At 45.9% G+C, this 72,089-nt stretch overlaps 1 pseudogene; it reads right to left on the bottom strand.

Annotated features, from left to right (window-relative positions):
• Window positions 1-34,615: 34,615 nt before the first annotated feature.
• On the bottom strand, window positions 34,616-49,787 carry LOC115126568 (protein Jade-1-like; annotated as a pseudogene).
• Between the last annotated feature and the right edge of the window lie 22,302 nt (window positions 49,788-72,089).

The raw sequence follows: 72,089 nt of genomic DNA on the forward strand, positions 1-72,089 counted from the left end.
GCCTGGACACTGACCTGTTATTATGTTACTGCTGGCCTGGACACTGACCTGTTATAATGTTACTGCTGGCCTGTTATAATGTTACTGCTGGCCTGGACACTGACCTGTTATAATGTTACTGCTGGCCTGGACACTGACCTGTTATAATGTTACTGCTGGCCTGGACACTGACCTGTTATAATGTTACTGCTGGCCTGTTATAATGTTACTGCTGGCCTGTTATAATGTTACTGCTGGCCTGGACACTGACCTGTTATAATGTTACTGCTGGCCTGGATACTGGCCTGTTATAATGTTACTGCTGGCCTGGACACTGACCTGTTATAATGTTACTGCTGGCCTGGATACTGACCTGTTATAATGTTACTGCTGGCCTGTTATAATGTTACTGCTGGCCTGTTATAATGTTACTGCTGACCTGTTATAATGTTACTGCTGGCCTGGACACTGACCTGTTATAATGTTACTGCTGGCCTGGACACTGACCTGTTATAATGTTACTGCTGGCCTGTTATGTTACTGCTGGCCTGGACACTGGCCTGTTATAATGTTACTGCTGGCCTGGACACTGACCTGTTATAATGTTACTGCTGGCCTGGACACTGACCTGTTATAATGTTACTGCTGGCCTGGATACTGACCTGTTATAATGTTACTGCTGGCCTGTTATAATGTTACTGCTGGCCTGTTATAATGTTACTGCTGGCCTGGACACTGACCTGTTATAATGTTACTGCTGGCCTGTTATAATGTTACTGCTGGCCTGGACACTGACCTGTTATAATGTTACTGCTGGCCTGTTATAATGTTACTGCTGGCCTGGACACTGACCTGTTATGTTACTGCTGGCCTGGACACTGGCCTGTTATAATGTTACTGCTGGCCTGGATACTGACCTGTTATAATGTTACTGCTGGCCTGGACACTGACCTGTTATAATGTTACTGCTGGCCTGGATACTGACCTGTTATAATGTTACTGCTGGCCTGGACACTGACCTGTTATAATGTTACTGCTGGCCTGTTATAATGTTACTGCTGGCCTGGACACTGACCTGTTATAATGTTTCTGCTGGCCTGTTATAATGTTACTGCTGGCCTGTTATAATGTTACTGCTGACCTGTTATAATGTTACTGCTGGCCTGTTATAATGTTACTGCTGGCCTGTTATAATGTTACTGCTGGCCTGGACACTGACCTGTTATAATGTTACTGCTGGCCTGTTATAATGTTACTGCTGGCCTGGACACTGACCTGTTATTATGTTACTGCTGGCCTGGACACTGACCTGTTATAATGTTACTGCTGGCCTGTTATAATGTTACTGCTGGCCTGGATACTGACCTGTTATAATGTTACTGCTGGCCTGGACACTGACCTGTTATAATGTTACTGCTGGCCTGGACACTGACCTGTTATGTTACTGCTGGCCTGGACACTGACCTGTTATAATGTTACTGCTGGCCTGTTATAATGTTACTGCTGGCCTGTTATAATGTTACTGCTGGCCTGGACACTGACCTGTTATAATGTTACTGCTGGCCTGGATACTGGCCTGTTATAATGTTACTGCTGGCCTGGACACTGACCTGTTATAATGTTACTGCTGGCCTGGATACTGACCTGTTATAATGTTACTGCTGGCCTGTTATAATGTTACTGCTGGCCTGGACACTGACCTGTTATAATGTTACTGCTGGCCTGTTATAATGTTACTGCTGGCCTGTTATGTTACTGCTGGCCTGGACACTGACCTGTTATAATGTTACTGCTGGCCTGGACACTGACCTGTTATAATGTTACTGCTGGCCTGTTATAATGTTACTGCTGGCCTGTTATAATGTTACTGCTGGCCTGGACACTGACCTGTTATAATGTTACTGCTGGCCTGGATACTGACCTGTTATAATGTTACTGCTGGCCTGGACACTGACCTGTTATAATGTTACTGCTGGCCTGGATACTGACCTGTTATAATGTTACTGCTGGCCTGGACACTGACCTGTTATAATGTTACTGCTGGCCTGGACACTGACCTGTTATAATGTTACTGCTGGCCTGTTATAATGTTACTGCTGGCCTGTTATAATGTTACTGCTGGCCTGTTATAATGTTACTGCTGGCCTGGACACTGACCTGTTATAATGTTACTGCTGGCCTGTTATAATGTTACTGCTGGCCTGTTATGTTACTGCTGGCCTGGACACTGACCTGTTATAATGTTACTGCTGGCCTGGATACTGACCTGTTATAATGTTACTGCTGGCCTGTTATAATGTTACTGCTGGCCTGGACACTGACCTGTTATAATGTTACTGCTGGCCTGGATACTGACCTGTTATAATGTTACTGCTGGCCTGTTATAATGTTACTGCTGGCCTGGACACTGACCTGTTGGGTTTCCAGGACCGGATCATAGACGCCGGCCCCAAAGGAAACTACTCCCGCTTCATGAACCACAGCTGCCAGCCCAACTGTGACACGCAAAAGTGGACGGTGAACGGAGACACGAGAGTCGGGCTGTTCGCCGTCTGTGACATCCCTGCTGGTGAGAACCAAGACATGTCCACTGTTCTCTTGTTTTATGGTTGTGTTCACTTAGTTATTTGGAGTTTTGTGGTTTAATAAAGGGACAGTGTGTTAATGTACCAGCTCATGGTCTCGTGAGGAGGTAGCCCTACCTGCGACTTCGAAATCAGTGTCACCCTTGGCTCAAAAGGGAATTTCCTCTCGGTCTGACGTTGGTTTCTCCCGTGGGAGACATGGGTTCAGATCCCAACCATGACATTAACGTGGTGTTTTGTGGTTTCCAGGGACAGAGCTCACCTTCAACTACAACCTGGATTGCCTTGGTAATGAAAAGACGGCGTGTCGCTGCGGGGCTTCCAACTGTAGCGGTTTCCTTGGAGATCGGCCCAAGGTGAGTTTCCTCTGAACAATCAGAAATGATCGAAAGATTTAGAAAAAACTCAAACACATGACAGTCGTGAGGTCCACCTGACTATTGTCTCCTGTTCCAGACCTCTGGTGGCCAGGCCCCTATCTGACTGTTTCCTGTCAGACCTCTGGTGGCCAGGCCCCTATCTGACTGTTTCCTGTCAGACCTCTGGTGGCCAGGCCCCCATCTCAAATCCAATTTTATTTGTTACATTTGGGGTGTAGACTGAAATGCATACTTACAAGTACTTAACAACAGTGCAGTTCAAGAAATAGAGTTAAGAAAATATCTTCACGACGGTCTTGGTGTGTTTGGACCATGATGGTTTGTTGGTGATGTGGACACCAAGGAACTTAACTCTTGACCCGCTCCACTGTTCGGCCCTCTTTTTCCAGTAGTTCACGATCAGCTCCTTTGTCTTGATCACGTTGAGGGAGAGGTTGTTGTCCTGGTACTACACAGCCAGGACTCTGACCTCCTCCCTATAGGCTGTCTCATCGTTGTCGGTGATCAGGCCTACCACTGTTGTGTCGTCTACAAACTTAATGATGGTGTTGGAGTCGTGCTTGGCCACGCAGTCGTGGGTGAACGGGGAGTAAAGGAGGGTCTAAGTACACACGCCTGTGGGGCCCCTGTGTTAAGGGTCAGCGTTGTGGAGGTGATGTTGCCTACCCTCAACACCTAGAGGTGGCCTGTCAGGAAGTCCAGGATCCAGTTCCAGAGGGAGGTGTTTAGTCCCAGGGTCCTTAGCTTAGTGATGAGCTTTGAGGGTACTATGGTGTTGAACGCTGAGCTCTAGTCAATGAACAGCATTCTCACATAAGTGTTCCTTTTGTCCAGGTGGGAAAGTATGGAGTACGATTGAGATTGCGTCATCTGTGGATCTGTTGGGCTTATGCAAATTGGAGTTGGTCTAGGGTTTCTGGGATGATGGGGTTGACTGTTTCCTGTCAGACCTCTGGTGGCCAGGCCCCTATCTGACTGTTTCCTGTCAGACCTCTGGTGGCCAGGCCCCTATCTGACTGTTTCCTGTCAGACCTCTGGTGGCCAGGCCCCTATCTGACTGTTTCCTGTCAGACCTCTGGTGGCAAGGCTCCCATCTGACTGTTTCCTGTCAGACCTCTGGTGGCAAGGCTCCCATCTGACTGTTTCCTGTCAGACCTCTGGTGGCAAGGCTCCCATCTGACTGTTTCCTGTCAGACCTCTGGTGGCAAGGCTCCCATCTGACTGTTTCCTGTCAGACCTCTGGTGGCAAGGCTCCTATCTGACTGTTGTTTCCTGTCAGACGTCTGGTTTCCAGGCCGCGGAGCCCAAGGCGAAGAAAGCCAAGAAGAAAGTGAAGAAGCGTCGGGCGCGTAACGAGGGGAAGGAGTCTGAGGATGAGTGTTTCCGCTGTGGAGACGGAGGTCAGCTGGTTCTGTGTGACAGGAAGAGCTGCACCAAGGCCTTCCACCTCTCCTGCCTGGACCGCACCAAGAGACCCTTCGGTAAGACCCTAACCCCTGACCCCTCCACCTCTCCTGCCTGGACCACACCAAGAGACCCTTCGGTAAGACCCTAACCCCTGACCCTTCCACCTCTCCTGCCTGGACCACACCAAGAGACCCTTCGGTAAGACCCTAACCCCCTAACCCCTGACCCTTCCACATCTCCTGCCTGGACCACACCAAGAGACAATTCGGTAAGACCCTAACCCCCTAACCCCTGACCCTTCCACCTCTCCTGCCTGGACCACACCAAGAGACCCTTCGGTAAGACCCTAACCCCCTAACCCCTGACCCTTCCACATCTCCTGCCTGGACCACACCAAGAGACAATTCGGTAAGACCCTAACCCCCTAACCCCTGACCCTTCCACATCTCCTGCCTGGACCACACCAAAAGACCATTTGGTAAGACCCTAACCCCCTAACCCCTGACCCTTCCACCTCTCCTGCCTGGACCACACCAAGAGACAATTCGGTAAGACCCTAACCCCCTAACCTCTGACCCTTCCACATCTCCTGCCTGGACCACACCAAGAGACCCTTTGGTAAGACCCTAACCCCCTAACCCCTGACCCTTCCACCTCTCCTGCCTGGACCACACCAAGAGACCCTTCGGTAAGACCCTAACCCCCTAACCTCTGACCCTTCCACCTCTCCTGCCTGGACCACACCAAGAGACCCTTCGGTAAGACCCTAACCCCCTGACCTCTGACCCTTCCACCTCTCCTGCCTGGACCACACCAAGAGACCCTTCGGTAAGACCCTAACACTAATTAAGAATAAAAAGCTGAAATATCTCATCAATAATACTCAACTCCTTTGTTTATGGCAAGGAGCCTAAATAAGTTCAGGAGTAAAAATGTGCTTAACAAGTCTCATAATAAGTTGCATGGACTCAGTGTGTGGATGGACTCAGTGTGTGGATGGACTCAGTGTGCAATAATAGTGTTGAACATTCTTTTTGAATGGCTACCTCATCTCTGTACACCACACATATTGTAAGGTCCCTCATCTCTGTACCCCACACATACTGTAAGGTCCCTCATCTCTGTACCCCACACATACTGTAAGGTCCCTCATCTCTGTACCCCACACATACTGTAAGGTCCCTCATCTCTGTACCCCACACATACTGTAAGGTCCCTCATCTCTGTACCCCACACATACTGGAAGGTCCCTCATCTCTGTACCCCACACATACTGTAATGTCCCTCATCTCTGTACCCCACACATACTGTAAGGTCCCTCATCTCTGTACCCACACATACTGTAAGGTCCCTCATCTCTGTACCCCACACATACTGGAAGGTCCCTCATCTCTGTACCCCACACATACTGTAAGGTCCCTCATCTCTGTACCCCACACATACTGTAAGGTCCCTCATCTCTGTACCCCACACATACTGTAAGGTCCCTCATCTCTGTACCCCACACATACTGGAAGGTCCCTCATCTCTGTACCCCACACATACTGTAATGTCCCTCATCTCTGTACCCCACACATACTGTAAGGTCCCTCATCTCTGTACCCCACACATACTGTAAGGTCCCTCATCTCTGTACCCCACACATACTGTAAGGTCCCTCATCTCTGTACCCCAACACATACTGTAAGGTCCCTCATCTCTGTACCCCACACATACAATTATCTGCAAGGTCCCTCATCTCTGTACCCCACACATACTGTAAGGTCCCTCATCTCTGTACCCCACACATACAATTATCTGTCAGGTCCCTCATCTCTGTACCCCACACATACAATTATCTGTCAGGTCCCTCATCTCTGTACCCCACACATACTGTAATGTCCCTCATCTCTGTACCCCACACATACTGTAAGGTCCCTCATCTCTGTACCCCACACATACTGTAAGGTCCCTCATCTCTGTACCCCAACACATACTGTAAGGTCCCTCATCTCTGTACCCCACACATACTGTAAGGTCCCTCATCTCTGTACCCCAACACATACTGTAAGGTCCCTCATCTCTGTACCCCACACATACAATTATCTGCAAGGTCCCTCATCTCTGTACCCCACACATACTGTAAGGTCCCTCATCTCTGTACCCCACACATACAATTATCTGTCAGGTCCCTCATCTCTGTACCCCACACATACTGTAAGGTCCCTCATCTCTGTACCCCACACATACTGTAATGTCCCTCATCTCTGTACCCCACACATACTGTAAGGTCCCTCATCTCTGTCCCTCATCTCTGTACCCCACACATACTGTAAGGTCCCTCATCTCTGTACCCCACACATACTGTTAGGTCCCTCATCTCTGTACCCCAACACATACTGTAAGGTCCCTCATCTCTGTACCCCACACATACTGTAAGGTCCCTCATCTCTGTACCCCAACACATACTGTAAGGTCCCTCATCTCTGTACCCCACACATACTGTAAGGTCCCTCATCTCTGTACCCCAACACATACTGTAAGGTCCCTCATCTCTGTACCCCACACATACTGTAAGGTCCCTCATCTCTGTACCCCACACATACTGTAAGGTCCCTCATCTCTGTACCCCACACATACTGTAAGGTCCCTCATCTCTGTACCCCAACACATACTGTAAGGTCCCTCATCTCTGTACCCCACACATACTGTAAGGTCCCTCATCTCTGTACCCCAACACATACTGTAAGGTCCCTCATCTCTGTACCCCACACATACTGTAAGGTCCCTCATCTCTGTTCCCCACACATACAATTATCTGGAAGGTCCCTCATCTCTGTACCCCAACACATACTGTAAGGTCCCTCATCTCTGTACCCCACACATACAATTATCTGTCAGGTCCCTCATCTCTGTACCCCACACATACTGGAAGGTCCCTCATCTCTGTACCCCTCACATACTGGAAGGTCCCTCATCTCTGTACCCTCACATACTGGAAGGTCCCTTATCTCTGTTCCCCACACATACTGTTAGGTCCCTCATCTCTGTTCCCCACACATACTGTAATGTCCCTCATCTCTGTACCCCACACATACTGTAAGGTCCCTCATCTCTGTACCCCACACATACTGTAAGGTCCCTCATCTCTGTACCCCACACATACTGTAAGGTCCCTCATCTCTGTACCCCAACACATACTGTAAGGTCCCTCATCTCTGTACCCCACACATACAATTATCTGCAAGGTCCCTCATCTCTGTACCCCACACATACTGTAAGGTCCCTCATCTCTGTACCCCAACACATACTGTAAGGTCCCTCATCTCTGTACCCCACACATACAATTATCTGCAAGGTCCCTCATCTCTGTACCCCACACATACTGTAAGGTCCCTCATCTCTGTACCCCACACATACTGTAAGGTCCCTCATCTCTGTACCCCACACATACTGTAAGGTCCCTCATCTCTGTACCCCACACATACTGTTAGGTCCCTCATCTCTGTACCCCAACACATACTGTAAGGTCCCTCATCTCTGTACCCCACACATACTGTTAGGTCCCTCATCTCTGTACCCCAACACATACTGTAAGGTCCCTCATCTCTGTACCCCACACATACTGTTAGGTCCCTCATCTCTGTACCCCAACACATACTGTAAGGTCCCTCATCTCTGTACCCCACACATACTGTAAGGTCCCTCATCTCTGTACCCCAACACATACTGTAAGGTCCCTCATCTCTGTACCCCAACACATACTGTAAGGTCCCTCATCTCTGTACCCCAACACATACTGTAAGGTCCCTCATCTCTGTACCCCACACATACTGTAAGGTCCCTCATCTCTGTACCCCAACACATACTGTAAGGTCCTCATCTCTGTACCCCACACATACTGTGTAAGGTCCCTCATCTCTGTACCCCAACACATACTGTAAGGTCCCTCATCTCTGTACCCCACACATACTGTTAGGTCCCTCATCTCTGTACCCCCACACATACTGTAAGGTCCCTCATCTCTGTACCCCACACATACTGTAAGGTCCCTCATCTCTGTACCCCAACACATACTGTAAGGTCCCTCATCTCTGTACCCCACACATACTGTAAGGTCCCTCATCTCTGTACCCCAACACATACTGTAAGGTCCCTCATCTCTGTACCCCACACATACTGTAAGGTCCCTCATCTCTGTACCCCACACATACAATTATCTGTAAGGTCCCTCATCTCTGTACCCCAACACATACTGTAAGGTCCCTCATCTCTGTACCCCACACATACAATTATCTGTCAGGTCCCTCATCTCTGTACCCCACACATACTGAAGGTCCCTCATCTCTGTACCCCTCACATACTGTAAGGTCCCTCATCTCTGTACCCCACACATACTGGAAGGTCCCTCATCTCTGTTCCCCACACATACTGTTAAGGTCCCTCATCTCTGTACCCCACACATACTGTAATGTCCCTCATCTCTGTACCCCACACATACTGTAAGGTCCCTCATCTCTGTACCCCACACATACTGTAAGGTCCCTCATCTCTGTACCCCACACATACTGTAAGGTCCCTCATCTCTGTACCCCAACACATACTGTAAGGTCCCTCATCTCTGTACCCCACATACACATACAATCTGCAAGGTCCCCATCTGTACCCCACACATACTGTAAGGTCCCTCATCTCTGTACCCCACACATACTGTAAGGTCCCTCATCTCTGTACCCCAACACATACTGTAAGGTCCCTCATCTCTGTACCCCACACATACAATTATCTGTAAGGTCCCTCATCTCTGTACCCCACACATACTGTAAGGTCCCTCATCTCTGTACCCCACACATACTGTAAGGTCCCTCATCTCTGTACCCCACACATACTGTAAGGTCCCTCATCTCTGTACCCCAACACATACTGTAAGGTCCCTCATCTCTGTACCCCACACATACTGTTAGGTCCCTCATCTCTGTACCCCACACATACTGTAAGGTCCCTCATCTCTGTACCCCACACATACTGTAAGGTCCCTCATCTCTGTACCCCAACACATACTGTAAGGTCCCTCATCTCTGTACCCCACACATACTGTAAGGTCCCTCATCTCTGTACCCCAACACATACTGTAAGGTCCCTCATCTCTGTATCTCCCCCACATACTGTAAGGTCCCTCATCTCTGTTCCCCACACATACAATTATCTGGAAGGTCCCTCATCTCTGTACCCCAACACATACTGTAAGGTCCTCATCTCTGTACCCCACACATACAATTATCTGTCAGGTCCCTCATCTCTGTACCCCACACATACTGGAAGGTCCCTCATCTCTGTACCCCTCACATACTGGAAGGTCCCTCATCTCTGTACCCCTCACATACTGGAAGGTCCCTTATCTCTGTTCCCCACACATACTGTTAGGTCCCTCATCTCTGTTCCCCACACATACTGTAATGTCCCTCATCTCTGTACCCCACACATACTGTAAGGTCCCTCATCTCTGTACCCCCACACATACTGTAAGGTCCCTCATCTCTGTACCCCACACATACATATCTGTAAGGTCCCTCATCTCTGTACCCCCACAACACATACTGTAAGGTCCCTCATCTCTGTACCCCACACATACAATTATCTGCAAGGTCCCTCATCTCTGTACCCCACACATACTGTAAGGTCCCTCATCTCTGTACCCCCCACACACATACTGTAAGGTCCCTCATCTCTGTACCCCACACATACAATTATCTGCAAGGTCCCTCATCTCTGTACCCCACACATACTGTAAGGTCCCTCATCTCTGTACCCCACACATACTGTAAGGTCCCTCATCTCTGTACCCCACACATACTGTAAGGTCCCTCATCTCTGTACCCCACACATACTGTAAGGTCCCTCATCTCTGTACCCCAACACATACTGTAAGGTCCCTCATCTCTGTACCCCACACATACTGTAAGGTCCCTCATCTCTGTACCCCAACACATACTGTAAGGTCCCTCATCTCTGTACCCCACACATACATCATCTCTGTACCCCAACACATACTGTAAGGTCCCTCATCTCTGTACCCCACACATACTGTAAGGTCCCTCATCTCTGTACCCCAACACATACTGTAAGGTCCCTCATCTCTGTACCCCAACACATACTGTAAGGTCCCTCATCTCTGTACTGTAAGGTCCCTCATCCCAACACATACTGTAAGGTCCCTCATCTCTGTACCCCACACATACTGTAAGGTCCCTCATCTCTGTACCCCAACACATACTGTAAGGTCCCTCATCTCTGTACCCCACACATACTGTAAGGTCCCTCATCTCTGTACCCCAACACATACTGTAAGGTCCCTCATCTCTGTACCCCACACATACTGTTAGGTCCCTCATCTCTGTACCCCACACATACTGTAAGGTCCCTCATCTCTGTACCCCACACATACTGTAAGGTCCCTCATCTCTACCCCAACACATACCCCAACACATACTGTAAGGTCCCTCATCTCTGTACCCCACACATACTGTAAGGTCCCTCATCTCTGTACCCCAACACATACTGTAAGGTCCCTCATCTCTGTACCCCACACATACTGTAAGGTCCCTCATCTCTGTTCCCCACACATACAATTATCTGGAAGGTCCCTCATCTCTGTACCCCAACACATACTGTAAGGTCCCTCATCTCTGTACCCCACACATACAATTATCTGTCAGGTCCCTCATCTCTGTACCCCACACATACTGTAAGGTCCCTCATCTCTGTACCCCCACATCACATACTGGAAGGTCCCTCATCTCTGTACCCCACACATACTGGAAGGTCCCTCATCTCTGTTCCCCACACATACTGTTAGGTCCCTCATCTCTGTACCCCACACATACTGTAAGGTCCCTCATCTCTACCCTACACATACTGTAAGGTCCCTCATCTCTGTACCCACACATACTGTAAGGTCCCTCATCTCTGTACCCACACATACTGTAAGGTCCCTCATCTCTGTACCCCAACACATACTGTAAGGTCCCTCATCTCTGTACCCCACACATACAATTATCTGTAAGGTCCCTCATCTCTGTACCCCACACATACTGTAAGGTCCCTCATCTCTGTACCCCAACACATACTGTAAGGTCCCTCATCTCTGTACCCCACACATACAATTATCTGCAAGGTCCCTCATCTCTGTACCCCACACATACTGTAATGTCCCTCATCTCTGGTCCCCCCACACATACTGTAAGGTCCCTCATCTCTGTACCCCACACATACTGTAAGGTCCCTCATCTCTGTACCCCACACATACTGTAAGGTCCCTCATCTCTGTACCCCAACACATACTGTAAGGTCCCTCATCTCTGTACCCCACACATACTGTTAGGTCCCTCATCTCTGTACCCCAACACATACTGTAAGGTCCCTCATCTCTGTACCCCAACACATACTGTAAGGTCCCTCATCTCTGTACCCTGTACCCTAACACATACTGTAAGGTCCCTCATCTCTGTACCCCAACACATACTGTAAGGTCCCTCATCTCTGTACCCACACATACTGTAAGGTCCCTCATCTCTGTTCCCCACACATACAATTATCTGAAGGTCCCTCATCTCTGTACCCCAACACATACTGTAAGGTCCCTCATCTCTGTACCCCACACATACAATTATCTGTCAGGTCCCTCATCTCTGTACCCCACACATACTGGAAGGTCCCTCATCTCTGTACCCCTCACATACTGGAAGGTCCCTCATCTCTGTACCCCTCACATACTGGAAGGTCCCTCATCTCTGTACCCCTCACATACTGGAAGGTCCCTCATCTCTGTACCCCACACATACTGGAAGGTCCCTCATCTCTGTACCCCACACATACAGGTCCCTCATCTCTGTACCCCACACATACTGTAAGGTCCCTCATCTCTGTACCCCACACATACAATTATCTGTAAGGTCCCTCATCTCTGTACCCCACACATACTGTAAGGTCCCTCATCTCTGTACCCCACACATACTGTAAGGTCCCTCATCTCTGTACCCCACACATACTGTCAGGTCCCTCATCTCTGTACCCCACACATACTGTAAGGTCCCTCATCTCTGTACCCCAACACATACTGCAAGGTCCCTCATCTCTGTACCCCACACATACAATTATCTGTAAGGTCCCTCATCTCTGTACCCCACACATACTGTAAGGTCCCTCATCTCTGTACCCCAACACATACTGCAAGGTCCCTCATCTCTGTACCCCACACATACAATTATCTGTAAGGTCCCTCATCTCTGTACCCCACACATACTGTAAGGTCCCTCATCTCTGTACCCCAACACATACTGTAAGGTCCCTCATCTCTGTACCCCACACATACAATTATCTGTAAGGTCCCTCATCTCTGTACCCCCACACATACTGTAAGGTCCCTCATCTCTGTACCCCAACACATACTGTAAGGTCCCTCATCTCTGTACCCCAACACATACTGTAAGGTCCCTCATCTCTGTACCCCACACATACTGTAAGGTCCCTCATCTCTGTACCCCACACATACTGTAAGGTCCCTCATCTCTGTACCCCAACACATACTGTAAGGTCCCTCATCTCTGTACCCCACACATACTGTAAGGTCCCTCATCTCTGTACCCCACACATACTGTAAGGTCCCTCATCTCTGTACCCCACACATACTGTAAGGTCCCTCATCTCTGTACCCCACACATACTGTAAGGTCCCTCATCTCTGTACCCCAACACATACTGTAAGGTCCCTCATCTCTGTACCCCAACACATACTGTAAGGTCCCTCATCTCTGTACCCCACACATACTGTAAGGTCCCTCATCTCTGTACCCCACACATACTGTAAGGTCCCTCATCTCTGTTCCCCACACATACAATTATCTGGAAGGTCCCTCATCTCTGTACCCCAACACATACTGTAAGGTCCCTCATCTCTGTACCCCACACATACAATTATCTGTCAGGTCCCTCATCTCTGTACCCCACACATACTGGAAGGTCCCTCATCTCTGTACCCCTCACATACTGGAAGGTCCCTCATCTCTGTACCCCTCACATACTGGAAGGTCCCTTATCTCTGTTCCCCACACATACTGTTAGGTCCCTCATCTCTGTTCCCCACACATACTGTAAGGTCCCTCATCTCTGTACCCCACACATACTGTAAGGTCCCTCATCTCTGTACCCCACACATACTGTAAGGTCCCTCATCTCTGTACCCCACACATACTGTAAGGTCCCTCATCTCTGTACCCCAACACATACTGTAAGGTCCCTCATCTCTGTACCCCACACATACAGGTTATCTCTGTACCCCACACAAGGTCCCTCATCTCTGTACCCCACACATACTGTAAGGTCCCTCATCTCTGTACCCCAACACATACTGTAAGGTCCCTCATCTCTCTGTTCCCCACACATACTGTAAGGTCCCTCATCTCTGTACCCCACACATACTGTAAGGTCCCTCATCTCTGTTCCCCACACATACAATTATCTGGAAGGTCCCTCATCTCTGTACCCCAACACATACTGTAAGGTCCCTCATCTCTGTACCCCACACATACAATTATCTGTCAGGTCCCTCATCTCTGTACCCCACACATACTGGAAGGTCCCTCATCTCTGTACCCCTCACATACTGGAAGGTCCCTCATCTCTGTACCCCACACATACTGTAAGGTCCCTCATCTCTGTACCCCACACATACTGTAAGGTCCCTCATCTCTGTACCCCACACATACAATTATCTGTAAGGTCCCTCATCTCTGTACCCCACACATACTGTAAGGTCCCTCATCTCTGTACCCCAACACATACTGTAAGGTCCCTCATCTCTGTACCCCACACATACAATTATCTGTAAGGTCCCTCATCTCTGTACCCCACACATACTGTAAGGTCCCTCATCTCTGTACCCCACACATACTGTAAGGTCCCTCATCTCTGTACCCCACACATACTGTAAGGTCCCTCATCTCTGTACCCCCACATACTGTAAGGTCCCTCATCTCTGTACCCCAACACATACTGTAAGGTCCCTCATCTCTGTACCCCACACATACTGTAAGGTCCCTCATCTCTGTACCCCACACATACTGTAAGGTCCCTCATCTCTGTACCCCACACATACTGTAAGGTCCCTCATCTCTGTACCCCACACATACTGTAAGGTCCCTCATCTCTGTACCCCACACATACTGTAAGGTCCCTCATCTCTGTACCCCACACATACAATTATCTGTAAGGTTCCTCATCTCTGTACCCCACACATACTGTAAGGTCCCTCATCTCTGTACCCCACACATACTGTAATGTCCCTCATCTCTCTGTACCCCACACATACTGTACGGTCCCTTATCTCTGTACCCCAACACATACTGCAAGGTCCCTCATCTCTGTACCCCACACATACTGTAAGGTCCCTCATCTCTGTACCCCACACATACAATTATCTGTAAGATCCCTCATCTCTGTACCCCAACACATACTGTAAGGTCCCTCATCTCTGTACCCCAACACATACTGTAAGGTCCCTCATCTCTGTACCCAACACATACTGTAAGGTCCCTCATCTCTGTACCCCAACACATACTGTAAGGTCCCTCATCTCTGTACCCCACACATACAATTATCTGTAAGGTCCCTCATCTCTGTACCCCCACACATACTGTAAGGTCCCTCATCTCTGTACCCCCACACATACAATTATCTGTACGGTCCCTCATCTCTGTACCCCACACATACTGTAATGTCCCTCATCTCTGTACCCCAACACATACTGTAAGGTCCCTCATCTCTGTACCCCAACACATACTGTAAGGTCCCTCATCTCTGTACCCCACACATACTGTAAGGTTCCCTCATCTCTGTACCCCACACATACTGTTAGGTCCCTCATCTCTGTACCCAACACATACTGTAAGGTCCCTCATCTCTGTACCCCACACATACTGTAAGGTCCCTCATCTCTGTACCCCACACATACAATTATCTGTAAGGTCCCTCAGTCCAGCAGTGAATTTCAAACAGATTCAACCACAAAAACCAGGGAGGTTTTCCAACTCCTCGCCAAGAAGGGCACCTATTGGTAGATGGTTAAAACATTCCATTAAAACGGCAGACATTGAATATCCCTTTTGAGCATGGTTAAGTTATTAATTACACTTTGGTTGGTATATCAATAGAGCCCCATAGTGTAGGTGTTATAATACCCTAGCGGTCAAACAGGGAAATGGTACCAATCGTTTTTCCACCATTCATTCCTCCCATAGGGGATTTAACAATGAATTAAAATAAGGTCTGTTTCCTGTAGGCTTACCCTGGCGTGACGTTTTGATATCCATGTAAATCTCTCTAGGGCAAGGTGACTTTTATCAATATATTCAGCTCTATTCTCTCTCAGATTCTAAAATGCTAATTAGAATGAAAGTAGACATCATGCAAGACTACAAATCCCTGCCAGCACCTGCACGTCATCTCTGACACCTTTGCTAACAGGTATTATTTCAAACTCGCGCAGTTCACAGAATTGTCCATTGAAAGAAATGTAGCCAATTATTCATTGCTACATTTAGCTAACATTAGATCGTTAATCCAGAGATTCTTTGCCTCGATTCGTCAGTCTCTCATCCAAATCATCATGTAGTTCTTTATGATAGCCACATTAGCAGCTAATTAGTGTTTCATTTTGGGGGGGGTGAATAAAGGTGAATGTACTGATAAAGTCCGCCTACACGATAAAGTAAGCCTACACGAAACAAAGGGGATTTTTAGAAACACTTAAAATAAGGGCTATGGGACCAGTTAATGGTTGAAAAACAATTGGAACTATTGCCCTGTTTGACTGCTAGGTTTCATGGGTATTATGACTCATACCGTGGTACTCTATACACCCAGTCACTACACAGGTACAGGCATCCGTCCTAACTCAGTTTCCGGAGAGGGAAACCGCACAGGGATTTCACCATGAGGCCAATAGGGACTTTAAAGCAGAGTTTTAATGGCTATGAAACGAGACGACTGAAGATGGAGCAACAACATTGTAGTTACTCCATAATACTAACCTAAATGAAAGTGAAAATATGGAAACCTGTACCGAATACAAATATTCAAAAATATATTATATCTGACCCCAACACAGAATGATATTATTCATCTGACCCCAACACCTAATGATATTATATATCTGACCCCAACACCTAATGATATTATATATCTGACCCCAACACCTAATGATATTATATATCTGACCCCAACACCTAATGATATTATATATCTGACCCCAACACCTAATGATATTATATATCTGACCCCAACACATAATGATATTATATATCTGACCCCAACACCTAATGATATTATATATCTGACCCCAACACCTAATGATATTATATATCTGACCCCAACACCTAATGATATTATATATCTGACCCCAACACCTAATGATATTATATATCTGACCCCAACACCTGATGATATTATATATCTGACCCCAACACCTAATGATATTATATATCTGACCCCAACACCTAATGATATTATATATCTGACCCCAACACCTAATGATATTATATATCTGACCCCAACACCTGATGATATTATATATCTGACCCCAACACCTAATGATATTATATATCTGACCCCAACACCTGATGATATTATATATCTGACCCCAACACATAATGATATTATATATCTGACCCCAACACCTAATGATATTATATATCTGACCCCAACACCTGATGATATTATATATCTGACCCCAACACATAATGATATTATATATCTGACCCCAACACATAATGATATTATATATCTGACCCCAACACCTAATGATATTATATATCTGACCCCAACACCTAATGATATTATATATCTGACCCCAACACCTAATGATATTATATATCTGACCCCAACACCTAATGATATTATATATCTGACCCCAACACCTGATGATATTATATATCTGACCCCAACACCTAATGATATTATATATCTGACCCCAACACCTAATGATATTATATATCTGACCCCAACACCTAATGATATTATATATCTGACCCCAACACCTGATGATATTATATATCTGACCCCAACACCTAATGATATTATATATCTGACCCCAACACCTGATGATATTATATATCTGACCCCAACACATAATGATATTATATATCTGACCCCAACACCTAATGATATTATATATCTGACCCCAACACCTGATGATATTATATATCTGACCCCAACACATAATGATATTATATATCTGACCCCAACACATAATGATATTATATATCTGACCCCAACACATAATGATATTATATATCTGACCCCAACACATGATGATATTAAATACAGTGGGGCAAAAAAGTATTTAGCCAGCCACCAATTGTGCAAGTTCTCCCACTTAAAAAGATGAGGCCTGTAATTTTCATCATACGTACATTCCAGCTATGACAGACAAAATGAGGGGAACAAATCCAGGAAATCACATTGTAGGATTTTTAATGAATTTATTTGCAAATTATGGTGGAAAATAAGTATTTGGTCAATAACAAAAGATTATCTCAATACTTTGTTATATATACCCTTTGTTGGCAATGACAAACGTTTTCTGTAAGTCTTCACAAGGTTTTCACACACTGTTGCTGGTATTTTGGCCCATTCCTCCATGCAGATCTCCTTTAGAGCAGTGATGTTTTGGGTCTGTTGCTGGGCAACACTGACTTTCAACTCCTTCCAAAGATTTTCTATGGGGTTGAGATCTGGAGACTGGCTAGGCCACTCCAGGACCTTGAAATGCTTCTTACGAAGCCACTCCTTCGTTGCCCGGGCGGTGTGTTTGGGATCATTGTCATGCTGAAAGACCCAGCCACGTTTCATCTTCAATGCCCTTGCTGATGGAAGGAGGTTTTCACTCAAAATCTCACAATACATGGCCCCATTCATTCTTTCCTTTACACGGATCAGTCGTCCTGGTCCCTTTGCAGACAAACAGCCCCAAAGCATGTTTCCACCCCCATGCTTCACAGTAGGTGTATGGTGTTCTTTGGATGCAACTCAGCATTCTTTGTTCTCCAAACATGATGAGTTGAGTTTTTACCAAAAAGTTATATTATTATATATATTATATTTTGGATTCATCTGACCATATGCCATTCTCCCAATCTTCTTCTGGATCATCCAAATGCTCTCTAGCAAACTTCAGACGGGCCTGGACATGTACTGGCTTAAGCAGGGGGACACGTCTGGCACTGCAGGATTTGAGTCCCTGGTGGCGTAGTGTGTTACTGATGGTAGGCTTTGTTACTTTGGTCCCAGCTCTCTGCAGGTCATTCACTAGGTCCCCCCCGTGTGGTTCTGGGATTTTTGCTCACCGTTCTTGTGATCATTTTGACCCCATGGGGTGAGATCTTGCGTGGAGCCCCAGATCGAGGGAGATTATCAGTGGTCTTGTATGTCTTCCATTTCCTAATAATTGCTCCCACAGTTGATTTCTTCAAATCAAGCTGTTTACCTATTGCAGATTCAGTCTTCCCAGCCTGGTGCAGGTCTACAATTTTGTTTCTGGTGTCCTTTGACAGCTCTTTGGTCTTGGCCATAGTGGAGTTTGGAGTGTGACTGTTTGAGGTTGTGGACTGGTGTCTTTTATACTGATAACAAGTTCAAACAGGTGCCATTAATACAGGTAACGAGTGGAGGACAGAGGAGCCTCTTAAAGAATAAGTTACAGGTCTGTGAGAGCCAGAAATCTTGCTTGTTTGTAGGTGACCAAATACTTATTTTCCACCATAATTTGCAAATAAATTCATTAAAAATCCTACAATGTGATTTTTCATTTTGTCTGTCATAGTTGAAGTGTACCTATGATGACAATTACAGGCCTCGTCTTTTTAAGTGGAAGAACTTGCACAATTGGTGGCTGACTAAATACTTTTTTGCCCCACTGTATATAACATAATGTGTTAGTTATATAATAGATATTATATTGGTTATGTTATGTTATGTTTCAGGGCGCTGGGACTGCCCATGGCACCACTGTGACGTGTGTGGGAAGCCATCTGAGGCCTTCTGCCAGCTGTGCCCCAACTCATTCTGCAAGAACCACCAGGAGGGGGCGCTACGGCCCTTGCCCCCCAAGGGACAGCTCTGCTGCCAGGAGCACGACCACCTCTAACCCAACACCCAGAGTGGACTGAGGCCTAGGCTGACCCGGACCCCAACACACCCCCTCGGACCCCCTAAAGGCTTCAGGAGAGGCCTTGACCACAGTCTAGGAGACGCTGACCTGCAGCAGAACTGGGCCCAACTCCATAATGTCTTCAAGATGACAGTTGTCTCTCTCCTCATCAGGGATCTGCTGTACTAATCTACAACTCGAACCAACTAGGTCCTTTTACACTCAGCCAGCTAATCAGGTCCTTCCACCTGTTAGTTGTTTGTCTGTAACTCGTCTGCACTGAGAGAACTAAACACACAAGACAGTCAGAGTACAGTACACCTCCCAGCTACAGCCGGCAGAGTACAGTACACCTCCCAGCTACAGCCGGCAGAGTACAGTACACCTCCCAGCTACAGCCGGCAGAGTACAGTACACCTCCCAGAGTACAGACACCTCCCAGCTACAGCCGGCAGAGTACAGTACACCTCCCAGCTACAGCCGGCAGAGTACAGTACACCTCCCAGCTACAGCCGGCAGAGTACAGTACACCTCCCAGCTACAGCCGGCAGAGTACAGTACACCTCCCAGCTACAGCCGGCAGAGTACAGTACACCTCCCAGCTACAGCCGGCAGAGTACAGTACACCTCCCAGCTACAGCCGGCAGAGTACAGTACACCTCCCAGCTACAGCCGGCAGAGTAGCAGTACACCTCCCAGCTACAGGCAGAGTACAGTACACCTCCCAGCTACAGCCGGCAGAGTACAGTACACCTCCCAGCTACAGCCGGCAGAGCAGTACACCTCCCAGCTACAGCCGGCAGAGTACAGTACACCTCCCAGCTACAGCCGGCAGAGTACAGCACACCTCCCAGCTACAGCCGGCAGAGTACAGTACACCTCCCAGCTACAGCCGGCAGAGTACAGTACACCTCCCAGCTACAGCCGACAGAGTACAGTACACCTCCCAGCTACAGCCGGCAGAGTACAGTACACCTCCCAGCTACAGCCGGCAGAGTACAGTACACCTCCCAGCTACAGCCGGCAGAGTACAGTACACCTCCCAGCTACAGCCGGCAGAGTACAGTACACCTCCCAGCTACAGCCGGCAGAGTACAGTACACCTCCCAGCTACAGCCGGCAGTACACCTCCCAGCTACAGCCGGCAGTACACCTCCCAGCTACAGCCGGCAGTACACCTCCCAGCTACAGCCGGCAGTACACCTCCCAGCTACAGCCGGCAGTACACCTCCCAGCTACAGCCGGCAGTACACCTCCCAGCTACAGCCGGCAGTACACCTCCCAGCTACAGCCGGCAGTACACCTCCCAGCTACAGCCGGCAGAGTACAGTACACCTCCCAGCTACAGCCGGCAGAGTACAGTACACCTCCCAGCTACAGCCGGCAGTACACCTCCCAGCTACAGCCGGCAGTACACCTCCCAGCTACAGCCGGCAGTACACCTCCCAGCTACAGCCGGCAGTACACCTCCCAGCTACAGCCGGCAGTACACCTCCCAGCTACAGCCGGCAGTACACCTCCCAGCTACAGCCGGCAGTACACCTCCCAGCTACAGCCGGCAGTACACCTCCCAGCTACAGCCGGCAGTACACCTCCCAGCTACAGCCGGCAGTACACCTCCCAGCTACAGCCGGCAGTACACCTCCCAGCTACAGCCGGCAGTACAGCAGTACACCTCCCAGCTACAGCCGGCAGTACACCTCCCAGCTACAGCCGGCAGTACACCTCCCAGCTACAGCCAGCAGAGTACAGTACACCTCCCAGCTACAGCCAGCAGAGTACAGTACACCTCCCAGCTACAGCCAGCAGTACACCTCCCAGCTACAGCCGGCAGAGTACAGTACACCTCCCAGCTACAGCCAGCAGTACACCTCCCAGCTACAGCCGGCAGAGTACAGTACACCTCCCAGCTACAGCCGGCAGAGTACAGTACACCTCCCAGCTACAGCCGGCAGTACACCTCCCAGCTACAGCCGGCAGTACACCTCCCAGCTACAGCCGGCAGAGTACAGTACACCTCCCAGCTACAGCCGGCAGAGTACAGTACACCTCCCAGCTACAGCCAGCAGAGTACAGTACACCTCCCAGCTACAGTCAGCAGTACACCTCCCAGCTACAGCCGGCAGAGTACAGTACACCTCCCAGCTACAGCCGGCAGAGTACAGTACACCTCCCAGCTACAGCCGGCAGAGTACAGTACACCTCCCAGCTACAGCCGGCAGAGTACAGTACACCTCCCAGCTACAGCCGGCAGAGTACAGTACACCTCCCAGCTACAGCCGGCAGAGTACAGTACACCTCCCAGCTACAGCCGGCAGAGTACAGTACACCTCCCAGCTACAGCCGGCAGAGTACAGTACACCTCCCAGCTACAGCCGGCAGAGTACAGTACACCTCCCAGCTACAGCCGGCAGAGTACAGTACACCTCCCAGCTACAGCCCGTACACCTCCCAGCTACAGCCGGCAGTACACCTCCCAGCTACAGCCGGCAGTACACCTCCCAGCTACAGCCGGCAGTACACCTCCCAGCAGCAGTACACCTCCCAGCTACAGCCGGCAGTACACCTCCCAGCTACAGCCGGCAGAGTACAGTACACCTCCCAGCTACAGCCGGCAGAGTACAGTACACCTCCCAGCTACAGCCACACCTCCCAGCTACAGCCGGCAGTACACCTCCCAGCTACAGCCAGCAGTACACCTCCCAGCTACAGCCGGCAGAGTACAGTACACCTCCCAGCTACAGCCGGCAGAGTACAGTACACCTCCCAGCTACAGCCGGCAGTACACCTCCCAGCTACAGCCGGCAGTACACCTCCCAGCTACAGCCGGCAGTACACCTCCCAGCTACAGCCGGCAGTACACCTCCCAGCTACAGTCGGCAGTACACCTCCCAGCTACAGTCGGCAGTACACCTCCCAGCTACAGTCGGCAGTACACCTCCCAGCTACAGTCGGCAGTACACCTCCCAGCTACAGTCGGCAGTACACCTCCCAGCTACAGCCGGCAGTACACCTCCCGCTACAGTCGGCAGTACACCTCCCACAGTACACCTCCCAGCTACAGCCGGCAGTACACCTCCCAGCTACAGCCCCACCTCCCAGCTACAGCCGGCAGTACACCTCCCAGCTACAGCCGGCAGAGTACAGTACACCTCCCAGCTACAGCCGGCAGAGTACAGTACACCTCCCAGCTACAGTCAGCAGTACACCTCCCAGCTACAGCCGGCAGAGTACAGTACACCTCCCAGCTACAGCCGGCAGAGTACAGTACACCTCCCAGCTACAGCCGGCAGAGTACAGTACACCTCCCAGCTACAGCCGGCAGAGTACACCTCCCAGCTACAGCCGGCAGAGTACAGTACACCTCCCAGCTACAGCCGGCAGAGTACAGTACACCTCCCAGCTACAGCCGGCAGAGTACAGTACACCCAGCCCAGCAGTACACCTCCCAGCTACAGCCGGCAGCAGTACACCTCCCAGCTACAGCCGGCAGAGTACACCTCCCAGCTACAGCCGGCAGTACCTCCCAGCTACAGCCGGCAGAGTACAGTACACCTCCCAGCTACAGCCGGCAGAGTACAGTACACCTCCCAGCTACAGCCGGCAGCAGTACACCTCCCAGCCAGCTACCTCCCAGCCGCAGTACACCTCCCAGTACAGCCGGCAGAGTACAGTACACCTCCCAGCTACAGCCGGCAGAGTACAGTACACCTCCCAGCTACAGCCGGCAGTACACCTCCCAGCTACAGCCAGCAGTACACCTCCCAGCTACAGCCGGCAGAGTACAGTACACCTCCCAGCTACAGCCGGCAGAGTACAGTACACCTCCCAGCTACAGCCGGCAGAGTACAGTACACCTCCCAGCTACAGCCGGCAGTACACCTCCCAGCTACAGCCGGCAGTACACCTCCCAGCTACAGTCGGCAGTACACCTCCCAGCTACAGTCGGCAGTACACCTCCCAGCTACAGTCGGCAGTACACCTCCCAGCTACAGTCGGCAGTACACCTCCCAGCTACAGTCGGCAGTACACCTCCCAGCTACAGCCGGCAGTACACCTCCCAGCTACAGCCGGCAGTACACCTCCCAGCTACAGCCGGCAGTACACCTCCCAGCCAGCCGGCAGTACACCTCCCAGCTACAGCCGGCAGTACACCTCCCAGCTACAGCCGGCAGTACACCTCCCAGCTACAGCCGGCAGTACACCTCCCAGCTACAGCCGGCAGTACACCTCCCAGCTACAGCCGGCAGTACACCTCCCAGCTACAGCCGGCAGTACACCTCCCAGCTACAGCCGGCAGTACACCTCCCAGCTACAGCCGGCAGTACACCTCCCAGCTACAGCCGGCAGTACACCTCCCAGCTACAGCCGGCAGTACACCTCCCAGCTACAGCCAGCAGAGTACAGTACACCTCCCAGCTACAGCCAGCAGAGTACAGTACACCTCCCAGCTACAGCCAGCAGTACACCTCCCAGCTACAGCCGGCAGAGTACAGTACACCTCCCAGCTACAGCCAGCAGTACACCTCCCAGCTACAGCCGGCAGAGTACAGTACACCTCCCAGCTACAGCCGGCAGAGTACAGTACACCTCCCAGCTACAGCCGGCAGTACACCTCCCAGCTACAGCCGGCAGTACACCTCCCAGCTCAGCCGGCAGAGTACAGTACACCTCCCAGCTACAGCCGGCAGAGTACAGTACACCTCCCAGCTACAGCCCAGAGTACAGTACACCTCCCAGCTACAGTCAGCAGTACACCTCCCAGCTACAGAGTACAGTACACCTCCCAGCTACACCTACACCTCCCAGCTACAGTCAGTACACCTCCCAGCTACAGCCGGCAGAGTACAGTACACCTCCCAGCTACAGCCGGCAGAGTACAGTACACCTCCCAGCTACAGCCGGCAGAGTACAGTACACCTCCCAGCTACAGCCGGCAGAGTACAGTACACCTCCCAGCTCCCAGCTACAGCCGGCAGAGTACAGTACACCTCCCAGCTACACCTCCCAGCTACAGCCGGCAGTACACCTCCCAGCTACAGAGTACACAGTACACCTCCCAGCTACAGCAGTACACCTCCCAGCTACAGCCGGCAGTACACCTCCCAGCTACAGCCGGCAGTACACCTCCCAGCTACAGCCGGCAGAGTACAGTACACCTCCCAGCTACAGCCGGCAGAGTACAGTACACCTCCCAGCTACAGCCGGCAGTACACCTCCCAGCTACAGCCGGCAGTACACCTCCCAGCTACAGCCAGCAGTACACCTCCCAGCTACAGCCGGCAGAGTACAGTACACCTCCCAGCTACAGCCGGCAGAGTACAGTACACCTCCCAGCTACAGCCGGCAGAGTACAGTACACCTCCCAGCTACAGCCGGCAGTACACCTCCCAGCTACAGCCGGCAGTACACCTCCCAGCTACAGCCGGCAGTACACCTCCCAGCTACAGTCGGCAGTACACCTCCCAGCTACAGTCGGCAGTACACCTCCCAGCTACAGTCGGCAGTACACCTCCCAGCTACAGTCGGCAGTACACCCCAGCCCAGCCAGCACAGTCGGCAGTACACCTCCCAGCTACAGCCGGCAGTACACCTCCCAGCTACAGCCGGCAGTACACCTCCAGCTACAGCCGGCAGTACACCTCCCAGCTACAGCCGGCAGTACACCTCCCAGCTACAGCCGGCAGAGTACAGTACACCTCCCAGCTACAGCCGGCAGTACAGTACACCTCCCAGCTACAGTCAGCAGTACACCTCCCAGCTACAGCCGGCAGAGTACAGTACACCTCCCAGCTACAGTCAGTACACCTCCCAGCTACAGCCGGCAGAGTACAGTACACCTACAGTACACCTCCCAGCTACAGCCGGCAGAGTACAGTACACCTCCCAGCTACAGTAGCAGTACACCTCCCAGCTACAGCCGGCAGAGTACAGTACACCTCCCAGCTACAGCCGGCAGAGTACAGTACACCTCCCAGCTACAGCCCAGAGTACAGTACACCTCCCAGCTACAGCCGGCAGAGTACAGTACACCTCCCAGCTACAGCCGGCAGAGTACAGTACACCTCCCAGCTACAGCCGGCAGAGTACAGTACACCTCCCAGCTACAGCCGGCAGAGCACCTCCCAGCTACAGCCGGCAGACAGTACACCTCCCAGCTACAGCCGGCAGAGCTCCCAGCTACAGCCGGCAGAGTACAGTACACCTCCCAGCTACAGCCGGCAGAGTACAGTACACCTCCCAGCCCAGCTACAGTCAGCAGTACACCTCCCAGCTACAGCCGGCAGAGTACAGTACACCTCCCAGCTACAGTCAGTACAGTACACCTCCCAGCTACAGTCAGTACACCTCCCAGCTACAGCCGGCAGTACACCTCCCAGCTACAGCCCAGTACACCTCCCAGCGGCAGAGTACAGTACACCTCCCAGCTACAGCCGGCAGAGTACAGTACACCTCCCAACAGTACACCTCCCAGTACACAGTACACCTCCCCCAGCTACAGTCAGAGTACAGTACACCTCCCAGCTACAGCAGAGTACACCTCCCAGCTACAGCCGGCAGTACAGTACCTCCCAGCTACAGCAGTACACCTCCCAGCTACAGCCGGCAGTACACCTACAGTACAGTCGGCACACCTCCCAGCTACAGTCAGCAGTACACCTCCCAGCTACAGTCGGCAGTACACCTCCCAGCTCCCAGCTACAGCCGGCAGTACACCTCCCAGCTACAGCCGGCAGAGTACACCTCCCAGCTACAGCCGGCAGTACACCTCCCAGCTACAGAGTACACACCTCCCAGCTACAGCGGCAGGCAGCCAGCAGTACCTCCCACGGCAGAGTACAGTACACCTCCCAGCTACAGTCAGCAGTACACCTCCCAGCTACAGTCAGCAGAGTACAGTACACCTCCCAGCTACAGTCAGCAGAGTACAGTACACCTCCCAGCTACAGTCGGCAGTACACCTCCCAGCTACAGTCGGCAGAGTACAGTACACCTCCCAGCTACAGTCAGCAGTACACCTCCCAGCTACAGTCAGCAGAGTACAGTACACCTCCCAGCTACAGTCGGCAGAGTACAGTACACCTCCCAGCTACAGTCAGCAGAGTACAGTACACCTCCCAGCTACAGTCAGCAGTACACCTCCCAGCTACAGTCAGCAGAGTACAGTACACCTCCCAGCTACAGTCAGCAGAGTACAGTACACCTCCCAGCTACAGTCAGCAGAGTACAGTACACCTCCCAGCTACAGTCAGCAGAGTACAGTACACCTCCCAGCTACAGTCAGCAGTACACCTCCCAGCTACAGTCGGCAGAGTACAGTACACCTCCCAGCTACAGCAGTACACCTCCCAGCTACAGTCGGCAGAGTACAGTACACCTCCCAGCTACAGTAGTACAGTACACCTCCCAGCTACAGTCAGCAGAGTACAGTACACCTCCCAGCTACAGTCAGCAGAGTACAGTACACCTCCCAGCTACAGTTACACCTCCCAGTACAGTACACCTCCCAGCTACAGTCAGCACCTCCCAGAGTACAGTACACCTATGGAGTACACCTCCCAGCTACAGCCGGCAGAGTACAGTACACCTCCCAGCTACAGCCTCCCAGAGTAGCCGGGTGCACACCTCCCAGCTACAGCCGGCAGAGTACAGTACACCTCCCAGCTACAGCCGGCAGAGTACAGTACACCTCCCAGCTACAGCATTTGTCTCATCTCTTGAAGCGCCACTGCTCTCCTCTCATATATGACTTTAAACAGTAGAGGTTTCTATTATTTATGTGTGTATATGAAAGAGCAACGTTCTAGTAATACTGGAATATTGTTAGTTCCAGGTGGTTTTATATCAGTAATATCTATGGATAGGCCCTGAATTAGGTGTGTTTCCTGTAATAGCCATAGGATACCTTTCATTTTAAAGTACATGATATTGTTTTAATTGTTTTCTTCATTTGAGTGATGCTAGTATACCTGGTCAGATAGTGTTATTAAAGCACTGAGCTGAAACCTTTTGTGGACTTTTATTCTGAAACCTTATTGATGTTATTTCAGGTCTTTTAGCTGAGCTTAGGAGTTCTTGGCTTGAGCATGTATTGTTTTCTTTTTGTGAGCTGAGGTGTCCGTGTGGTTTAAAGCACAGTGAGTTACACATTTATTTATTTATTTATTTTACTAGGCAAGTCAGTTAAGAACAAATTCTTATTTTCAATGATGGCCTAGGAACAGTGGGTTAACTGCCTGTTCAGGGGCAGAACGACAGATGACAGATGTCACCTTGTCAGCTCGGGATTTGAACTTGCAACCTTTAGGTTACTAGTCCAATGCTCTAACCACTAGGCTACCCTGCCGCCCCAACATGACCAAAAAAGTAGCGAAGACATCAAAACTGAAATAACACGTATGGTATCATGTAGTAACCAAAAAAAAGTGAAACAAATGCATTCCAGGTGACTACCTCATGAAGCTGTTTGAGAGAATGCCAAGAGACAGCAATGCTGTCATCAAGGCAAAGGGTGGCTCTACCCCGGTAGAGTTCACCGTAACTAAACCTCTACCCTGGCAGTGGTTGATGGATGTCGTTAAACCCGTTGTTATTGAGCACTGTCATTTACTGTTGAGCTGCATTGTGCTATTAGGAGTATTGGAACTGCTGTTGTCATAGTACCCAGAGACTAATTGATGCATTTATTGATAATATCATACAACTAATAATTTGATGCAGTGCTGATGATTCTCTTTTTGTGCAGACTTCAAAACGTATGAATCATGCAATAATAGTGTTAAAAACCATCACACGCATTTTAGCCTCCGTTCTGTGGCTTCAGGTTCTAAGGACTTGTAGGGCTGGTTTCCCTGACACAGATGAAGGATTAGGGCTGGTTTCCCTGACACAGATGGAGGAGAATCTCTAGGGCTGGTTTCCCTGACACAGATGGAGGATTAGGGCCGGTTTCCCTGACACAGATGGAGGAGAATCTCTAGGGCCGGTTTCCCTGACACAGATGGAGGAGAATCTCTAGGGCCGGTTTCCCTGACACAGATGGAGAATCTCTAGGGCTGGTTTCCCTGACACAGATGGAGGAGAATCTCTAGGGCCGGTTTCCCTGACACAGATGGAGAATCTCTAGGGCTGGTTTCCCTGACACAGTTGGAGAATCTCTAGGGCTGGTTTCCCTGACACAGATGAAGGATTAGGGCTGGTTTCCTGACACAGATGAAGGATTAGGGCTGGTTTCCCTGACACAGATGGAGAATCTCTAGGGCTGGTTTCCCTGACACAGATGAAGAATCTCTTGAGAATGTTATTAGATATTAGCACTGAAGGTCCCCAAGAACACATTGGCCTCCATCATTCTTAAATGGAAGAAGTTTAGAACCACCAAGACTCTTCCTAGAGCTGGCCGCCTGGCCAAACTGAGCAATGGGGAAGAAGGGCCTTGGTCAGGGAGGTGACCCAGAACCCTATGGTCACTCTGACAGAGCTACAGATTTCCTCTGTGGAGATGGGAGAACCTTCCATTAGATAAACCATCTCTACAGTACCCCACCAATCAAGCCTTCATGGTAGAGTGGCCAGACGGAAGCCACTCCTCAGCATAAGGCGCTTGGAGTTTGCCAAAAGGCACCTAATGACTCTCAAACCATGAGAAACCAGATTCACTGGTCTGATGAAACCAAGATTTAATTATTTGGCCTGAATGCCAAGTGGCTAAAGAAAATGTCTCAACAGAATTAAATAAAACAATTGCAAACTGGTTTAAACCTTGACAAAAGTTTTGAACAGGCTATATTGCAGCAATTCCCAACAAAGGCAAGTGCCTACAATACCCAATAAATGACAGAAATAGGCTGTTATGGGGATCACGTGACCCTTGAACGAGATGGCCGCATGAATTAAGAGCTCCGCACAAGTAGTTTCCAACTCATCTTACCTCCGCTTCAAGTTTAAACTCCTTTAGCGTTAGTCAAAAAGTCATGGCTACAAAAGGCGGCATTACAGGTGACATTGTTATCCGGACTCGAGCATTAGCGGCGGAAGAAGCCTCCAAGAAGCAACTAGCTTCAGAAAAAGCTAGCGCCATTAGCCAGGAGCATTAATGCTATTACTAAAGGAGGTAAGACAACATATAGCCGACATCCAAAGACCCACCCGCCCTGCTAAATGTCATTATAGCCGTCTAATCTATATATATTGTCAGTTAGACTGTATGGGCGGTTGGAGTCAGTATCGGTTAGACAGCGGGCTGGGTTAGAGTCAATTAGACTATGCAGGGTTAGAGTCAGGGTCAGTTAGACTGTATTGGCGGTTGGAGTCAGTATCGGTTAGACAGTGGGCTGGGTTAGAGTCAGGGTCAGTTAGACTGTATGGGCGGTTGGAGTCAGTATCGGTTAGACAGCGGGCTGGGTTAGAGTCAGAGTCAGTTAGACTGTATGGGCGGTTAGAGTCAGTATCGGTTAGACAGCGGGCTGGGTTAGAGTCAATTAGACTGCTGGGTTAGAGTCAATTAGACTATGCTGGGTTAGAGTCGGGGTCAGTAAGACAGCTCAGCATTTAACACCATAGTACCCTCCAAGCTCGAGACCCTGGGTCTCGACTCCGCCCTGTGCAACTGGGTACTGGACTTCCTGACGGGCTGCCCCCAGGTGGTGAGGGTAGGTAACAACATCTCCACCCCGCTGATTCTCAACACTGGGGCCCCACAAGGGTGTGTTCTGAGCCCTCTCCTGTACTCCCTGTTCACCCACGACTGCGTGGCCACGCACGCCTCCAACTCAATCATCAAGTTTGCGGACAACACAACAGTGGTAGGCTTGATTACCAACAACGATGAGACGGCCTACAGGGAGGAGGTGAGGGCCCTCGGAGTGTGGTGTCAGGAAAATAACCTCACACTCAACATCAACAAAACTAAGGAGATGATTGTGGACTTCAGGAAACAGCAGAAGGAGCACCCCCCTATCCACGGGACAGTAGTGGAGAGGGTAGTAAGTTTTAAGTTCCTCTGCGTACACATCACGGACAAACTGAATTGGTCCATCCACACAGACAGCGTCGTGAAGAAGGCCCAGCAGCACCTCTTCAACCTCAGGAGGCTGAAGAAATTCTGCTTGTCACCAAAAGCACTCAAACTTCTAGATGCACAATCGAGAGCATCCTGTCGGGCTGTATCACCGCCTGGTACGGCAACTGCTCCGCCCACAACCGTAAGGCTCTCCAGAGGGTAGTGAGGTCTGCACAACGCATCACCGGGGGGACAAACTACCTGCCCTTCAGGACACCTACACCACCCGATGTCACAGGAAGGCCATAAAGATCATCAAGGACAGCAACCACCCGAGCCACTGCCTGTTCACCCCGCTATCATCCAGAAGGCGAGGTCAGTACAGGTGCATCAAAGCTGGGACCGAGAGACTGAAAAACAGCTTCTATCTCAAGGCCATCACCACTAACACTGAGTGGCTGCTGCCAACACACTGACTCAACTCCAGCCACTTTAATAATGGGAATTGAAGGGAAATTATGTAAAATATATCACTAGCCACTTTAAACAATGCTACTTGATATGTTTACATATTTTTAATTTTTAATTTCACCTTTATTTAACCAGGTAGGCTAGTTGAGAACAAGTTCTCATTTGCAACTGCGACCTGGCCAAGATAAAGCATAGCAGTGTGAACAGACAACAACACAGAGTTACACATGGAGTAAACAATTAACAAGTCAATAATACAGTAGAAAAAATGAGTCTATATACAATGTGTGCAAAAGGCATGAGGAGGTAGGTGAATAATTACAATTTTGCAGATTAACACTGGAGTGATAAATGATCAGATGGTCATGTGCAGGTAGAGATATTGGTGTGCAAAAGAGCAGAAAAGTAAATAAATAAAAACAGTATGGGGATGAGGTAGGTAAAAATGGGTGGGCTATTTACCAATAGACTATGGACAGCTGCAGCGATCGGTTAGCTGCTCAGATAGCAGATGTTTGAAGTTGGTGAGGGAGATAAAAGTCTCCAACTTCAGCGATTTTTGCAATTCGTTCCAGTCACAGGCAGCAGAGAACTGGAACGAAAGGCGGCCAAATGAGGTGTTGGCTTTGGGGATGATCAGTGAGATACACCTGCTGGAGTGCGTGCTACGGATGGGTGTTGCCATCGTGACCAGTGAACTGAGATAAGGCAGAGCAACATTACTCATCTCATATGTATGTACTGTACTCTATACCATCTACTGCATCTTTATGTAATAAATGTATCACTAGTCACTTCAAACAAAGCCACTTTATATAATGTTTACATACCCTACATTACTCATCTCATATGTATATACTGTACTCTATACCATCTACTGCATTTTGCCTATGCCGCTCTGTACCATCACTCATTCATATATCTTTATGTACATATTCTATATCCCTTTACACTTGTGTCTATAAGGTAGTAGTTTTGGAATTGTTAGGTTAGATTACTCGTTGGTTATTACTGCATTGTCAGAACTAGAAGCACAAGCATTTCGCTCTACTCGCACTAACATCTGCTAACCATGTGTATGTGACAAATAAAATTGATTTGATTTGAGTACCGTGGGTTAGAGTCAGGGTCAGTTACACTGTATGGTGGGTTAGAGTCAGGCAGTATGGTGGGTTAGAGGCAGGGTCAGTTACACTGTATGGTGGGTTAGAGTCAGGGTCAGTTACACAGTATGGTGGGTTAGAGTCAGACAGTATGGTGGGTTAGAGTCAGGCAGTATGGTGGGTTAGAGTCAGGCAGTATGGTGGGTTAGAGTCAGGGTCAGTTACACTGTATGGTGGGTTAGAGTCAGGCAGTATGGTGGGTTAGAGTCAGGGTCAGTTACACTGTATGGTGGGTTAGAGTCAGGGTCAGTTACACTGTATGGTGGGTTAGAGTCAGGCAGTATGGTGGGTTAGAGTCAGGGTCAGTTACACTGTATGGTGGGTTAGAGTCAGGCAGTATGGTGGGTTAGAGTCAGGGTCAGTTAGTGTGTTGGGTTAGAGTCAGGGTCAGTTAGTGTGCTGGGTTAGAGTCAGGGTCAGTTACACTGTATGGTGGGTTAGTCAGGGTCAGTTAGTGTGTTGGGTTAGAGTCAGGGTCAGTTAGTGTGTTGGGTCAGGGTCAGTTAGTGTGTTGGGTTAGTCAGGGTCAGTTAGTGTGTTGGGTTAGAGTCAGGGTCAGTTACACTGTATGGTGGGTTAGTCAGGGTCAGTTAGTGTGTTGGGTTAGGGTCAGTTAGTGTGTTGAGTCAGGGTCAGTTAGTGTGTTGAGTCAGGGTCAGTTAGTGTGTTGAGTCAGGGTCAGTTAGTGTTTTGGGTTAGAGTCAGGGTCAGTTAGTGTGCTGGGTTAGAGTCAGGGTCAGTTAGTGTGTTGGGTTAGAGTCAGGGTCAGTTAGTGTGTTGGGTTAGAGTCAGGGTCAGTTAGTGTGTTGGGTCAGGGTCAGTTAGTGTGTTGAGTCAGGGTCAGTTAGTGTTTTGGGTTAGAGTCAGGGTCAGTTAGTGTGTTGGGTCAGGGTCAGTTAGTGTGTTGAGTCAGGGTCAGTTAGTGTTTTGGGTTAGAGTCAGGGTCAGTTAGTGTGTTGGGTTAGAGTCAGGGTCAGTTAGTGTGTTGGGTTAGAGTCAGGGTCAGTTAGTGTGTTGGGTCAGTTAGTGTGCTGGGTTAGTCAGGGTCAGTTAGTGTGTTGGGTTAGAGTCAGGGTCAGTTAGTGTGTTGGGTTAGAGTCAGGGTCAGTCAGTGTGTTGGGTTAGAGTCAGGGTCAGTTAGTGTGTTGGGTCAGGGTCAGTTAGTGTTTTGGGTTAGAGTCAGGGTCAGTCAGTGTGTTGGGTTAGAGTCAGGGTCAGTTAGTGTGTTGGGTTAGAGTCAGGGTCAGTTAGTGTGCCGGGTTAGAGTCCGGGTCAGTTAGTGTGCTGGGTTAGAGTCAGGGTCAGTTAGTGTGCTGGGTTAGAGTCCGAGTCAGTTAGTATTGCTGGGTTAGAGTCCGGGTCAGTTAGTGTGCTGGGTTAGAGTCCGGGTCAGTTAGTGTGTTGGGTTAGAGTCCGGGTCAGTTAGTGTGCTGGGTTAGAGTCAGGGTCAGTTAGTGTGCTGGGTTAGAGTCAGGGTCAGTTAGTGTGCTGGGTTAGAGTCCGGGTCAGTTAGTGTGTTGGGTTAGAGTCAGGGTCAGTTAGTGTGCTGGGTTAGAGTCAGGGTCAGTTAGTGTGCTGGGTTAGAGTCCGGGTCAGTTAGTGTGTTGGGTTAGAGTCAGGGTCAGTCAGTGTGTTGGGTTAGAGTCAGGGTCAGTTAATGTGTTGGGTTAGTCAGGGTCAGTTAGTGTGCTGGGTTAGTCAGGGTCAGTTAGTGTGCTGGGTTAGAGTCGAATCAAATCAAATGTATTTATATAGCCCTTCGTACATCAGCTGAGATCTCAAAGTGCTGTACAGAAACCCAGCCTAAAACCCCAAACAGCAAGCAATGCAGGTGTAGAAGCACGGTGGCTAGGAAAAACTCCCTAGAAAGGCCAAAACCTAGGAAGAAACCTAGAGAGGAACCAGGCTATGTGGGGTGGCCAGTCCTCTTCTGGCTGTGCCAGGTGGAGATTATAACAGAACATGACCAAGATGTTCAAATGTTCATAAATGACCAGCATGGTCGAATAATAATAAGGCAGAACAGTTGAAACTGGAGCAGCAGCATGGCCAGGTGGACTGGGGACAGCAAGGAGTCATCATGTCAGGTAGTCCTGGAGTCAGGGTCAGTTAGTGTGTTGGGTTAGAGTCAGGGTCAGTTACACTGTATGGTGGGTTAGAGTCAGACAGTATGGTTGGTTAGAGTCAGACAGTATGGTTGGTTAGAGTCAGACAGTATGGTGGGTTAGAGTCAGGGTCAGTTACACTGTATGGTGGGTTAGAGTCAGGGTCAGTTACACTGTATGGTGGGTTAGTCAGGGTCAGTTACACTGTATGGTGGGTTAGAGTCAGACAGTATGGTGGGTTAGAGTCAGGGTCAGTTAGTGTTTTGGGTTAGAGTCAGGGTCAGTTAGTGTGTTGGGTTAGAGTCAGGGTCAGTTAGTGTGTTGGGTTAGAGTCAGGGTCAGTTAGTGTGCTGGGTTAGAGTCAGGGTCAGTTAGTGTGCTGGGTTAGAGTCAGGGTCAGTTAGTGTGCTGGGTTAGAGTCAGGGTCAGTTAGTGTGCTGGGTTAGAGTCAGGTTAAATTTGACTGTACTGGGGGTTAGAGTCAGGGGCAGTTAGACAGTATTGTGGGTTAGTCAGGTTAAATTTGACTGTGGATCAGAGTCTGAGGAGTACAGTAGTTCTGTCTGTCTGGGTCCGAGGAGTACAGTAGTTCTGTCTGTCTGGGTCATAGCACACCGGTCTCATATTCTTGTGATGTTTCTCCCAGTCATTAGACAAGCACACAGCCAACGCTGCACTTCGGATTTATTTCAATGGTTTGAGATACACCTGCTGGTATTGGGTTAGGAGTTAGTCAATGGCTGGCTGTGATTGGCTTGGCATTTCAGCTTCCAGTACTGATACATGAAGTGGACTGTCTCCTGGTTCAGCTGCAGGGCCTGGGACACCTCCTTCACATCAACTAACTGGTGTGACGACTCCTCCAGCTGCTGTAGTCTGATGTGACGGAGGCTCAGGGCCTCCACTGGGTTGGGGACTGGATGAGGGACAGGGGGGTTAGGAACTTCATCTCCTCTCAGTCTCCCTCCCCTCCTCCCCTCCTCCTTCCCGTCCTCTCCTCCCACCAGACCAGAGTGTTTGGGGCAGAAGGAGTTGAACTTGACCTCATCCTGCTCTTTGATGATGGTTTTCATCCTCAGACTGCTGTCTAAGGCACAGCTCACATGGAACGCTGTCCGACTTCTTTCAGCTGAACACTGAGGGAATGGAGAGGAATGCTAAGGTAACTGACAGGTAACTGACAGAGAAAGGACTGCTAACGTGACAGAAATCCACACTAACAGTCATTAAAGCCTTCTCCATGCTAGCTTCATAGATCCAGTCTGGTCTTTACAGAGACAGCAGGTCAGTGTGTACAGGATCCAGTCTGGTCTTTACAGAGACAGCAGGTCAGTGTGTACAGGATCCAGTCTGGTCTTTACAGAGACAGCAGGTCAGTGTGTATCTGTATACAGGATCCAGTCTGGTCTTTACAGAGACAGCAGGTCAGTGTGTATCTGTGTACAGGATCCAGTCTGGTCTTTACAGAGACAGCAGGTCAGTGTGTATCTGTATACAGGATCCAGTCTGGTCTTTACAGAGACAGCAGGTCAGTGTGTACCTGTATACAGGATCCAGTCTGGTCTTTACAGAGACAGCAGGTCAGTGTGTATCTGTATACAGGATCCAGTCTGGTTTTTACAGAGACAGCAGGTCAGTGTGTATCTGTATACAGGATCCAGTCTGGTCTTTACAGAGACAGCAGGTCAGTGTATACAGGATCCAGTCTGGTCTTTACAGAGACAGCAGGTCAGTGTGTATCTGTATACAGGATCCAGTCTGGTCTTTACAGAGACAGCAGGTCAGTGTGTATCTGTGTACAGGATCCAGTCTGGTCTTTACAGAGACAGCAGGTCAGTGTGTATCTGTATACAGGATCCAGTCTGGTCTTTACAGAGACAGCAGGTCAGTGTGTACCTGTATACAGGATCCAGTCTGGTCTTTACAGAGACAGCAGGTCAGTGTGTATCTGTATACAGGATCCAGTCTGGTTTTTACAGAGACAGCAGGTCAGTGTGTATCTGTATACAGGATCCAGTCTGGTCTTTACAGAGACAGCAGGTCAGTGTATACAGGATCCAGTCTGGTCTTTACAGAGACAGCAGGTCAGTGTGTATCTGTATACAGGATCCAGTCTGGTCTTTACAGAGACAGCAGGTCAGTGTGTACAGGATCCAGTCTGGTCTTTACAGAGACAGCAGGTCAGTGTGTACCTGTATACAGGATCCAGTCTGGTCTTTACAGAGACAGCAGGTCAGTGTGTATCTGTATACAGGATCCAGTCTGGTCTTTACAGAGACAGCAGGTCAGTGTGTATCTGTATACAGGATCCAGTCTGGTCTTTACAGAGACAGCAGGTCAGTGTGTACAGGATCCAGTCTGGTCTTTACAGAGACAGCAGGTCAGTGTGTACCTGTATACAGGATCCAGTCTGGTCTTTACAGAGACAGCAGGTCAGTGTGTATCTGTATACAGGATCCAGTCTGGTCTTTACAGAGACAGCAGGTCAGTGTGTACAAGATCCAGTCTGGTCTTTACAGAGACAGCAGGTCAGTGTGTACCTGTATACAGGATCCAGTCTGGTCTTTACAGAGACAGCAGGTCAGTGTGTATCTGTATACAGGATCCAGTCTGGTCTTTACAGAGACAGCAGGTCAGTGTGTACAAGATCCAGTCTGGTCTTTACAGAGACAGCAGGTCAGTGTGTACCTGTATACAGGATCCAGTCTGGTCTTTACAGAGACAGCAGGTCAGTGTGTATCTGTATACAGGATCCAGTCTGGTCTTTACAGAGACAGCAGGTCAGTGTGTATCTGTATACAGGATCCCATCTGTTACTGGGGATGTGGGACATGTTGGTGATGGGCTCCATCTTCTCTGGGTTCCCAATGCTCACCTAGAAGTAAATTAACTTACAATAAGCAGGATTAAGGGTCAGGGGTCTGAGGGTCAGGGGTCGTCACCTCGGGGATCCACAGAGCACAGCTGACGTGGACCCACTTGGTTCCGCTGCGGGTGGGCTTCATGGCCCCGCCCTTCTTGGGGCAGACTTGGCATTTGGGCGAGATGCCGAGAGCACAGGTCTGACACAGCCAGCTCCCTTTTGGTACCTTCAGAATCCCATAACACCCCTGGAACATACAGTCCCAGACAGGGTTAGGGTTAGGGGTCGTCACCTCGGGGACCCACAGAGCACAGGTCTGACACAGCCTGCTCCCTTTTGGTACCTTCAGAATCCCATAACACCCCTGGAACATACAGACACCTCGGGACCCACAGAGCACAGGCCAGCCTGCTCCCTTTTGAAGAGCAGAATCCCATAACACCCCTGGAACATACAGACCCAGACAGGCCATTGAAGAGCAGAATTACAAGCGGTATTAAAAACTAAAGCCGTACCTGGTGAACACAGATGTTGCACTTGTCACAGAACACCATCTCATTGTTGTCCTCGCCGTCAGGTGACCGACACACGTCACACACGACGTCTTCGTCGTACTCCATGCCAAACCCCTCCGTTGCCATGGGATGTCTCATTCTGTCATAGCAACGCTGCTCAAACTCCTCCATCGCTCTCTCCATGGTGGTCTCATCCAGTACAGCCATGCCTGAAGAACAGTAAACAGTATTATAGTGCAGTCTAGACCAGCGAGGGTCGCGGGTATCTGAGTGTCAAACATCCTCCAGTCTGAATTTACTAAACCAGGTAGAAAGGGTGTAGAAATTATAATGAACTTACATGTGTAAATAAATGTTAACTCTTTTTGTGGTCTCTAACCAGTGAGTTTAGAAAATGAAGAATATGGGCAACGAAACACAATAAGAGGTGGGGATGTTCTTAGACATAGAACTGCTGCATTACCAATATAGTATTACACACATTTTCACAGATTGTATTTGGGATTATCTTTTGCGATGTGAATATTGGATCGCTCTAGAGACAAAACCAGTAGAGAACCACTGGTCTAGACTAACCCTAACCCTCCAGTAGAGAACCACTGGTCTAGACTAACCCCTAACCCTCTAGTAGAGAACCACTGGTCTAGACTAACCCTAACCCTCCAGTAGAGAACCACCGGTCTAGACTAACCCCTAACCCTCTAGTAGAGAACCACTGGTCTAGACTAACCCTAAACCTCCAGTAGAGAACCACTGGTCTAGACTAACCCTAACCCTCTAGTAGAGAACCACTGGTCTAGACTAACCCTAACCCTCTAGTAGAGAACCACTGGTCTAGACTAACCCTAACCCTCCAGTAGAGAACCACTGGTCTAGACTAACCCTAACCCTCCAGTAGAGAACCACTGGTCTAGACTAACCCCTAACCCTCTAGTAGAGAACCACTGGTCTAGACTAACCCCTAACCCTCCAGTAGAGAACCACTGGTCTAGACTAACCCCTAACCCTCTAGTAGAGAACCACTGGTCTAGACTAACCCCTAACCCTCCAGTAGAGAACCACTGGTCTAGACTAACCCCTAACCCTCTAGTAGAGAACCACTGGTCTAGACTAACCCCTAACCCTCTAGTAGAGAACCACTGGTCTAGACTAACCCTAACCCTCCAGTAGACAACCACTGGTCTAGACTAACCCCTAACCCTCTAGTAGAGAACCACTGGTCTAGACTAACCCTAACCCTCCAGTAGAGAACCACTGGTCTAGACTAACCCCTAACCCTCCAGTAGAGAACCACTGGTCTAGACTAACCCTAACCCTCTAGTAGAGAACCACCGGTCTAGACTAACCCTCCAGTAGAGAACCACTGGTCTAGACTAACCCTAACCCTCCAGTAGAGAACCACTGCTCTAGACTAACCCTAACCCTCCAGTAGAGAACCACTGGTCTAGACTAACCCTAACCCTCTAGAAGAGAACCACTGGTCTAGACTAACCCTAACCCTCTAGTAGAGAACCACTGGTCTAGACTAACCCTAACCCTCCAGTAGAGAACCACTGGTCTAGACTAACCCTAACCCTCCAGTAGAGAACCCCCGGTCTAGACTAACCCCCCAGTAGAGAACCACTGGTCTAGACTAACCCCTAACCCTCCAGTAGAGAACCACCGGTCTAGACTAACCCTAACCCTCCAGTAGAGAACCACCGGTCTAGACTAACCCCTAACCCTCCAGTAGAGAACCACTGGTCTAGACTAACCCCTAACCCTCTAGTAGAGAACCACTGGTCTAGACTAACCCTAACCCTCCAGTAGAGAACCACCGGTCTAGACTAACCCTAACCCTCCAGTAGAGAACCCCCGGTCTAGACTAACCCCCCAGTAGAGAACCACCGGTCTAGACTAACCCTCCAGTAGAGAACCACCGGTCTAGACTAACCCTCCAGTAGAGAACCACCGGTCTAGACTAACCCTAACCCTCCAGTAGAGAACCACTGGTCTAGACTAAACCCTAACCCCCCAGTAGAGAACCACTGGTCTAGACTAACCCTAACCCTCCAGTAGAGAACCACGGCTCTAGACTAAACCCTAACCCCCCAGTAGAGAACCACTGGTCTAGACTAACCCCTAACCCTCCAGTAGAGAACCACCGGTCTACACTAACCCCTAACCCTCTAGTAGAGAACCACCGGTCTAGACTAACCCCTAACCCTCCAGTAGAGAACCACTGGTCTAGACTAACCCTAACCCTCCAGTAGAGAACCACTGGTCTAGACTAACCCTCCAGTAGAGAACCACTGGTCTAGACTAACCCCTAACCCTCCAGTAGAGAACCACTGGTCTAGACTAACCCTAACCCTCCAGTAGAGAACCACCGGTCTAGACTAACCCCTAACCCTCCAGTAGAGAACCACTGGTCTAGACTAACCCCTAACCCTCCAGTAGAGAACCACTGGTCTAGACTAACCCCTAACCCCCCAGTAGAGAACCACTGGTCTAGACTAACCCCTAACCCTCCAGTAGAGAACCACTGGTCTAGACTAACCCTAACCCTCCAGTAGAGAACCACTGGTCTAGACTAACCCCTAACCCTCTAGTAGAGAACCACTGGTCTAGACTAACCCCTAACCCTCCAGTAGAGAACCACCGGCCTAGACTAACCCCTAACCCTCCAGTAGAGAACCACTGGTCTAGACTAACCCTAACCCTCCAGTAGAGAACCACCGGTCTAGACTAACCCCTAACCCTCCAGTAGAGAACCACTGGTCTAGACTAACCCCTAACCCCCCAGTAGAGAACCACTGGTCTAGACTAACCCTAACCCTCCAGTAGAGAACCACTGGTCTAGACTAACCCCTAACCCTCCAGTAGAGAACCACTGGTCTAGACTAACCCCTAACCCTCCAGTAGAGAACCACTGGTCTAGACTAACCCCTAACCCTCCAGTAGAGAACCACTGGTCTAGACTAACCCCTAACCCTCCAGTAGAGAACCACGGCTCTAGACTAAACCCTAACCCCCCAGTAGAGAACCACTGGTCTAGACTAAACCCTAACCCCCCAGTAGAGAACCACTGGTCTAGACTAACCCCTAACCCTCCAGTAGAGAACCACGGCTCTAGACTAAACCCTAACCCCCCAGTAGAGAACCACTGGTCTAGACTAACCCCTAACCCTCCAGTAGAGAACCACTGGTCTAGACTAACCCCTAACCCTCCAGTAGAGAACCACTGGTCTAGACTAACCCCTAACCCTCCAGTAGAGAACCACTGGTCTAGACTAACCCCTAACCCTCCAGTAGAGAACCACTGGTCTAGACTAACCCCTAACCCTCCAGTAGAGAACCACCGGTCTAGACTAACCCTCCAGTAGAGAACCACTGGTCTAGACTAACCCCTAACCATCTAGTAGAGAACCACTGGTCTAGACTAACCCCTAACCATCTAGTAGAGAACCACTGGTCTAGACTAACCCCTAACCCTCCAGTAGAGAACCACCGGTCTAGACTAACAAGGACCTTTAAACACAGTATTATAGTTCAGTCTAACCCCAACCCTCTCTCCATGGTTGTCTTGTCCAACAGCCCCATGCCTGGAGAACAGACAGTCAACACTACGTAGCTCTGAACCACGACACAGTCAACACTACACAGCGCTGAACCACGACACAGTCAACACTACACAGCACTGAACCGCGACACAGTCAACACTACACAGCGCTGAACCACGACACAGTCAACACTACACAGCACTGAACCGCGACACAGTCAACACTACACAGCGCTGAACCGCGACACAGTCAACACTACACAGCGCTGAACCACGACACAGTCAACACTACGTAGCGCTGAACCGCGACACAGTCAACACTACGTAGCGCTGAACCGCGACACAGTCAACACTACGTAGCGCCGAACCGCGACACAGTCAACACTACGTGGCACCGAACCATGACAGTCAACACTACGTAGCGCTGAACCGCGACACAGTCAACACTACGTAGCGCTGAACCACGACACAGTCAACACTACGTAGCGCTGAACCGCGACACAGTCAACACTACGTAGCTCTGAACCGCGACACAGTCAACACTACGTGGCGCTGAACCACGACACAGTCAACACTACGTAGCGCTGAACCGCGACACAGTCAACACTACGTAGCGCTGAACCACGACAGTCAACACTACACAGCGCTGAACCACGACACAGTCAACACTACGTAGCGCTGAACCGCGACACAGTCAACACTACGTAGCGCTGAACCGCGACACAGTCAACACTACGTAGCGCTGAACCACGACAGTCAACACTACGTAGCGCTGAACCGCGACACAGTCAACACTACACAGCGCTGAACCACGACACAGTCAACACTACGTAGCGCTGAACCGCGACAGTCAACACTACGTAGCGCTGAACCGCGACACAGTCAACACTACGTAGCGCTGAACCACGACAGTCAACACTACACAGCGCTGAACCGCGACACAGTCAACACTACACAGCGCTGAACCACGACACAGTCAACACTACGTAGCGCTGAACCACGACAGTCAACACTACACAGCGCTGAACCACGACACAGTCAACACTACGTAGCGCTGAACCACGACAGTCAACACTACACAGCGCTGAACCGCGACACAGTCAACACTTCACAGCGCTGAACCACGACACAGTCAACACTACGTAGCTCTGAACCGCGACAGTCAACACTACGTGGCGCTGAACCGCGACACAGTCAACACTACGTAGCTCTGAACCACGACACAGTCAACACTACGTAGCGCTGAACCACGACACAGTCAACACTACACAGCGCTGAACCACGACACAGTCAACACTACGCAGCGCTGAACCACGACACAGTCAACACTACGTAGCGCTGAACCGCGACAGTCAACACTACGTAGCGCTGAACCGCGACACAGTCAACACTACACAGCGCTGAACCATGACACAGTCAACACTACACAGCGCTGAACCACGACACAGTCAACACTACGTAGCTCTGAACCGCGACACAGTCAACACTACGTGGCGCTGAACCATGACACAGTCAACACTACGTAGCGCTGAACCGCGACACAGTCAACACTACGTAGCTCTGAACCGCGACACAGTCAACACTACGTGGCGCCGAACCATGACACAGTCAACACTACGTGGCGCTGAACCATGACACAGTCAACACTACACAGCGCTGAACCACGACACAGTCAACACTACACAGCACTGAACCGCGACACAGTCAACACTACGTGGCGCTGAACCGCGACACAGTCAACACTACACAGCGCTGAACCACGACAGTCAACACTACGTGGCGCTGAACCATGACACAGTCAACACTACATAGTAAGCTGTACAACCTTAGTTGAGGGGGTAAATCTACTGACCCATCAGAGTGAACTGGTGGTTGATGAGCTCCAGCCAGGCCACGTCAGTGTCGTTGAGGTCGTATCGACACGTCCCCTCAGCCAGGGTCTGGATGTCCTCTGAACCCCAGAACGGATCCACTTCTTGGGCTTCAAGAACATCACCTCCGTCCCCCTTTCAGCCACCACCCTAAGGAGCAGAGAGTTAGATATTAGGCCCGGGACGATACCAGTTTCCCGATACTCGTTGGTATTGTGGCAAGGAAACAAAACTCAGATTTATCATCACAGCCCTATTGGATATTAGAAACAACAAGTAGGCGTCCCCAATGGTGGAACAAACTCCCTCACGACGCCAGGACAGCGGAGTCAATCACCACCTTCCGGAGACACCTGAAACCCCACCTCTTTAAGGAATACCTAGGATAGGATAAAGTAATCCCTCTCACCCCTCCCCCCCTTAAAAGATTTAGATGCACTATTGTAAAGTGGCTGTTCCACTGGATGTCTTAAGGTGAATGCACCAATTTGTAAGTCGCTCTGGATAAGAGCGTCTGCTAAATGACTTAAATGTAAATGCGTTGGTCTGAAATTCACAAAGCCCCACAATGCCCTACTCCACCAAGGTTTTACAGCACCACAGCTTTGACCTACTACAGTAGCTATGTTGGTATTGTACTTCAGACTGTGTAGACAGGTTGCTCATGATTCAAACCTTCTCAAACAGCCTGATTCATACTGTTAGAGGAGGTATTTCACAATAATGTGATTTATACTGCACATACACAGAGAGACAGACACATGTAGGCTACATGTCCTACCAGGCTACAAGCTGGGATATGGTGTTTAGGCTACATGTCCTACCAGGCTACAAGCTGGGATATGGTGTTTAGGCTATATGTCCCACCAGGCTACAGGTTGAGGGATGGGGTTTAGGCTACATGTCCTACTGGGCTACATGTCACATGTCCTACCGGGCTACTGGCTGAGGGATGGGGTTTAGGCTACATGTCCTACCGGGCTACTGGCTGAGAGATTGTGTTTAGGCTACATGTCCTACTGGGCTACAGGCTGAGGGATGGGGTTTAGGCTACATGTCATACTGGGCTACAGGCTGAGGGATGGTGTGAGGGCTACATGTCCTACTGGGCTACAGGCTGAGGGATGGTGTGAGGGCTACATGTCCTACTGGGCTACATGTCCTACTGGGCTACAGGCTGAGGGATGGTGTTTAGGCTACATGTCCTACTGGGCTACAGGCTGAGGGATGGTGTGAGGGCTACATGTCCTACTGGGCTACAGGCTGAGGGATGGTGTGAGGGCTACATGTCCTACTGCACTACAGGCTGAGGGATGGTGTGAGGGCTACATGTCCTACCGGGCTACAGGCTGAGGGATGATGTGAGGGCTGACAGGGACCTGGACTCCCTTCTCCCACTCCTGTCTCCAGGGATCGGCCAGGATGAAGTAATCCTCAGGGTTCAGTTGGTACGTGTCATGGAGCTTCATGGCCGTGATGAAGTCTGTCCTGAACACCTGCACAACACAGGGACACAGACAGACAGATTATACACTAAATACCTGGGACATGTATACTTCCTTCAGCAGCACACAGCAATAGGCCAACAAAAGGGGTTAGGTTAGTGGGGTGACATACCTCTGCGGGCTTCATCCCATTGGTTCTCCTGAGTTTAGAATGTTGCGACCAAGAAGTGGAGTTACCTTCGAGAAGACAGAGGAATTAATCAAATCAGACTTCAGCCATCTCAATTCTCCTTGGGGCTTCTCTTAAACCGACATTTAGGCCGAATCATTTTGATCCAACTTCTGCAACTTGATGGGTATCTGACTGTAACCTGCAGTCTTTCTAGGCCACTAGCGTATAGGCCTATCTATGGTCCTGTAAGACACTAGAATATATAGTCCTTTATGTAGTCCTGTAAAATGTATGGAACAACGGCTGGTGTTCAGTTTCTTCCTTCTTTCCTGCCTGACCTGCCAAGACATCTTTAAATGTCCAGTAGCGCTGTCTGGCACTACTCTCTCTCTGCCCGGTCTGGAGACCCTCTGCCTCTCTGCTCTCTGTCCGTGTCTTTCTGGTCAATCTCCTTCCTGAACACAAAGTACAGCAGAGAATCAACAGGCCAATGAAACGACTTGTTTTCAAGTCTGAATTCGAGGTAATTGGACAGCTCTAGACATGATCTTGGAGAAATCACTGGTGCAACAATATTTTTCATAGAAATATAGTCTGTGTGAAGAGTGGGTTGAGGTTAGTTTAGCGCTCCAAAACCCTTCTCCATATATAGGGTTTCAGCGGCTACATTTGGCGTCGCTGTGTTATCATTTAGGAAGTCAATAATCATTACTTTCAAAACATATGCCTCTTATCTTTCATATCAGCCAGGAATAATCTTCCAAATAAAAAAGACTTACTGAAGCAGATAATGTACAGATCCATAAAGTACCTCCGGTTGAAAAACTACACCTCCTGCCCAGTTAGCTGACACACAGGTGTTCGGGGCACGCTAGATAGCTAATTAGCACAGGTGGAGGCCTATGTCTTCGTAAAACAAGCAAGGTGTGGAGTAATTTAACCTTTTGGAAAATATATTATTTATCGCTGATATGCAAGCGATGCGTGTGATGTTAAGACTGAAACTATCCCTAACATCATAGACCTAAAGCAGTCCACATCTATGAATGGGGTAGGGTTACTCTAACCCTAACTAACCCTATCATCATAGACCTAAAGCAGTCCACATCTATGAATGGGGTAGGGTTACTCTAACCCTAACTAACCCTAACATCATAGACCTAAAGCAGTCCACATCTATGAATGGGGTAGTGTTACTCTAACCCTAACTAACCCTATAGACCTAAAGCAGTCCACATCTATGAATGGGGTAGGGTTACTCTAACCCTAACATCATAGACCTAAAGCAGTCCACATCTATGAATGGGGTAGGGTTACTCTAACCCTAACTAACCCTATCATCATAGACCTAAAGCAGTCCACATCTATGAATGGGGTAGGGTTACTCTAACCCTAACATCATAGACCTAAAGCAGTCCACATCTATGAATGGGGTAGGGTTACTCTAACCCTACCTATCCCTATCATCATAGACCTAAAGCAGTCCACATATATGAATGGGGTAGGGTTACTCTAACCCTAACTAACCCTAACATCATAGACCTAAAGCAGTCCACATCTATGAATGGGGTAGGGTTACTCTAACCCTACCTAACCCTATCATCATAGACCTAAAGCAGTCCACATCTATGAATGGGGTAGGGTTACTCTAACCCTAACTAACCCTAACATCATAGACCTAAAGCAGTCCACATCTATGAATGGGGTAGGGTTACTCTAACCCTAACTAGACCTAAAGCAGTCCACATCTATGAATGGGGTAGGGTTACTCTAACCCTAACTAGACCTAAAGCAGTCCACATCTATGAATGGGGTAGGGTTACTCTAACCCTAACTAACCCTATCATCATAGACCTAAAGCAGTCCACATCTATGAATGGGGTAGGGTTACTCTAACCCTAACAACATAGACCTAAAGCAGTCCACATCTATGAATGGGGTAGTGTTACTCTAACCCTAACTAACCCTATAGACCTAAAGCAGTCCACATCTATGAATGGGGTAGGGTTACTCTAACCCTAACATCATAGACCTAAAGCAGTCCATATCTATGAATGGGGTAGGGTTACTCTAACCCTATAGACCTAAAGCAGTCCACGTCTATGAATGGGGTAGGTTTACTCTAACCCTATCATCATAGACCTAAAGCAGTCCACATCTATGAATGGGGTAGGGTTACTCTAACCCTAACTAACCCTAACATCATAGACCTAAAGCAGTCCATATCTATGAATGGGGTAGGGTTACTCTAACCCTAACTAACCCTATCATCATAGACCTAAAGCAGTCCACATCTATGAATGGGGTAGGGTTACTCTAACCCTAACTAACCCTATCATCATAGACCTAAAGCAGTCCACATCTATGAATGGGGTAGGGTTACTCTAACCCTAACTAACCCTAACATCATAGACCTAAAGCAGTCCATATCTATGAATGGGGTAGGGCTACTCTAACCCTAACTAACCCTAACATCATAGACCTAAAGCAGTCCATATCTATGAATGGGGTAGGGTTACTCTAACCCTAACTAACCCAATCATCATAGACCTAAAGCAGTCCACATCTATGAATGGGGTAGTGTTACTCTAACCCTAACTAACCCTATAGACCTAAAGCAGTCCACATCTATGAATGGGGTAGGGTTACTCTAACCCTATCATCATAGACCTAAAGCAGTCCACATCTATGAATGGGGTAGGGTTACTCTAACCCTAACAACATAGACCTAAAGCAGTCCACATCTATGAATGGGGTAGTGTTACTCTAACCCTAACATCATAGACCTAAAGCAGTCCATATCTATGAATGGGGTAGGGTTACTCTAACCCTATAGACCTAAAGCAGTCCACGTCTATGAATGGGGTAGGTTTACTCTAACCCTATCATCATAGACCTAAAGCAGTCCACATCTATGAATGGGGTAGGGTTACTCTAACCCTAACTAACCCTAACATCATAGACCTAAAGCAGTCCATATCTATGAATGGGGTAGGGTTACTCTAACCCTAACTAACCCTATCATCATAGACCTAAAGCAGTCCACATCTATGAATGGGGTAGGGTTACTCTAACCCTAACTAACCCTATCATCATAGACCTAAAGCAGTCCACATCTATGAATGGGGTAGGGCTACTCTAACCCTAACTAACCCTAACATCATAGACCTAAAGCAGTCCATATCTATGAATGGGGTAGGGTTACTCTAACCCTAACTAACCCAATCATCATAGACCTAAAGCAGTCCACATCTATGAATGGGGTAGTGTTACTCTAACCCTAACTAACCCTATAGACCTAAAGCAGTCCACATCTATGAATGGGGTAGGGTTACTCTAACCCTATCATCATAGACCTAAAGCAGTCCACATCTATGAATGGGGTAGGGTTACTCTAACCCTAACATCATAGACCTAAAGCAGTCCACATCTATGAATGGGGTAGGGTTACTCTAACCCTATCATCATAGACCTAAAGCAGTCCACATATATGAATGGGGTAGGGTTACTCTAACCCTATCACCATAGACCTAAAGCAGTAGGTAGGGTTACTCTAACCCTAACTAACCCTATCATCATAGACCTAAAGCAGTAGGTAGGTAGTGTTACTCTAACCCTATCATCATAGACCTAAAGCAGTAGGTAGGGTTACTCTAACCCTAACTAACCCTATCATCATAGACCTAAAGCAGTAGGTAGGTAGTGTTACTCTAACCCTATCATCATAGACCTAAAGCAGTAGGTAGGGTTACTCTAACCCTAACTAACCCTATCACCATAGACCTAAAGCAGTAGGTAGGTAGTGTTACTCTAACCCTAACTAACCCTATCATCATAGACCTAAAGCAGTAGGTAGGTAGTGTTACTCTAACCCTATCACCATAGACCTAAAGCAGTAGGTAGGTAGTGTTACTCTAACCCTAACTAACCCTATCATCATAGACCTAAAGCAGTAGGTAGGTAGTGTTACTCTAACCCTATCACCATAGACCTAAAGCAGTAGGTAGGGTTACTCTAACCCTAACTAACCCTATCATCATAGACCTAAAGCAGTAGGTAGGGTTACTCTAACCCTATCATCATAGACCTAAAGCAGTAGGTAGGGTTACTCTAACCCTAACTAACCCTATCACCATAGACCTAAAGCAGTAGGTAGGTAGTGTTACTCTAACCCTATCATCATAGACCTAAAGCAGTAGGTAGGGTTACTCTAACCCTAACTAACCCTATCATCATAGACCTAAAGCAGTAGGTAGGTAGTGTTACTCTAACCCTATCATCATAGACCTAAAGCAGTAGGTAGGGTTACTCTAACCCTAACTAACCCTATCACCATAGACCTAAAGCAGTAGGTAGGTAGTGTTACTCTAACCCTAACTAACCCTATCATCATAGACCTAAAGCAGTAGGTAGGTAGGGTTACTCTAACCCTAACTAACCCTATCATCATAGACCTAAAGCAGTAGGTAGGTAGTGTTACTCTAACCCTAACTAACCCTATCACCATAGACCTAAAGCAGTAGGTAGGGTTACTCTAACCCTATCACCATAGACCTAAAGCAGTAGGTAGGTAGTGTTACTCTAACCCTATCATCATATACCTAAAGCAGTAGGTAGGGTTACTCTAACCCTAACTAACCCTATCACCATAGACCTAAAGCAGTAGGTAGGTAGTGTTACTCTGCTTACTTCCATTGTCAGAGTCTTCGCTGCTGCCTGGATGTCGCCTTCTCTTCATGATCAGTAGTGGCGAGGTTAAGGTGTCATTGTGTAATCTGAAAAGAGGAGATTCATAACCAACTGCACAGTCCAGACAGATTCCTCTGCTGCCAAGTACCCAACGTTCACTCGACCAAACACGGCTGCCATCTGCCTGACTGATGATCAATGACTTCTCATCTATCATCTCAACCAGAGTTTTTGGACTGACGATTAAAGCATGATAGATAATGTGGTGGCAAATTGTAAGATTTTTTCAAATGTAACCTTTAACTAGGCAAGTCAGTTAATTCCGGACGACGCTGGGCCAATTGTGCGCCGCCCTATGTATCTAGTACTGCTCAATTATAAGATGGTCACCTCACCCACCATCACACAAAAGTGCTAATCACTAACGTTATTCATGCACCAGTGTCAAGGCTCCTAGCTAGCTAGGAACAAGCGAAACACCCGTCTACGACTGGACAGGGTTTATTCCCATCTGAGACATCAAGCAACAACAACACGATGGTACTAAAAATCATTGTTTAGGTCACAATGACCCCACGGCTGTGTGTGTCTGAACGTTCCACAACGTTGTGCCCTGCTGAACACGCGCCAACAACTAGTTAGCTAGTAACACATTCATATCAGAACAAAATGCTAGTAGCGAATATACTAACTCACAGGAGCGGCAGGTAGCCTAGTGGTTAGAGCGTTGGCCCAGTTACTGAAAGGTTGCTAGATCGACAGGCAGTTAACCCACTGTTCCTAGGCCTTAATTGTACATAACTGACTTGCCTAGTTTAAATTAAAAAATGTTGACCAAACACAACCATGTATGTATGACGTGTAAACAAACACATGTGCTTAACTAGCTAACGTTACACGAACAACTGAATAGGATAACTTGTTTGTTTGTCAGTAAAAGGTTAGCCTACCTGACGTGCCATTTTAGCTCGCAAACCGTAACCAATGATACCGATAACTAACCCTGTACCCTAGCTGGTAATCTTCTTTGATTAGGTTTAACGGCGGTTGACATCCAATACATGTTACATTATCGCCACCTACTAGATTGGGTATAACTCCCTTTGCTTGAAAATCAACAAATACCCTTCCATCGAACTCTACACTCACTAAAACCCATCAACACTATTTCAATGTAATTAGTCCTACCTCAGGCCAACAGCCTTAACATAATTTGATTTGATTTAACAAGAAGGGACACAACCACTGTAACACCCAAATACCTCTCTGCAGCTGCCACCACAGCCTCAAATTTCTGCCACTTACATTCCATCCCTGCAGTACAGTTGATAACCATAACTATAACTTGTTGGCCCCTCCCCCTATACTGGTAAAGATCTACTAGTCACACCACTCCCCTCACCACCCCTCCCTCCTTCCCCATCTTCCTCTACTTTCTTCACTGCCTCAGCATATGACAAGTCAGTTAACAGTCCAGATAGATTCCTCTGCTCCCAAGTACCCAACTTTCACTAAAATATAAACAGTAGGATATAAACATTTAAATATAAACAGTAGGATATAGGCTTATGCATTCAAATATAAACAGTAGGCTATAGGCATATGCATTCAAATATAAACAGTAGGCTATAGGCCTATACATTAAAATAAGAACAATAGGATATATGCCTATGCATTAAAATATAAACAGTGGGCTATAGGCCTATGCATTAAAATAAAAACAATAGGATATAGGCCTATGAGTTCAAATAAAAACAATAGGATATAGGCATATGCATTACAATATAAACAGTAGGCTATAGGCCTATGCATTACAATATAAACAGTGGGCTATAGGCCTATGCATTAAAATAAAAACAATAGGATATAGGCCTATTCATTACAATATAAGCAGTTGGCTATAGGCCTATGCATTAAAATAAAAACAATAGGATATAGGCATATTCATGACAATATAAACAGTAGGCTATAGGCCTATGCATTACAATATAAACAGTGGGCTATAGGCCTATGCATTACAATATAAACAGTGGGCTATAGGCCTATACATTACAATAAAAACAGTAGGCTATAGGCCTATGCATTACAATATAAACAGTAGGCTATAGGCCTATGCATTACAATATAAACAGTGGGCTATAGGCCTATACATTACAATAAAAACAGTAGGCTATAGGCCTATGCATTACAATAAAAACAATAGGATATAGGCCTATTCATTACAATACAAACAGTGGGCTAAAGGCCTATGCATTAAAATATAAACAGTGGGCTATAGGCCTATGCATTACAATATAAACAGTAGGCTATAGGCCTATGCATTACAATATAAACAGTAGGCTATAGGCCTATGCATTACAATATAAACAGTAGGCTATAGGCCTATGCATTAAAATAAAAACAGTGGGCTATAGGCCTATGAGTTAAAATATAAACAATAGGATATAGGCATATTCATGACAATATAAACAATAGGATATAGGCCTATGCATTACAATATAAACAGTAGGATATAGCCATATTCATGACAATATAAACAGTGGGCTATAGGCCTATGCATTAAAATAAAAACAATAGGATATAGGCCTATTCATGACAATATAAACAGTATGCTATAGGCCTATGCATTAAAATATAAACAGTGGGCTATAGGCCTATGCATTAAAATAAAAACAATAGGATATAGGCATATTCATGACAATATAAACAGTGGGCTATAGGCCTATGCATTACAATATAAACAGTGGGCTATAGGCCTATGCATTAAAATAAAAACAATAGGATATAGGCCTATGCATTAAAATAAAAACAATAGGATATAGGCCTATGCATTACAATATAAACAGTAGGCTATAGGCCTATGCATTAAAATAAAAACAATATGATATAGGCCTATGCATTAAAATAAAAACAATAGGATATAGGCCTATGCATTACAATATAAACAGTAGGCTATAGGCCTATGCATTACAATATAAACAATAGGATATAGGCCTATGCATTAAAATAAAAACAATAGGATATAGGCCTATGCATTAAAATAAAAACAATAGGATATAGGCCTATTCATGACAATATAAACAATAGGATATAGGCCTATTCATGACAATATAAACAATAGGATATAGGCCTATGCATTACAATATAAACAGTGGGCTATAGGCCTATGCATTACAATATAAACAGTGGGCTATAGGCCTATGCATTAAAATAAAAACAATAGGATATAGGCCTATTCATGACAATATAAACAATAGGATATAGGCCTATTCATGACAATATAAACAATAGGATATAGGCCTATGCATTACAATATAAACAGTGGGCTATAGGCCTATGCATTACAATATAAACAGTGGGCTATAGGCCTATGCATTACAATATAAACAGTAGGATATAGGCCTATGAGTTAAAATAAAAACAATAGGATATAGGCATATTCATGACAATATAAACAGTAGGCTATAGGCCTATTCATTACAATATAAACAGTGGGCTATAGGCCTATGCATTACAATATAAACAGTGGGCTATAGGCCTATGAGTTCAAATAAAAAACAATAGGATATAGGCATATTCATGACAATATAAACAGTAGGCTATAGTCCTATGCATTACAATATAAACAGTGGGCTATAGGCCTATGAGTTAAAATAAAAAACAATAGGATATAGGCCTATGCATTACAATATAAACAGTGGGCTATAGGCCTATGCATTAAAATAAAAACAATATGATATAGGCCTATGCATTAAAATAAAAACAATAGGATATAGGCCTATTCATTACAATATAAACAGTGGGCTATAGGCCTATGCATTACAATATAAACAGTGGGCTATAGGCCTATTCATTACAATATAAACAGTGGGCTATAGGCCTATGCATTACAATATAAACAGTGGGCTATAGGCCTATGCATTACAATATAAACAGTAGGATATAGGCCTATTCATTACAATATAAACAGTGGGCTATAGGCCTATGCATTACAATATAAACAGTGGGCTATAGGCCTATACATTACAATAAAAACAGTAGGCTATAGGCCTATGAGTTAAAATAAAAACAATAGGATATAGGCATATTCATGACAATATAAACAGTAGGCTATAGGCCTATGCATTACAATATAAACAGTGGGCTATAGGCCTATTCATTACAATATAAACAGTGGGCTATAGGCCTATGCATTACAATATAAACAGTGGGCTATAGGCCTATGCATTAAAATATAAACAGTGGGCTATAGGCCTATGCATTACAATATAAACAGTGGGCTATAGGCCTATGCATTACAATATAAACAGTGGGCTATAGGCCTATGCATTACAATATAAACAGTGGGCTATAGGCCTATGCATTACAATATAAACAGTGGGCTATAGGCCTATACATTACAATAAAAACAGTAGGCTATAGGCCTATGAGTTAAAATAAAAACAATAGGATATAGGCATATTCATGACAATATAAACAGTAGGCTATAGGCCTATGCATTACAATATAAACAGTGGGCTATAGGCCTATTCATTACAATATAAACAGTGGGCTATAGGCCTATGCATTACAATATAAACAGTGGGCTATAGGCCTATGCATTACAATATAAACAGTGGGCTATAGGCCTATGCATTACAATATAAACAGTGGGCTATAGGCCTATGCATTACAATATAAACAGTGGGCTATAGGCCTATGCATTACAATATAAACAGTGGGCTATAGGCCTATGCATTACAATATAAACAGTGGGCTATAGGCCTATGCATTACAATATAAACAGTGGGCTATAGGCCTATACATTACAATAAAAACAGTAGGCTATAGGCCTATGAGTTAAAAATAAAAACAATAGGATATAGGCATATTCATGACAATATAAACAGTAGGCTATAGGCCTATGCATTACAATATAAACAGTGGGCTATAGGCCTATTCATTACAATATAAACAGTGGGCTATAGGCCTATGCATTACAATATAAACAGTGGGCTATAGGCCTATGCATTAAAATATAAACAGTGGGCTATAGGCCTATGCATTACAATATAAACAGTGGGCTATAGGCCTATGCATTACAATATAAACAGTGGGCTATAGGCCTATGCATTACAATATAAACAGTGGGCTATAGGCCTATGCATTACAATATAAACAGTGGGCTATAGGCCTATGCATTACAATATAAACAGTGGGCTATAGGCCTATGCATTACAATATAAACAGTGGGCTATGGGCCAATTTAAATTATATTGAAATACATTTAATGTTCTATCAATTGATTTCTATTTTGCTGCTTGTAGACTACTGTCTGTAATTAGGCTCCTACTTGTAGACTACTGTCTGTAATTAGGCTCCTACTTGTAGACTACTGACTGTAATTAGTCTTCTACTTGAAGGTTACTGTCTGTAATTAGGCTCCTACTTGTAGACTATTGTCTGTAAGTAGTCTTAATTGACTCCCACTGTAAAACGACACTAACTATGTTGGGTTAGTTATACTTATCTTTGACCGAGCCATGGTCATTGGATTAGACGGACATGCTCAGTAGCGCCCGGGAGGGACAGGCGCAGAGTAGAACTACACTGTTCATGTTGTGTTGATGTATTTTAAACATCGATATACAAATCGCGAGGCGACTTTCTTTTACGGTTATATCTGAATCTTTGCAGTGTCTTGTAGAAGAGAACCGCAGTGAACTAGCGGGTTTACTACACGGATAATTTTGGATCTTTATCCCAGTTGCTCCGAAAGCTTCCATACATCCAACACTAAACCATTCTAAAGGAATCTGTCTATCCGACCTGAAGTGAACATCAGACGGTCGTCAATAGGTGACAGCACCGAACTATTGGGTGAGTCCGGTTTTAATGTCATCAAGACGATAATGTTGTAGACTCACACCGCATATTGTATATATAACAGGTGGGACTATAAAACAGTAGGCAGCTGCTGCACGTTTCACGGAACATTGTTTTTACCACTGTATTATGTCATCAAGTGCCAGTCTGTCTCCCTGGTCAATATTATAGCATATCTCATGGTGGCGATGCTTTCTGGAGCGAGAGAGTCAAACAGACAGCTAGTGGCCTGAATGTAGCCTCCTAAACACTTATTCTCTTGTTAAGCCCACACATTTTGCAGGGAAAATAATGGGTTATGCAACGGAGTTCCTTTGTATTGCACAGCTCTGCATATAGCTACCTCCATGGGCCTCAAACTATGGCTCTGACCCTACACCACAAACCAGCCAGGTCTCATAGGCTAGATGTAACAGAATTAATGAAAATCCGGGACGTTCAAATTAGTATGATATGTTGTGTTTGGTATGGTTACATAAAACAGGTTACTTCCCAGTCAACATGGCGGGCTCGGGTCTATTCCGTTTGAGAGTCGGGGACCTTCATACAGGCTGAGTTCTTCCCGAGTCCGGCAGAATCATATTACTCTGGGTTCCAGCTAATGGTACTCGGCCGAGTCTACTTCAGCATATCTGTCCCGATTAACTCTTTCAGAAGTATGGCCATATTAGGTTTGTATTCGGCAGGTGATAAAAAAATAAATTTAAAAAGTAATAATTTCACCTGCAAATTTGTGAGGTCATTTGCGAGCAAAAAAAATCAGTCCATTAAGGATAGTAAGATTGAGAAGGACCCTAATGAGGGCATTTTAAAACCCCGATGATGTGCTATTATTTTGGTTGATGTGATAACTTGTTTATGGTGGCTGTGATGTTAGTGATGTTGTATTGCACCTGTTATTGTAAATTGTTTCTGTAAAAAATATATATATATCCTACTTTACGGTCTCAGGGTACCATTGAAAATGAGACCCTGGTCTCAATTGGGATCCCCTTATTAAATAAACGTTCGTTAATAAAAAACATCTGTGTTAGTAACCACGTTTCCATCCACAGTTTTAATCGTGACAGCTGTGATGGAAACAGGAAGTTTCGATGTAATTTGATTAATGACGACATAATTTGTTCGTTCGACATGGTGGGATTTTTTTTTGTGTTGTTTAAATGTGTTGTGGAAACGACAGTGGAAACGTCTTTATACGCAACTATTGACATAATAACCGTCTAATCGACTCCGGAAAGCAGTTTATTGGGCTACAGATGAAATACGTCATGATGAACTTCACAGGGTGGTGAAAGTGCACGGTGATCTTGATGCTCCTTTCCAATAAACATTGAGGGTCTTATTATGGTGACATGATGATCGATGCTTGACTGCCGTTTGACAAATAAATATATTCTCTCTTTTATCCATAATAATCTCATCATGTAGACTGGCCGACCCGCATTGTGTCTGCGAGCTGTTGGGTAGAGCGCACGTGCCAAGACCAGCGTTGGCATTAATTAAACAGTTATGACAGTCGCAGCCTGGAGGAACACACATCAGCCATTTCATAACCTGAAACAGGGAAAAAAGTTATTTTAACAGATCCATATGTATAGCCCTAATATTTAGCTAATGTACTGTCTAATAGTATTTTATTTATCTTTTTACTTCGGCTAAACATTTCTACAGCCTCCCTCTTCCAGCTGTTCCTGTGCGTAATAGGCTGTGCAATGCATCTCCGCTATTCTCTTCTGGTGAAATCCCAGTAAATGCTATAGGAGAGAAGCAGGCTTGCTCTTTTTCATATATATTTTTATTTAATTTGAACAAATATCAACCAAAAAAGAGGAATAGTCACATGCAAACAAACATACAAACAAACTACTTACATTGCCAGGAATCCTAAACAAACAAATCATATTCATTAATAATACAAGTTTTAATTGCCTTTTTTGTTTTTCATTTTAGTTAAAGTGATGCAAATATTGTATCAGTATTCTGTATGTCAATTCATTTATAAAGTGAAAAAAGTTAGGTTTTGAATTAGACCATTTGCATTTGTGAATATGAAATTGACCTAGTATTATTAGCAGGTGAATTAAATATACTACATCTTTAATTATGTCAGAATTTCTGAAATAAATCATATCAAAACCATTAAATAGTAACAAAATTCTGAATGTCAATCCAGAACATTCTACTCTAAATACAGGCAATAAACAAATGCAAAATGATCTCCTTCTCCATTCCACAGAAATCACAGATATATTCAATATTCAGCTTGAATCTTTCCAAAACATGTTTCAAAGGATAAATTCTATGTAACATTTTAATGAAACTTCCTTTACTTTGTTACTGATACAATATTTGTTAGCAATTTTCCCTGCTTTCCCCCATTGTATATCACCATAGATATTTGACCAAAATAATCTTGCTGAGAGAATTGTAGTATCACAAACAATATTCCTAATCTGTTAATTACTATTTTTATCTTCAATGTTAATTTTGCCAATTAATATATTTTCATGTAAATCTATGTTACTTACATCAACCATTTACATTACATTTACATTTAAGTCATTTAGCAGACGCTCTTATCCAGAGCGACTTACAAATTGGTGCTTTCACCTTATGACATCCAGTGGAACAGCCACTTTACAATAGTGCATCTAAATCTTTTAAGGGGGGGGGGGGGGGGTGAGAAGGATTACTTTATCCTATCCTAGGTATAGGAGGAATTTAAAAGAGATACAACCCCCCTTGGAATCGCATCAAAAGCAATTGCAAATTCTTTCGGGGTTATTGGAATTTTAAACTTATCAAGAAATTCCCCATATGAGAGTAGATATCCATCCTTATTCAGTAACTGACCAACCAAAACCAGTTCTCAAATCAGTTACGAAAAAAAGAGACTTATTTTTAAATCGTATATCTTTGTTGTTCCATAAAAAGTATCTGTGAGGGGAAAATTGTGCTTCGACGCTAATATCCAAGCTAAAATTGCCTGCTTATGGAAATTGGCCAACTTTACTGGGATTTTATTAGTATCAAAATTACATCGAAGCAAACAATTCTAAACCACCAACAGAGTCAAATAGATACTTAGGGAAGACATTCTAAACCACCAACAGAGTCAAATAAATACTTAGGGAAGACATTCTAAACCACCAACAGAGTCAAATAAATACTTAGGGAAGACATTCTAAACCACCAACAGAGTCAAATAAATACTTAGGGAAGACATTCTAAACCACCAACAGAGTCAAATAGATACTTAGGGAAGACATTCTAAACCACCAACAGAGTCAAATAGATACTTAGGGAAGACATTCCAAACCACCAACAGAGTCAAATAGATACTTAGGGAAGACATTCCAAACCACCAACAGAGTCAAATAGATACTTAGGGAAGACATTCTAAACCACCAACAGAGTCAAATAGATACTTAGGGAAGACATTCCAAACCACCAACAGAGTCAAATAGATACTTAGGGAAGACATTCTAAACCACCAACAGAGTCAAATAGATACTTAGGGAAGACATTCTAAACCACCAACAGAGTCAAATAAATACTTAGGGAAGACATTCTAAACCACCAACAGAGTCAAATAAATACTTAGGGAAGACATTCTAAACCACCAACAGAGTCACTTAGGGAAGACATTCTAAACCACCAACAGAGTCAAATAGATACTTAGGGAAGACATTCTAAACCACCAACAGAGTCACTTAGGGAAGACATTCTAAACCACCAACAGAGTCACTTAGGGAAGACATTCTAAACCACCAACAGAGTCACTTAGGGAAGACATTCTAAACCACCAACAGAGTCAAATAAATACTTAGGGAAGACATTCTAAACCACCAACAGAGTCACTTAGGGAAGACATTCTAAACCACCAACAGAGTCAAATAGATACTTAGGGAAGACATTCTAAACCACCAACAGAGTCACTTAGGGAAGACATTCTAAACCACCAACAGAGTCACTTAGGGAAGACATTCTAAACCACCAACAGAGTCAAATAAATACTTAGGGAAGACATTCTAAACCACCAACAGAGTCAAATAAATACTTAGGGAAGACATTCTAAACCACCAACAGAGTCAAATAGATACTTAGGGAAGACATTCTAAACCACCAACAGAGTCACTTAGGGAAGACATTCTAAACCACCAACAGAGTCACTTAGGGAAGACATTCTAAACCACCAACAGAGTCACTTAGGGAAGACATTCTAAACCACCAACAGAGTCAAATAGATACTTAGGGAAGACATTCTAAACCACCAACAGAGTCAAATACATACTTAGGGAAGACATTCTAAACCACCAACAGAGTCAAATAAATACTTAGGGAAGACATTCTAAACCACCAACAGAGTCAAATAGATACTTAGGGAAGACATTCTAAACCACCAACAGAGTCAAATAGATACTTAGGGAAGACATTCTAAACCACCAACAGAGTCAAATAAATACTTAGGGAAGACATTCTAAACCACCAACAGAGTCACTTAGGGAAGACATTCTAAACCACCAACAGAGTCACTTAGGGAAGACATTCTAAACCACCAACAGAGTCAAATAAATACTTAGGGAAGACATTCTAAACCACCAACAGAGTCAAATAAATACTTAGGGAAGACATTCTAAACCACCAACAGAGTCAAATAAATACTTAGGGAAGACATTCTAAACCACCAACAGAGTCAAATAAATACTTAGGGAAGACATTCTAAACCACCAACAGAGTCAAATAGATACTTAGGAAGACATTCTAAACCACCAACAGAGTCACTTAGGGAAGACATTCTAAACCACCAACAGAGTCACTTAGGGAAGACATTCTAAACCACCAACAGAGTCACTTAGGGAAGACATTCTAAACCACCAACAGAGTCAAATAGATACTTAGGGAAGACATTCTAAACCACCAACAGAGTCAAATACATACTTAGGGAAGACATTCTAAACCACCAACAGAGTCAAATAAATACTTAGGGAAGACATTCTAAACCACCAACAGAGTCAAATAGATACTTAGGGAAGACATTCTAAACCACCAACAGAGTCAAATAGATACTTAGGGAAGACATTCTAAACCACCAACAGAGTCAAATAAATACTTAGGGAAGACATTCTAAACCACCAACAGAGTCACTTAGGGAAGACATTCTAAACCACCAACAGAGTCACTTAGGGAAGACATTCTAAACCACCAACAGAGTCAAATAAATACTTAGGGAAGACATTCTAAACCACCAACAGAGTCAAATAAATACTTAGGGAAGACATTCTAAACCACCAACAGAGTCAAATAAATACTTAGGGAAGACATTCTAAACCACCAACAGAGTCACTTAGGGAAGACATTCTAAACCACCAACAGAGTCACTTAGGGAAGACATTCTAAACCACCAACAGAGTCAAATAGATACTTAGGGAAGACATTCCAAATACTGTTCTGGTTCTTAACAAACTTCAGAATCCAATTTATTTTACAAGTATTATTTAGAGCATTGAAATCTAGAACCTCAAGACCTCCTTGTTCTTGGGTTTTAGTGAGAATATCTTTTCGTAGATAGTGAGGCTTGTTGCTCCAAATCAAATGATAAAGAATCTTATCAAAGTCCCTTACAATTTTAGGGGGTAAGTCAAATGATAACGAGACATAAAACAGATCTGGATAACCCTTCAGCTTTGGATAATAAAACCCGACCGTGTAACGAAATACCTCTCATCAACCAGAGGTTCAATTTCTTCTTTGTTTTCTCAATAAAGTTCAATTCACTCCTTTGTTTTTCATCCTTGCATATAACAATTCCAAGATAAGTAGCCTTATCTTTAATTGGGATCCCATATACTTCCTGTAAAACACAATCCTTGAGTGGAAATAAGACTGACTTATTGATATCAATTTTCCAACCCGAAACTAATGAAAAGTCTTCAATACAGGAAACCTCATTCCTGTCTCCTAAAAATATGGTGGTATCATCAGCCAGTTGACATAGTTTAAATTCATTGCCAAGTGCTGAACCACCTTGAAAATTCCCTTTCTTGATATGAATGGCCATAATTTGAGTAGCCAATAAAAATACTAATGGACTAATTGGGCAAACCTGCCTAATGCCACGGCCAATATCAAATCTTTGGGATGTCCCGTGAGCTAATTTTACAGAGCTAGTACAACCACTATATAAACTTCGGACTGCTTTCAAAGAAAAGTCACCAAACCCCAAAAAACATATTGCTTTGAACATAAACTCATGTTCTACAGTGTCAAAAAGCTTTATAAAAATCAACAAACATAAGAAAACTATCATCAAGGATGAGGTCATTAGTCAATCATATCTAAGATCAACCTGATGTTATTACTAATGTGTCGACCATGCATAAAACTAGATTGTTCTTCATCAATTATATGATGCAAGCCTTGTTTCAACCTCTTAGCAAATACAAGGGCAAATAATTTCCCATCATTATTCAACAGGCTAATAGGTCTCCAGTTGTCTATATAAAGACTATCCTTATTAGGTTTGGGCATCAAAGTAATTACACCTTGCTTTAAGGAAGCCGGTAACTCCCCTTTTTTCTATTGATTCTTGAAACATAACAAGAATGAAAGGAATCAATGTATCATTGAATGCTTTCTAAAACTCTCTTGTTAAACCATCATTTCCAGGGGACCTATTGTCCTTAAGGCTTTTAATACAGACTTTTTTTTCTCAATTTCAGATAACTCATCATCACAAAAATCCCTGCAATCATTATCTATCTTCTTAGCAATGTTTGCTACATTGTCTAAGAAAAGATCCATATTGGAAGTTGGCTTGGCTGATGTACACAGATTCTGATAAAACTGGGCAACATGCTGAGAGATTTCTTTTGGGTTTTCATTGGGATTATTATTAATCATTCATTTACATATGGAAGTCTTTTCGCCTGCCCTTTTTTCTAAATTAAAGAAATATTTTGTATTTTTCTCTCCCTCTTCCATCCATTTTCGTCTTGATCTTACAAACGCTCCCCCGGGCCTTTTCCTCGTAGATACAGTCTAACTGCATTTGTAATGATGATAGCTCCAGTAATTCCTGATTAGTTAGTTCACTTTTTTTTAGTATAATCCATTATTCCCTTTATGATGTCATATTCTTTCTCTCTCTTGGAACGAGCAATTTCTTTCCTCATTGAAATAGCCAAAAGCCTTATATAAAATTTATGATAATAAATAATAAAATTTATATAATAAGTTATGAAACTTATTCATAACACAAGCACAATTCCAGTATTTATCAATAATTCCTATTACTTCCTTCTTAAATACCTCATTCTTTAGTAGTCTTGTTCATTTTCCAGTAACCTTTGCTAACTTTTTTTGTTGACAAACCATGCGTATTTATACTTTATTGAGATCCCTTTGTGGTCTGTTAAAATTGATGGTACAATCAAGACTGTATCAACCTTGTCTTCAGATATCAGCCAGAAATCAATAGGGGATTGTATAGATACATCTTTGGTACTCCATGTAAACATAATCTGGGTTTTTATGTCTCCAAATATCTAGAACACCTAACCTTAGACATATATTCCTTATCTCACAAACAGAATTGCTATCCTTAGGAGGCCATCTATCTAGATTATCATGTAATACTGTGTTAAAATCTCCACCCCATATGACTTTGGCCAATGGATATTTATCCATCATTTTACTTATTTTCCTCTCAATGTCTCTAAATAAAATACAGTTACTTGACTTGTTATTGGAAGCATAAGTATTTACAACAATGAATTCAGTGTGGTTGACATCTACCAATATATTAACCCATCTCCCTGTATTATCTGCTTCTTGACTCAATATATGACCCTTAAAGTTGCCTTTTAAAATAGCGACACCTGCTGACCGATTAGTACCAAATGAAAACCAAATATCATTCCCCCATTGACACTTCCAAAGCGCAGTATCTTTGGAACAGGCATGAGTTTCTTGAATGAAATATAAGTCGTCACTCTTACCCTTACAATACAAAAATAAATTGTATGGTTGTTGTAAATTGCTACATTGTATGGTTAGATATCAATTTTTGTATAAAAAAAACAAATTCAGTCTAAAACTATAAACTTTGTGAGAAAACCCTAAAATTGTTCCTCAGCTAGAAATGTTACACTCTCTCATGTCGCCATCTTGAGCGTCCCCCAGCAGGCTCTTGCTGAATGTAAAATAGGGCTATAGGCCAAGTGTCAGGGTCAGTTGAGGAGAGATTATCACCTTGGCCAGTGATGATAACATTGTTAACTGATACATTGCAAATGGTTGCACAGGACAGACACAGATGACAAGACCGCAGGGGTGAAACACCTTCTGACTAGAGAGATGACAAGACCGCAGGGGTGAAACACCTTCTGACTAGCGAGATGACAAGACCGCAGGGGTGAAACACCTTCTGACTAGAGAGATGACAAGACCGCAGGGGAGAAACACCTTCTGACTAGAGAGATGACAAGACCGCAGGGGTGAAACACCTTCTGACTAGAGAGATGACAAGACCGCAGGGGTGAAACACCTTCTGACTAGCGACTGATCACAGTGAAAAGAAGATCCAAACTAATTGACAACTGAGAAAAACAATTGAAATCACTTGCAAACCACTTGAGCAAGTAGGCAATGGTGACATGTTGCAAAATATGTTTTTGACATTTGTTGTTGAATTGCTACATTAAGTAGGACTTTCTAGGTTATTTTCCATTAGGTAGGTAGGTTACATTGAAGTATTATTTGCGTTTGTCACAATGACAACGAACTTGATCTGCTTTGATTTGATCAGCTGTTCAGGCATTTGGCTACTTCTCTCTCTCTCTCTTCCCAGGAAAAGCGTTCATTCAAACAGCACTTTCCTGCATTTGCCAGCAGCTCTTCACAATGCTTGAAGCACAGCGACGTTTATGACTTCAAGCCTATCATCTCCCGAGATTAGGCTGGCAATACTGTAATGCCTATAAGAACATCCAATAGTCAAAGGTATATGAAATACAAATGGTATAGAGAGAAATAGTCCTATAAATACTATATTAACTACAACCTAAAACTTTTTACCTGGGAATATTGAAGTCTCATGTTAAGAGCTTAATATGCTTTCATATGTTCATATGTTAAGCTTTCATATGTTCTCATGTTCTGAGCAAGGAACTGAAATGTTATCTTTCTTACATGGCACATATTGCACTTTCTTTCTTCTCCAACACTGTGTTTTTACATTATTTAAACCAAATTGAACATGTTTCATTATTTATTTGAGGCTAAATTTATTTTAGTGATGTATTATATTAAGTTAAAATAAGTGTTCATTCAGTATTGTTGTAATTGTCATTATTACAAATAATATATATTTTTTAAAGAATGGCAGATTAATCGGTATTGGCTTTTTTGGGTTCTCCAATAATCGGTATCGGCGTTGAAAAATCTAAATCGGTCGACCTCTAGTATATAGTCTATTCAACTGTTAGAAATGTAGTCTATAGCCTATTAAAATAGCAAAATAAATAACATCCATGATAGTCAATGGAAAAAATCACGGCGCTCAAAACGTCATGATTGTGGGTTCGATTCCCGGGGCCACAAACTTAAAATGAATGCATGCATACTCTCGCTTTGGATAAAAGTGTCTGCTTAATGTCACATTTATTTTTTATTTTTGCACAGCTTATATTTGTGCGACATCGAACATTTTCCGACATGGAACTTTGGCCTCATAATAAAACAGTGTATCTAAACCAGATAAGTTATGAATTGTATCACCAACTGTGTACAGTGACTTCAGAAAGTGACCATATTACCGACACACAGGCGGTCACGAATCATGAAGGCAGTCAAATTCACGTGACCGTTTAGTCAAGGTAATTAGCTCTGATGCTGCTGATGGTCATTAGTGTCCTACCAAATTTGCTAACTGCCTGGTACTCAACACGCTATTGTCTCTCTAATCACTCTGACATCAATGCAAATGTTTTGAAAATCTAGTCAACACTTCATGAGAGCCCATGAGCTCATCTTGCCAACAGTTCTATAGGCTATGCAATTGCTCGAGAAAAGCGAGTGATGGTCTCTATTAAAAAGAGGAGGCGCCCATCAGCTTTCTATAGGCTAGGCCTACAATATTTATTTCTTAACTTTCCTAATATTAAGCACATTGCTTATATTTACAACAGGAGTATAGCCTACCTGGCTGGCATGAAAATAAACCACGGGGAAAAGCGTCCTCCATTCACTATTTAAGTGCAAAGATGGCATGTATTTTTCCCCGCTGCCTATGTCCATACAGGTGCATGAAAATGGTCTAAATCAATACCAAATGTCACATATACTAAATAATATATGTAAAGATTAGAAACATTAAATCAAGAGCAGTTTGATGGGTGACAATATTAGCCTATCACTTGTGAATTATATATTATCTCTTGTGAATGATGCTCGGCATAAGAAACAATGCCTTTTTTTTTTTACAACTTTTTCTAAACATAGTCACATACCTCATGTGGCCTACTCCATAGACCTATATGTTTTTATAAGTTTTGTAACTAAATTGGCCAAATAACTAATTAAAATGAAGCACATTAATTTGCTTTACAAGGGGTGTAGAGCCTAACTACATACATAAGTAGTGTGTGAGTTTCAAGGGGTGTAGAGCCTAACTACATACATAAGTAGTGTGTGAGTTTCAAGGGGTGTAGAGCCTAACTACATACATAAGTAGTGTGTGAGTTTCAAGGGGTGTAGAGCCTAACTACATACATAAGTAGTGTGTGAGTTTCAAGGGGTGTAGAGCCTAACTACATACATAAGTAGTGAGTGAGTTTCAAGTTTGGGGAAGATCATTTTCACACAAAAAATGCACCTTTATAATAAAAGCGTTACCTGCATATTCGCATTTGCGGTTACTTTTGATAATGTCTTTTTCTGCAAAGGGAGCACTTATAGCCTATAACATTGCTGAGCTTTTAATATGAAGAAATAGCCTAAAAGTTTATCAACACTTTAAGTTAAACGTTTTGATCCGTTGCATCAGCCACATTGCGTAAAAAAGTTATTTGGATTAATCTGGGATCTATTGCATCCTACAACTGTCCCAGACTCTGTTTGGAAAATGTATTTCTTGCACAAAATAGAATAGGTTGACTTTTGTACTATGGGAGATAGTAGATTGACATAGCTAGTGCTTTTGCTGTTCGATTTACGCATCTTGTTGGCTGACGAAAAGTAAATGTGGATAGTACTTCCGATATCTTCAATATGCACCTCAAAATTGGATAAGGAGGTGCGCAGTTTTGTCCCTGAGATGTCTGTCTTCACTGTGAGAAAGACCTGATCACGTGATGGAGCAGCACTCAGGGAGAAGGGCACAACAGCCACTGGCTGTAAAAGGGTATTTTTGGGGTTCATTATGGCCACACAAATCACATTTTATTTGTTAATGCGCTGAATACAGTCGTGGCCAAAAGTTTTGAGAATGACACATATATTGATTTCCACAAAGTTTGCTGCTTCAGTGTCTTTAGATATTTTTGTCAGATGTTACTATGGAATACTGAAGTATAATTACAAGCATTTCATAAGTGTCAAAGGCTTTTATTGACAAATACATGAAGTTGATGCAAAGAGTCAATATTTGCAGTGTTGACCCTTCTTTTTCAAGACCTCTGCAATCTGCTCTGGCATGCTGTCAATTAACTTCTGGGCCACATCCTGACTGATGGCAGCCCATTCTTGCATAATCAATGCTTGGACTTTGTCAGAATTTGTGAGGTTTTGTTTGTCCACCCGCCTCTTGAGGATTGACCACAAATTCTCAATGGGATTAAGGTCTGGGGAGTTTCCTGGCCATGGACCCAAAATATCGATGTTTTGTTCCCCGAGCCAATTAGTTATCACTTTGCCTTATGGCAAGGTGCTCCATCGTGCTGGAAAAGGCATTATTCGTCACCAAACTGTTCCTGGATGTTTGGGAAAAGTTGCTTTCGGAGGATGTGTTGGTACCATTCTTTATTCATGGCTGTGTTCTTAGGCAAAATTGTGAGTGAGCCCACTCCTTTAGCTGAGAAGCAACCCCACAGATGAATGGTCTCAGGATGCTTTACTGTTGGCATGACACAGGACTGATGGTAGCGCTCACCTTTTCTTCTCCGGACAAGCTTTTTTCTGGATGCCCCAAACAATCGAAAAGGGGATTCATCAGAGAAAATGACTTTATCCCAGTCCTCAGCAGTCCAATCCCTGTACCCTTTGCAGAATATCAGTCTGTCCCTGATGTTTTTCCTGGAGAGAAGTGGCTTCCTTGCTGCCCTTCTTGACACCAGGCCATCCTCCAAAAGTCTTTGCCTCACTGTGCGTGCAGATGCACTCACACCTGCCTGCTGCCATTCCTGAGCAAGCTCTGTACTGGTGTTGCCCCGATCCTGCAGCTGAATCAACTTTAGGAGACGGTCCTGGCGCTTGCTGGACTTTCTTGGGTGCCCTGAAGCCTTCTTCACAACAATTGAACCGCTATCCTTTAAGTTCTTGATGATCCGATAAATGGTTGATTTAGGTGCAATCTTACTGGCAGCAATAGTCTTGCCTGTAAAGCCCTTTTTGAGCAAAACAATGATGACGGCACGTGTTTCCTTGCAGGTAACCATGGTTGACAGAGGAAGAACAATGATTCCAAGCACCACCCTGCTTTTGAAGCTTCCAGTCTGTTATTTGAACTCAATTAGCATGACAGAGTGATCTCTAGCCTTGTCCTCATCAACACTCACACCTGTGTTAACGAGAGAATCACTGACATATGATGCCAGCTGGTCCTTTTGTGGCAGGGCTGAAATGCAGTCTAAATGTTTTTTTGGGATTCAGTTCATTTGCATGGCAAAGAGGCACTTTGCAATTAATTGCAATTCATCTGATCACTCTTCATAACATTCTGTAGGATATGCAAATTGCCATCATACAAGCTGAGGCAGCAGACTTTGTGAAAATTAATATTTGTGTCATTCTCAAAACTTTTGGCCACGACTGTACAACAGGTGTAGTAGGCCTTAAAGTGAAATGGTTGATTACAAGCCCTAAACCAACTGTTTTAAGAAGTTAATTAAAAAATAGAAAATAAAAGTAACAAATTATTAAACAGCAGGACATAACATAACAATAGCGAGGCTATATACACAGGGGGTACCGGTACAGAGTCAATGTTGCGGGGAACCAGTTAGTCAAGGTTATTGAGGTAATATGTACATGTAGGTAGAGATAAAGTGACTATGCATAGATAATAAACAGAGTAGCAGTAGCGTAAAATAGGGGTCTGGGTAGCCCTTTGATTAGCTGGTCAGGAGTTTTATGGCTTGGGGGTAGAAGCTGTTAAGAAGCCTCTTGGATCTAGACTTGGCGCTCCTGTACCACTTGCCGTGCGGTAGCAAAGAACAGTCCATGACTAGGGTGGCTGGAGTCTGACATTTTTTAGGGCCTTCCTCTGACACCGCCTGGTATAGAGGTCCGGGATGGAAGGAAGCTTGGCCCCAGTGATGTACTGGGCCGTACGCACTACCCTCTGTAGTGCCTGGCGGTCGGAGGCCGAGCAGTTGTCATACCAGGCAGTGATGCAACCAGTCAGGATACTCTCGATGGTGCAGCTGTAGAACCTTTTGAGGATCTGAGGACCCATGCCAAATCTTTTCAGTCTCCTGAGGGGGAATAGGCTTTGTCGTGCCCCCTTCACGACTGTCTTAGTGTGTTTGGACCATGATAGTTTGTTAGTGATGTGGACACCAAGGAACTTGAAGCGCTCAACCTGCTCCACAGCAGCCCCTTCGATGAGAATGGTGGCGTGCTTGGTCCTTCTTTTCCTGTAGTCCACAATCATCTCCTTTGTCTTGATCACATTGAGGGAGAGGTTGTTGTCCTGGCACCACACGGCCAGGTCTCTGACCTCCTCCATATAGGCTGTCTCATCGTTGTTGGTGATCAGGCCTACCACTGTTGTGTCATCGGCAAACTTGATGATGGTGTTGTAGTCGTGCCTGGCCATGCAGTCATGAGTGAACAGGGAGTACAGGAGGGGACAGAGCATGCACCCCTGAGGGGCCCCCGTGTTGAGGATCAGCATGATGGATGTGTTGTTGCCTACCCTTCCCACCTGGGGGTTCTGGAAGTCCAGGATCCAGTTGCAGAGGGAGGTGTTTAGTCCTAGGGCCCGCAGCTTAGTGATGAGCTTTGAGGGCACTATGATGTTGAACGCTGAGCTGTAGTCAATGAATAGCGTTCTTACATAGGTGTTCCTTTTGTCCAGGTGAGAAAGGGCCGTGTTGAGTGCAATAGAGATTGCATCATCTGTGGATCTATTGGAGTGGGTCTATGGTTTCTGGGATAAGGGTGTTGTGGGCCATGACCAGCCGTTCAAAGCACTTCATGGCTACAGACGTGAGTGCTACAGGTCGGTAGTCATTTAGGCAGGTTACCTTAGTGTTCTTGGGCACAGGGACTATGGTGGTCTGCTTGAAACATGTTGGTATTACAGACTCATTCAGGGACAGGTTGAAAAATGTCAGTGAAGACACTTGCCAGTTGGTCAGCACATTTTTGGAATACACGTCCTGGTACACCAGACGTATGTTCAGTCTCTTCTCTCTCTTCAAGCGACATCATTTTCTCCCTCAGTTGCTTCACTGCATCTCGGCATGTGGCTATGTTGTCTGTAGCATCCCTGGTGCTAACCTGCATCTCATCACAGAGACTTGCATGTGACACATTGGCTGGCTATGTCTTCTGTAGCATCCCCATTCCCATACAACGATAGACAGCTGTCCCTGATTGAGAACCAAACTGGAATGCCCACCCTAGTCACACCCTGGCCTAACCAAAATAGAGAATAAAAGCCTCTGATATGGCCAGGGCGTGACAGTTGCATGCTAAAATTATGCTGAACCTGAACATATTCTTGAATTAAACTTGGTCTGAGACATCACATCACCAAGTTAATAGGCTACTATTTCCTGTCTATTTTACAAATCTGTGATTGTAATTTTTAAGATGACAAATAGCAGCATACATGTATTGTCAATATGAATGCTTGCTGAAGTGTCCTTAATAGGGAGCTACCATTACTTCTAGGACAACCAAATACACATGATCCTCGCAGGTTGAGCCGGCCTCCGATCTATCTTTGCTAACTGTTAGAGCAGAGGTAAGTCAATACGTTTAGGGTCTAGCCTATGTGATATTAGGTAGCTAATTGAGCTAGCTATTGTTTTTGTTTGTAAAACATTGGTAATCTAGCTAGGCAAGACAGCACCCAGTTAACATAGCTAGTTAGCAAGCAGTCACAGTTAGCTAGGCTAGCTAGCTAGCTATGTCCAGTGAGTCACAAAGTATTCGAGCAAGCGCAACTGGTCTCGAGCAGAAATGGCAAAGAGTGCTCCAAGATTCAATTGTGATGATGATGGTGTATTTTATTTGTTTCATGTCTACTATGGCAGTTAAAAGCTGAACTACAGTAACACGCACAATAAACATTTTTTAATATACACTGCCATTCTAAAGTTAAATTAGAAATGTCCAAGTTTTTGAAAGAAAAGCACATTTTTTGGCCATTGAAATAACATCAAATTGATCAGAAATACAGTGAAGACATTGTTTAATGTTGAAAATGACTATTCATTAAATAGTACCCGCAAAACACCAGTCTCAACGTCAACAGGGAAGGGGTGACTCTGGAGTTGCAAAGAAAAAGCCATATCTCAGACTGGCCAATAAAAAGAAAAGATTAAGATGGGAAAAATAACACAGACACTGGACAGAGGAACTCTGCCTAGAAGGCCAACATCCCGGAGTCATCTCTTCACTGTTGACGTTGAGACTGGACAGAGGAACTCTGTCTAGAAGGCCAGCATCCCGGAGTCACCTCTTCACTGTTGACGTTGAGACTGGACAGAGGAACTCTGTCTAGAAGGCCAGCATCCCGGAGTCACCTCTTCACTGTTGACGTTGAGACTGGTGTTTTGCGGGTACTATTTAATGAAACTGCCAGTTGTGAGGTGTCTGTTTCTCAAACTAGACACTCTAATGTACTAGTCCTCTTGCTCAGTTGTGCACCGGGCCTCCCACTCCTCTTTCTATTCTGGTTAGCGCCAGTTTGCACTGTTCTGTGAAGGGAGTAGTAAACAGTGTTGTACGAGATCTTCAGTTCTCAGTAATTTTCCATCCAAGTTGTCAGATCCCGGTGGCTTGAGAACTGTGGGGAGAAGGCAGAATGCCTGAGAACTGTTGGGAGAAGGCAGAATGCCTGAGAACTGTGGGGAGAAGGCAGAATGCCTGAGAACTGTTGGGAGAAGGCAGAATGCCTGAGAACTGTTGGGAGAAGGCAGAATGCCTGAGAACTGTTGGGAGAAGGCAGAATGCCTGAGAACTGTTGGGAGAAGGCAGAATGCCTGAGAACTGTTGGGAGAAGGCAGAATGCCTGAGAACTGTTGGGAGAAGGCAGAATGCCTGAGAACTGTTGGGAGAAGGCAGAATGCCTGAGAACTGTGGGGAGAAGGAGAAGGCAGAATGCCTGAACTTGGGAGAAGGCAGAATGCCTGAGAACTGTTGGGAGAAGGCAGAATGCCTGAGAACTGTGGGGAGAAGGCAGAATGCCTGAGAACTGTGGGGAGAAGGCAGAATGCCTGAGAACTGTGGGGAGAAGGCAGAATGCCTGAGAACTGTGGGGAGAAGGCAGAATGCCTGAGAACTGTGGGGAGAAGGCAGAATGCCTGAGAACTGTTGGGAGAAGGCAGAATGCCTGAGAACTGTTGGGAGAAGGCAGAATGCCTGAGAACTGTGGGGAGAAGGCAGAATGCCTGAGAACT

This window comes from Oncorhynchus nerka, linkage group LG12, assembly GCF_034236695.1.
Source record: "Oncorhynchus nerka isolate Pitt River linkage group LG12, Oner_Uvic_2.0, whole genome shotgun sequence".
NCBI classification, from domain to species: domain Eukaryota; kingdom Metazoa; phylum Chordata; class Actinopteri; order Salmoniformes; family Salmonidae; genus Oncorhynchus; species Oncorhynchus nerka.